Consider the following 72089-nt stretch of genomic DNA (forward strand, 5'->3'; position numbering starts at 1 on the left):
CACAAATACTAGGGCTTAGGGGGCACGCAATGAAGTTACTAACTCAAATCAAATCAATTCTTGTATACCGCTAATATCCTCTTTCCAGGGTTCAGTGCAGTTTACATTCTAGGTGAGACAAAAGCCAATAATGTTAGTGTGAGGTATGAGAGCCATTAGAGACCATTGGTGTAATACATGAGGCCAAAAATATTACAGGAAAAGATAAAGGTTGGTACCAGGAGGTAGAAGTCAATGGATTGTTATGGAACAGTCTTTGAGAAGAGAAAGCTTCGGGAAGAGGCTAAAAACCTAAGGTAGCTGTTTTCTGTTCTGATGGCAATAGGTAGAGAGTTCCATATTTTAATTCCAAGTACAGGGAATAAGCTTAAAATCTTCTGATTTTGAATTGTCTTTTGAAACAGTGACGCTAGCATCAATTGTTCTTTCAGTCTGTTAGACTGGACCAAATGTAGCAAAGCGGTCTATGGGGTCCTTTTACTAAGGTGCGCCAAAAAATGGCCTGCAGTGTTGTAGGCGCAGGTATTGAATGCGCGCAGGTCCATTTTTCAGCGTTCCTGCAAAAAAAGACCTTTTTGGGCCAAAGATGGATGTGCAGCAAAATAAAAATTGACTTACTTCTATTTTGGGTCTGAGACCTTACCACCACCCATTGACATAGTGGTAAGGACTCACGCGTTAACCAGGCGGTAATCATCAGCGCGCATACACTGCTGATTACCGCCTGGTTAGCGCCATGCGGTAGAAAATAAAAAATATTTTCGGTTGCGCATATCAGACACGCAGAAAAAATGGAATTACCACCCGGTGCTCACGGTAGCTGGCGGTAGTCCCAAATTGATGTGCATTGGACACTCGTAGGTGCCTACGTGCCTTAGTAAAAGGACCCCTTAGTCAGTAGTTCAGAGGTGAAACCCTGTAAGATCTGAAAAAACTAAACAAGCAGTTTTGAACCTTAGTCTTTCTGCTATAGGAAGCTAGTGCAGTTTAAGATGAGTTGAAACACTAGTATATCTATTCAATATATATATTAGTCTAGCAGCTGTATTCTGTAAGATTTGCACTTTTTCTGATATTGACACTTAATACCAAGAAATAGAACATTACAGTAATCCAAGTGAGGTAGGACTAACATTTTGGACTAATAGTAGGATGGCGTTTTGGGTGAAGAATGATCTGACTAGACGTAGCTGTCTCTTTTTGAATAGAGTTTTCTTCCATAGCTGATTGATACGGGAAGAGAAGGTGAGTGAAGAATCAGCAAGAGCCCTAGTACTCTGATTTTGACTTAACTGTAAAGCTTTGATCATTGGACAAAGATATTGGTAATGGGACCTCAACTCCCTGATTTCGGAACCACAGGATCTTGTTTCTTGCGCATTCAATTTCATTTTATTGGTCAGAGCCCAGGTGCTAACAGCAGTCATGCCATTCGCTACAGATTGAGTTGTATTTTTGTTTGATGCTGTTACTGGTAAGAGAAGTAGGATGTCTTCCGCGTGGGATAACAGTAGATAAACTAGTAAATTTAAAACAAATGGAGAAAATATTTCTTTACTCAACATGTAATTAAACTCTGGAATTTGTTGCCAGAGAATGTGCTAAAAGCAGTTAGCTTAACGGGGTTTTAAAAAGGTTTGGATAATTTCCTAAAAGAAAAGTGCATAAGCCATTATTAAGATGGACTTGGTAAAATCCACTGCTTATTTCTAGGATAAGCAGCAAAAACAAAATCTGTTTTACGGGTTTGGGATCTTGCCGAGTACTTGTGACCACAGTTGGAAACAGGGTACTGAGCTTGATGGACCATTATTTGGTCCAAGTATGGAAATGCTTGTGTTCTTATATTCAGTTGTCACAGAATAAAAAACCCTTTTTTCACTAGTAAGTGTTGAAAAGGATAGTTCATAATCTATGGTCACACCCAGATATTTAGAAGAGTCAATGACTGGAATCAATTTACCAAATAGAAAAAGAGTTGTTGACAGACACTCAGAGTGACTGGAGATCCAACATACAGTGGTTTTCTCCAGACTAAGGACAGGACTGCAAATCTCTCTCATGAATATTCATTGTGGATATCATGAAAGCCTGACTAGCTGGGATGCTTCCAGGACCAGGTTTGGGAACCACTGCCTTATACTGTGAGTTTATCTTGTTGGGCAGGCTGGATGGGCAGTACAGGTCTTTATCTGCTGTCATCTTCTATGTTACATTGGTGTTCATTTTCAAAACAGATGGATGCCTCAAAATTCCTTTAAAAATCATCCATCTACTAAAAAACATCCAAATCTTGATTTTGGAGAGAGAGAATTTGGACATTTTACACAGTTCATCCAAATAGCAAAGGTGTGTTTTGGATGGGCCTAGGGATGTCCAAAAATAGGGCATCTAACAGCAATTTTTTAGTAGGAAGAAACATCAGTGTCTAAAAAGAAGGATGTTTTTATCTAGACCTGTTTCAGTCACGTCCAAGTTACAAAAAGGTGCTCTAATTGAGTAGCTGACTACTGGAGAGATTAAGGCATGAACCCCTCCTTAATCCCCCAGTGGTTGCTGTCCCCCTCCCTGTCTCCTGAAAGTGAAACTGGATAGGAAAACCAGGCTATGTCAGCTGCAAGTATTATGGCCATTCTGAAGAAACCTGCAAGAATATCAGAAGAGCAGCTTTAAACTAAGGGGCCCAGGTTCAAATCCTACTGTACTTCTATTAATGTTGTTTTTCTGGGTCTTCCTCTAGGAACAGAAAAATACTTACAGTACCTAAAAATATAAGGCACTTGAAAGCTAATGGAGTGGTGTACATTCAAGTACAGTAGGCATTTTTCTCTTCCTGGAGGGATCACATTTACAATAAATAAATAAATAAAAGCTACACTGAGAATTGAACTTGTGTCCCTTGGTCAACAGTCCACTGCACTAATCACAAGGCTTTTCTGCAAGGATATTTATGTGGCCATTTTTGTAAGAATATTGCCAGACAGATGTCCTTGTTTTCCCACTTTTAAATTTTAAATGTTTCTGTTTGTAAAATGTTTGTTCAGGATGAAAGTGTCTAGCATAAGGACATCCTTCTCACATGTTTTCAAACAGGAAACCACCATGTTTTTCCTGTTCAAAAATGGCTGTGAGCTGGATGTTTTTTTGGACATTTTGTGTGGGATGTTTTTTTTTGGGGGGGGGGGGGGGAGGGGGCACTTACACGTCCTTTTGAAAATTCCCCTAAATGTTACTATGTAAAACTGAAGTACAATCCATGAAAGTTGTTAGGTGTGCGAATACTGTCTTCTGAACAAGCTTAGATAAAAATGTTGTATTAGATACGAGACAACCACACAAAGTGGAAGAACACACAGTCCCTACATATACCAGCAAGAGAAAGTCCGAGGAGTAAGGTAGATAGGCTCTTCCAAAAAAACAAGGGAGACGAAGGTTCAGCAAGGTGATCTTTATTAAAATTAGATACAAGTCAGTAATTAGATGGAATGGACGGATCTGCTGTGGCCTTCTTGAAGAGAGGTTTTAAAATTGTGTGTTTCCACAATATTGGTACCGGCCCTGATCTAAGGTTATAATTGATACTACACAAAAGAAATTGGTTCAGACCCAGAGAGGGAATTTTAGCCAACTGGAAGGAATAGGGTCAAGAACACAAGTAGTGCCAGAATTTCAGACAATGAAGACTACATGAAAATTTGAAAATCTTACTATGATTGACTAAATCCTATCTTTGGGGTTTTTGGTAAATAAGGTAGATCTGAATTAGATACTTGAGATGATGGGGTGGATATCTCAGATATATGAATATCAGGAAAATTGGTTTGTAGAGTAGAAATATTGTGCTAGGTCATTGGCTGATGGAACCACTATGATATTGTGATTAGTGGGTTCAGATAGTAAGGAAAAAAGTTGTTTAGGCCGGTTCAGAGAATCATTTAAAAGTCTATTATAATATCATTTCTTAGCTTTCTCAGGGTTCCTTTTACAAAGGCGTGCTGAAAAATGGTTTGCAGTAGTGTAGGCGTGGGTTTTGGGAGCGTGCCGATCCATTTTTTAGCGCACCTGTAAAAATGCCTCTTTTTTTTTTCTTGGCGAAAATGGCAAAATCAAAATTGCCGCATGTCCATTTTGGGTCTGAGACCTTACCGCCAGCCATTGACCTAGCAGTAAACAATCTGGGCGGTAATGACCTACGCGTGTCAAATGCCACTTGGTGGATATCCATTATGCGTGCCAGAAAATAAAAATATTTTTCAGATGCGTGCAGCGGATGTGCGCCAAAATTGAAATTACCGCAAGGGCCACACAGTAACCGGGCGGTAACTCCAATTTGGCTTGCGTTTGGTGTGCGTAGTCACCTACGCAGCTTAGTAAAAGGGCCCCTCAATCTGTGAAAACAAAAATGTTGGGTCATTTTATGAGTGCGAGTTTTCTGATGTTTTCTGTGTACATTTATTTCTATTAGATTCTTGACATATTGCCTTTCTGTGGAACAACCAAAGTGGTTTGTATATTTTATACAGGTATGATGCTGTACTGAATACAAAAGTAAGATAAAACTGGGAGGTGAGAGGTAGAAAACAAAAAAGCCACAATCCTTGCTGAAATGTACAGCTGCTACGGGGCTGGTTTAACTATACACAGTGAAGGTATACACGTAGATATATATTTTATAACCTGTGTGTGTACTTCACAACTGTGCCTGTCCTCCATTCAGCTCCTCTCCCAAACACTCCTATAGCTGGGTCACATACAAGTATGTACTTTTTTTCTTATAGTGTGTACTTATAAGTGTGGAGTAATTTTATGAGGCCTTTTGTGAGCATGCAATAGTGTGAAAATGTCTTTATAGAATTACCCCTAGAGGGCCTAGGAAATTTATTAATTATGAAGTTTCCAAAGAACCTATACCTATTTATTATCAATTTCTACAAAATTATATTGCTCTCCTAAAGCTAGATATCTAATTACAAAGTAGGTCTCTGTAAAGAGAAAGAAATAGAAAACTAGAAGGTAATGTTTCAGTTCTAGCTTGAGAAATGTCAAGATACCTAATGAACTTATGAATAAAAGATATGTTGGGAATTTAATTATGTAAACTAGCAGTAGTCAAGTTATTTGTTTTTTAATCTTTTTCTTCAAAAATCAGATTACCAAAAAATGAATTGAGTTCTAAAAAGTTATAAAGAGCAAACTAGAAAATACTGAACAAGTTCTCAATCCATGTCCTATATTCTGAAGTTTAGGTAGAGCATACCTCTGTGCCTGGGAATGAAATGACAATGATTTAAACAAACACAGAAATAGTAACTAAAAGTTCTGCAAAAACTTAATTGAGGCTAGTTTCCTATCTGGTTCTGGAAAATATGCCCATTTTAAATGCTTCTTGGCCCCTAAGGTGTCCTCAAACTCTGATACAAAAAAAAAAGAGAAAACCAATACTTCTACAAACAGGAATCAGCACAACAAAAGAGCAGAAGAGTTCTAAAACCAGGATGAACTAAAAGTGGTAATAAAAAAAGTCTTTATTGGTAACATAGAATACAACGTACTAAAGGGATCTAAGAACAAGTGCACAGTCCTGAATGGACCTATGTTCCACAAATGTAGGTCCAAATACAAAGTTCCAAGAGCCAAACATGTTCACAGTTTCAAATGCTAGACTCAACACAGGCTGTGTTTCGGCTTCCCAGCCTTCCTCAGAAGTCCTGCAATGCAGACTATGGATATGAAGCAAAGCAGAAACCAAATTCATAAAAAACGTTTTAACCAACAGAGCTTCTAGCTGGCAATGCAGCCAGCAAGTGATTAAAAAAAAAAAAAAAAAGAAAGAATAACAGTCTCAGCAACACCTCCACCCTTTCTGCTCAGCTCTATAATTCTTTCCTGTTCCTAAGAGATTCTCTGTGCTTGTCCTATACTTCCTTGAATTCTGATACTGTCCTTATTTCTACCCCCAACGTTTCACTGTTTTACTGTTGCATGTATCCACTGTCATTTTTTGAGCACTACCAGGCTAATCTCAGGATGGTCCACTTGATTCCAAAACTGGTTCACCCTGCCTTGAAAAAGCCTTTTTTTTTATACAGCCATTTTGCAATAATGTAGACTGATTCTAGGGGTGTACAGGGCAAAATTTGTCATTACGTTTAGTTCCCCATGTCATTTGTTGGGGATTTTGGTTTTGTTTTGTTTTTATTTGGGAGGCGGTTAATAGTGTCCAGTGTGCACCCTTTGCAGAGTGCATACTATTCATAAAGAGCGTACACTATTTGGAAAAGTGCTCACTATGTACAAAGAGTATGCACTATTCATTAACCCCCGGATTCTATATGGCACTCCTAGCGTTCCGCACCAAAATTCAATTGTATTCTGTATCAACGCATGTAACTTAATTGAAATAACAAGCCAAATAGCGTTGTTAATAGCACTTAACAAGTAATAATGAACACTAATTGGCAATAATTAGAATTTATGCATTTAACTTGCTAAGCATATTCTGTAAGGCACTGTGCCTAAATTCTAATGTGTGCAGGCAAAAAGGAGCATGGTTAAGGGCGGGAAAATTGGCATCTCATGGGTGTTCCAAAATGTACACGTGTATTTATAGAATATGGCTCAAAATGCCTAAAACTACGCTTTGGGATTTATGCCATGTTTTTGTTGGTGTAAATGGAAGCACATAGTTTTAGGCACTAGGATATCAATTAAGCATATTCTATATACCACACCTAAATATAGGCGATCCTTATAAAATACACTTAGGTGGAAATGTTTTCTGCACGGATTTTCTAGGCGTCATATATAGAATATTACCCTAAGAGTGCACATTCTCTGTGAATAGTACACACTATCCACAAATCTGGGCATTATTCGCAGAGTGCACACTCGTTGCAACACAAGGAAACCACCTCAATTTTAGTTTTTCCCCCTGTCATTTCAGGCTAGAATACACATGAAACACATGGGAAATGTTGACGTTGCCCATATAGTTTCAAATAAATGTATATCCCTACTGATTTCCAAGCTAAAGTTCCTTGAAGATATCCATCTGCTCTGGGTTTCATTTTAAGTGGCTTGGGATAACACACCTGGACCCTGGGAGTGAAAATGGTGTGACTTGGCTGACTATGATATTATGAAGTGACATCTCAAGCCTCAGAAGCACTGACAAGATGTGAAGCCATAATAGAGAATAATTTGCCACAAATTGATCTTTTTCTCTGTGGTGCCATTCCCTGTGGAAACTGGTAAATGCTTGGATTCTCTTAAGTTTTAATTGCTGGGCTGGGCTATTTGCCTGGGTGGTTCACTGCCATATACAGATTCTATTCACAGAGTGGAATTAGGATTTCCTCCGGCAGACATTCAACTGATAGGGTGCCCAGCTTCAATCAGGACAGAGTTGAATTCTGTTTACCAGAGGATTTGCTCAGTGGAAACCCCAGATTTTCATGTAAGAACCAGATTTAGGAACCACCAATCTACTATCATTTTTTAAAATATTTTTTTGTATTTTAAAATATTCTTCCCAATATGGCAGTAAACGGTGCTAAACTTTACACCTTCAAATTGTGCAGGTTACTGGCTTTATAAATTATTGCCACATTATCAGCAAGATTAATGATAACCACTACTTAACCGAACCGCTGCTTGTCCGCTCAACAGGGCCACTCCGCTTCACTATTTTCAAGCTTCTTCAGGAGCTACCAGTTTGCCATTGACTGTGCAGAAAACTTATCAACTTGCAATACATATGAATATGTTTACGATCAGTGAGAATAATATTGACATTCTTTAGGCTATAATATATAGCTTAATTCACTACTTGCTGCAGAACCTGCGTCCTCCCTGTCAGCCTCACAATTTTCAAAACGGTGCCTTTCATTTAACTAAGATGCCCTTGTCATTCTACCAATCACAATTTTACTGTGATGGAAATCTGTGCTTCATTAGTGCAAATAAATTCAAAAGGAACATCATCCATTAGGAGCAAACAAAGGCTAAATAATAACCAGTCCTTTTACCACAGTACATCATAAAAGGTTTTCCACATTATTACTTTTTAATCTAAAAATCCATCATTGTTCCAATTGGATTAATTTTCCCCCTGCCCCCTTCTATTGTCCACTATAGTATCCAAGGCAAAAAAAATTGTGATTCCTGAAATGTATGTAAAAGGCTGAAACAATGTCCATTTGTTCATATTTTTAAAGGTCTCATGGTTTTCTCCACATCTAATTTAGGACATGGGCAACACACCACATATATCACATATCTACTGTTCCACTCAGTGTAATATTTTAGATTGTATATTTGACCATCCACCGGATTGATAAACTCAGTAATTTCTGCTATGACTTGACATGTACTATATCTTCTGCATTTATGATGTCCAATAGATCCCTCTATTGGCAGCAGAGTCTTAATAGATGTTTTGTCCCCTGGAGAATTCTAAATGTAATTCACAATTACTGAAAACAGGGTGCAACTACACTATTCACTAGTGTTTTTTTTAATAATTTAAGCTATTTTGGCTGAACCATGGGTATATTTTACTACTACTAATAATAATAATCATTTCTATAGTGCTACTAGACGTACACAGAACAATCAAAGGATTTGAAGAATAAATTACTTCAGTGTGGATATACAAAAGGGGTTTTGAAGAAATAATATTCTAGAGCTAAATTTAATTATTGAGAATACCTACTTCAAAACACACCTACAGTGAAGGACTAATCACATCAATACAGTCAAAGTAATTGGCAAAAGAAAACTCTCAAAAAAACACAACAACTGTAACTCTGTGAGGTACATTCGTATTGTTTTAAAGGGTAAGGGAAAAAGCCTCTGATTCAAGTCCAACCTCCAACCCAATAGTTATAAGTTAATAACAAGGGTGGAGTATTTATGTATATGAATGTTGGGTATATTTTTTATCATAGGCAAAAACCCCTTTGATATACATAAACGCTATCTCCACAGAGTATATGAGGGATCCAAATAAAACATGAAAGAATCAAATCCAAACTTAGCTTTCAAGTGCAAGTGCAGGGAAATGTGTGAGTCATTGGTTCAGCATGATGACTCTGGCCATAGTTTCGCTAGAGAAGTGCTGTATCACAAGGCGTGAGTAACCTTCAAAAAAGATAAAAAGTTAAATCAAAATGTGATATCTAAAAAATGTGATACCTGAAAATGAAGGAAATCCAGAAAAAAGGAGTTCTTACAACCAACATTTCCAATCTAGTCTTAGGTTGAGACCCCGAGGTTCTTCCGTATTGAGGGTAAAGATCCAAAACTGTTCTCTTTGCAAAAGTCGTGTTAATCTGTCAGTGCAATCCACAGGTATCAGGTCTATGGCACAAACCAATAATGAGGGAAAATCATGCCCCATCCTGAGACAGTGGGATACAATAGGGGCCACTTCCCTCCGCTGTTTAAGACAGGATTTGTGTTCTGAAATCCATTTTTTGAGGGGACAAGTAGTCTCGCCTACATAAATTTTAGGACATGGGTATATAATTAAATATACCTCTGTTCTTTCCTGGTTTTCTTCTTATCTCTCCCATCGTACTTTTAGTTTATACTCTGGTGGATCCTCCTCCACTTCTATCCCACTGTCAGTTGGTGTACCTCAGGGATCTGTCCTGGGACCTCTTCTTTTCTCCATCTACACTTCTTCCCTTGGTACTCTGATCTCATCCCATGGTTTTCAGTATAATCTTTATGCTGATGACTCCCAGATCTACTTCTCTACACCAGAAATTTCACAGGAATCCAGGCCAAAGTATCAGCCTGCCTGTCTGACAACGCTGCCTGGATGTCTCACCGCCATCTGAAACTAAACATGACCAAGACTGAGCTTCTTATCTTTCCCCCTAAACCAGCCTCTCCTCTTCCCTCATTTTCTATTTCTGTGGATAACACTCTCATCCTCCCTGTCTCATTAGCTTGTAACCTTGAGGTCATCTTCAACTCCTTTCTCTCCTTTTCTGCACATATTCAGCAGATTGCTAAAACCTGTTGTTTTTTTTTCTCTATAATATCACCAAAATTTGCCCTTTCCTTTCTGAGCACACTTCCAGAACCCTCATCCACATTCTTATCACCTCTCGCTTAGACTATTGCAATTTGCTTCTCACAGGTCTCCCACTTAGCCATCTCTCTCCAATCTGTTCAAAATTCTGCTGCATGACTTATATTCCACCAGTGTCGCTATGCTCATATTAGCCCTCTCCTCAAGTCACTTCACTGGCTCCCTATCCATTTCCACATACAGTTCAAACTCCTCTTATTGACTTATAAGTGCATTCACTCTGCAGCTCCTCAGTACCTCTCCACTTTCATCTCTCCCTACACTCCTTCACAGGAACTCCATTCACTGGGTAAATCTCTCTTATCTGCACCCTTCTCCTCCACTGCTTACTCCAGACTCCATTCCTTTTATCTTGCTGCACCAAATGCCTGGAATAGACTTCCTGAGCGGTTACGTCAAGCTCCATCTCTGGCCGTCTTCAAATCTAGGCTAAAAGCCCACCTTTTGATGCTGCTTTTAACTCCTAACCCTTAGTCACTTGTTCAGAACCCTTATTTTATCATCCTCACCTTAATGTTCCCTTATCTCTTGTTTGTCCTGTTTCTCTGTCCTAATTAGATTGTAAGCTCTGTCGAGCAGGGACTATCTCTTCATGTTCAAGTGTACAGCGTTGCGTACGTCTAGTAGCGCTATAGAAAGATAAGTAGTAGTAGTAGTAGAGAAAGAGAAACGTGCATGCCCACAGTCACATACACAGTGCTAACATGTACCTACCTCAGTTGCAGGAGAGAGTACAAGAAATGAAAGGAGGGTGACAGGGAAGGGATAGGAAGAGTCATGAGTGCAGAAAAGAGTGGGGAGAGCAGGAGGGAGAGTGGCATAGGATAAATAGGGTGAAGACTTCATGAAGATTGGAAGAACAGAGTGAGTGTAGGACACATGATATAAGTCTACACCCCCCCCCCCTTGTACAGCCCCAGCATATCCATCTCTCTCCCCCACCCCAAACCTCCTCCCAGATACCTATCCCCTCGTGCACATGTTCACACACTCCCAACATACTTATCCCCACTCATGTACCTACTCATATGGTTATCCCCCCACATACCTGATTCTTTTGGGTAACCTATGCACTTAACATCTTTTTTGGCTGCTAGGGGATCTCCAGTATTACCTCTCCAGATTGGTGGGTCACAGTAATAGGGGAATGTGAGGGGGTTTATAGAACACTGCCCCTCACCCTTAAGAATAGTCCCTCAAATAGACAGAGTCACCTTAAGATCACTGGTCCCGTCCCAGGAGGAAGTGAGCCAGGAAGGGTGGAGTCAGAACCAGGAACTATAAAAGGCAGGACCAGAGTGAGGTTAAGGAGGCCTAGGGAAAGAAGAATGGGAGCCCCAGCACATGCTGCTACAGCTTATATCTAACAATTGTGACCTGGCTGAGGTAAGCCACTTTTGTTTCTTGATTTGAGACTAGCAAGCCTTGCTCTGAGGTCTGGCTGAAGCAAGACCTGGAACTCGGAGAAGAACTGAGAAGAATTTACAGGCTATGTTTGGGGCATGGCTGCCGCATCAGCCACAGACTGTGTTTTGTGCCTGTCGGCCAGAGGCCTGCTTGAGACTGTATTTACAGAACTACAAAGGCATTTCACCTTGTGTTCCTGGCTCTGTAACATATCAAGACTCAGTTAAATAAACCACTTATTTTTGTTTATATACCTTTGTCCTGTCTGTGTTATTTCACAGGCCTATCCTCAAACCTCTGCTTGTGGTGTTACAGGGGATTTGAATGCACTCTGCCCACATACCTGGTTCTTTTTCTTTTAGTTAATTAATATTTTTCCTTTTTTTCTCCTCTGTTATAAGAATTGGAACTCCTAACTGTAGTAGACTTGAACTGAATAATTACTGGTTATTTTCATTGCTTAATACTAGGTTTCCTATGATAGCATTGTGCTTATTTGAATCAGTTTTTCTGTACAAGTTTTGCTTAATTTGCCTTTATTTGAAATTTTATAAATTAAATATAAAAAAAAAAATCTTATCAGCAGGGGATAGGGCTAGATGGGAAGGGGGTAGGTGGGGTAGGAGGCTCTTACTTACTACTAGACGTACACAGCACTGTACACGTGAACATGAAGAGACAGTCCCTGCTTGTCAGAGCTTACAATCTACCTTCACTCCTTGTCCGTCTCTATTCCCTTTGTCAGTCTGCCTGCCATTCAGCCATGAACTCTCCTTCTCCTTCCCCTGACTTCCAGTCTTTCACTCTACTTTCCATGCTACTCCCTCTCACTCCCTTCCTCTCTCCCTACCTTCCCTGTCCCCAAGCACTTCCCATCTATTCTTCTCTCTCCCTGAACTTCCCCTTTCCCTTCCCTATGAATACATAAAAAATTTAAGTAATATATTTATTGGTAAACACTAAAATTAACATCAATTTAATTAAACAAACCAAACGTTACCATGTTTTAGCATTAGTCCCACAGTCTCCACTCTTCCCTCCACATCTCACTCACTCACTTTCCCTATACCAAGTCTAAATTCTTGATTTTCCTTCTCCACATAATTATTTCCATTTTTTAATCTCCTCCTCCTCTTCATGTTCCTGCTCTTCCACTCAGTCCCTGGGTGCCCCTTTAACCAGGCCTCTTTCTCCCACCAGTCCCATTCTTCCTGATTCCCTCACACACATAGAACACAGATAGACCCTCACCCAGTATAAAATAAACAACCGCAAACTAAAAATAGAAATATGTAGACAAAATTTAAACTGAACCCCCAAGAAGCCAGTTTCTGTATAGAGTGCAACACCAGAGAAAGAAAAACAGTGATGCATGTCCCCCTGTACTGTGTGAAATAAACAGGCAGCAGGCATAAATTTAAAAAACTGACATATTCACTAGATTACAAATTAACAAATATAAATAAAAATAAAAAATGGAAAATAAGATGACATCATCTTATTGGACTAAATACATTTTTCAATTAGTGTTCAGAGGCCAAAACCTCCATGCTCAGGTCAGGACAGCATTCTGCTATTATGATATACTGTCCTAAACTGAGGAAGGTTTTGGTCTCTGAGAGTTAGTCAAAAATATATTAAAATTTGTCCAAAAACAAGGTATCACCTTATTTCCTTTTTCAGTTTATATTATTAACATTTTTTAATATACTACTATATCCTAAACTAAAAATAAAATTCTTTTTTCTACCTTTGTTGTCTGGCCTTTTACATTTTCTAATTGTGTTGATCCCAGTTTCCAGTTTCTGCTTTCCTTGTCATCTCTAAACTCTCTTGCCAAGATTTCCTGTCCATTTGTCATTTTTCTCTTTCTTTTTTTTCCTTTCAGCTTTCTTCAAATTAGTTTTATATACATAAGTACATAAGTATTGCCATACTGGGACAGACCAAAGGTCCATCAAGCCCAGCATCCTGTTCCCAACAGTGGCCAACCTACAAGATAGGGGCTATAGTAGATCGATTTTGAAGAAAGCATATCGAAGGGCAAAATACAACGATAGAAGTTTACTTTTATCCAAACATATAGAACCTCAAGACTCTGGGAAGTTCACTATGGTAATGCAATTTAGCGAACATAGCGAGAATCTCGCCACAATGATTAAGAGGAGATGGGAAATTATGAAAACATCGCATACTTTTGAAAATATGGACCTCCGCATTGCCTTTTCGAGAACAAGAAACATCAAAGAGATCCTTAGTCCCGCTGACATTCAATTCTCGACAGATAAAAATGAAACCAGAATTTATGGACATTTCAAATGTGGCCACTGTTCAATTTGCAATATTACCACGCAAACCAAACAGATTATAAATTCAAAAACCAATAAAATTCATAAACTCTTGCAGTTTACCAATTGCCTTTCCATTCATGTGGTTTACTGTTTGACGTGTCCTTGCAACAAAAAATATATAGGCATGACTACAAGATCCCTTAAGGTCAGAATCCTCGAACATAGGTCTAACCTTAGAAGATCAGCGATCAAAGAACCTATTGTTGCACATTGCATTGAATACAAGCACAAGTTTGAAGACTTACGATGCCTTGCTATTGATTGGATCAAGCCATTCCATCGGGGAGGCAATCGCAAAATTGCACTCGCAAGAAGGGAAGCTAAGTGGATTTTTGAATGGGACACTTTAGAACCTAATGGACTCAATAATGCAATCGATTGGTTTAATTTTTACTAACGTTCGAATACGTCATGATGACGACAGCATATTAACCAGCTGCTCTAATGAGAACGCTAAGGCGCCATTTTCTGAAAAGAGATTGAACCTTCAATATCAGTATGCCTGCTCTTGGTGTGATTCTTTTGTGTTTTACATTTATACTGTTCTCTGACAGCAATTTACATTGATTTACAACCTTTAAATAACAGAGTTTTTTTGCCCAGTGATAGAAACACTGCATAAGTTATTGAAATCAATTATCTATAACTATGCACTAAACCACAGGTAATTTACCAGTGGTTTCTGAGGGCTTTTTTCTCTGTTATAACCATAAAACACCTTTAAAATTTGGACTGGAGCGTTCGTTTTGTACTGTGGTATATTTTTTACTCCAGCGAGCTGCAGTTTGTTCGAGTTACTTTTCGACCAGGTCACAAATAACCTGGCAAGATCCCCCAAAAAGTACAAAACATTTTATGCTGCTAATCCCAGAAATATTTTCCCCAAGTCCAATTTAATAATGGTCTATGGACTTTTCCTTTAGGCAGCTGTCCAAACCTTTTTTAAACTCTGCTAAGCTAACTGCCTTTACCATATTTTCTGGCAATGAATTCCAGAGTTGAATTACACATTGAGTGAAGAAACATTTTCTCTGATTCGTTTTAAATTTACTACTTTGTAGCTTCATTGCATGCTCCCTAGTCCTAGTATGTTTGGAAAGCGTAAACAGATGTTTCACGTCTATCTGTTCCACTCCACTCATTATTTTATAGACCTCTATCATATCTCCCTTCAGCCATCTTTTCTCTAAGCTGAAGAGCCCCAGCTGCTTTAGCCTTTCCTCATAGGGAAGTCGTTCCATCCCCTTTATCATTTTTGTCGCCTTTCTCTGCACCTTTTCTAATTCCACTATATCTTTTTTGAGATGTGTCGACCAGAATTGAACACAATATTCGAGGTGCGGTTGCACCATGGAGCGATACAAAGGAATTATAACATCCTCATTTTGTTTTCTATTCCTTTCCTAATAATATTCAACATTCTATTTGCTTTCTTAGTCTTCGCAGCACACTGAGCAGAAGGTTTCAACATATCAATGACAACACCTAGATCCCTTTCTTGGTCGATGACTCCTAACATAGAACCTTGCATGACGTAGCTATAAATCTGGTTCCTCTTTCCCACATGCATCACTTTGTACTTGCTCACATTAAACGTCATCTGCCATTTAGACGCCCAGTTTCCCAGTCTGTCTTTCTAGATTGAATTCTTTCTAAATTATCCAGTCTTCACGTTCCTTCTTTTTTATTGTGTTTAGCTATAGCCTTTTCAATATTTTCCCTCACACCGGCTCTCCTATTCTACTTCCTCTTATTCCTCAGTCTCTCACTAACTCTATCCTCTTTATTTCTCCCTTCCATCCAGCATCAGCCCTCTCTCTCTCTCTCTACCCCTCCAACTAGCATCTACCTTGTGTGTCTGCCCCATCAAGCACCTGCCCCCTCTCTCCCTCTTCCTTCAAGCACCTGCACCCTCTCTCTGCCTTCTTTCATCCAGCATCTGTCCCCTCTCTCTCCCCCTTTTCCTTCCATTGTCTGACCCTTTTATCTCCCTCTCTTCCTTCCAACATCTGCCCCCTCTCACTGCTCTCCTTCCATCTAGCATCTGTCTCTTCTCTATCCCCCTCTTTTATCTAGTACCTGCCTCTTTTCTCTTCCCCTTTCATCCAGCATCTGCCCTTCTCTCTTCCCCTTCCTCCATCCAGCATCTGCCTCATCTCTCTCTCTCCCTCTTCCATCCAGCATTTGCTCCTTCTCTCCCCTTTTTCAACCAGCGACTGCCCACTCTCTTTTTTCCTTTACTCCATTCAGTGTCTGCCCCCTCTCTCTTTCTCTTCTTCCAACCAGCATCAGCCCCTTCTCTCCCTCTCTTCTATCCAGCATCTGAATTTCTTCCTCTTCTTTCATCCAACATCTGTCCACCTCTTTCTTCCCTTCTATCTAGTGTCTGCCCCCTCTCTCTTCCTCTTCTTCCATCTAGCATCCACCCCTTCTCTTCCCCTCTTCCATCCAGCATCTCTTCTCTTCCCCTTTCATCCAGCATCTGTCCCCTTTTCCTTCTTCCATGCAGCATCTGCCCCTTCTCTCCCCCTCTTCCATCCAGTATCTGCCTCTATACGCCTTCTTTCATCCAGTGTGTGCCCCCTCTCTTTTCCCCTTTTTCCATCCAGTGTCTGCCCCTTTCTCTTCTTTCCCCCTCTTCCATCCAGCATCTGCTTTCTATCTTCCCCTTTCATCCAGCTTCTTCTCCCTGTCTACCCCTTTTATCTCCACCTCTTCCATCTAGTGTCTCTCACCCTGTTAACCAGCCCTGTTAAAAGTATTTACTCTATGTGGTCAATAGGTGTTGACTACACCGTAAGTGCTTTTCTCTAAAAACTGCCAGCATTTATTTAAAAAATTAATTTTGGCCATGTAAATAGCTGTACAGTCAAACTTAACCTGACAGTGACCAAAATTGGGTAGGATTTGGGGCAGGTTGGATCAAAAAGTTATATGGATAAGGGCAAAACTGCTTTTACCACTGAGTTCCAGAGCTTAACTATATATTGAATGAAATTTTTTTTTTCCCATTTATTTTAAATGTGATACTCTGAAACTTCATGGAGTGTTCCCTACTCTTCGTACGTTAAAAAAAAAATCAATTTGCATTTGCCCATTCTATTTCATTCAAGATTTTATAGACCTCTATCATATCTTCCCTCAGCCATCTCTTCTTCCAGCTGATGAGCACTAACTTCTTTTACATTTCCTTATATGAGAGTCATTCCATCTCCTTAATCATTGTAGTCACCCTTTGTATGGTTTCCCATTCTACTACAATTTTGAGAGGTGTGGTTTCAGCATGGAGCGATACAGGGACATAATAATAATGTTTGTTTTATTCTCAGTTATGTTCCTAAAAATTCTTAACATTCTGTTTGCTTTTTGGGGGGCTACTTCTGCACACTGAGCAGAAGATTTCAGCTTATTGTTTATGATGACAACTGAATCCTTTTCAGGTGACTCCTAATGTGAAACCCAGCTTCACGTAGCTATAATTTCTGTTATTCTTTCCAAAGCGTAACACTATGTAGTTGTCCACATTTAAATTTCTTCTGCCATTTGGATGCCCAGTCTTTCTGCCTCCCAAGATCCTCCTGCAACTTCTACATGTGATTTAACAACTTTGAATAGTTTGCCACCTGCAAATTTCATCACTTCACTCATTCTTCCCATTTCCATACCATGTATAAATATGTTAAAAAGTACTAGTTCCAGTACAGATCCTTATGGCACTCCATTCATATGGAAGGATGCTTCTCTAGTGGTAGTACTGCAAGACTACCACTAGAGGTCAAGGTGGCTATATTGATCCTGGAGCTAGACATAGGTGGGCTTGGGGGTGGACTGCTCTCATCCCATACAGGCCCGCGATTATTTCCGGCCGACCTTGGTCTCCTTCCCACCCCCACCACCATTACCACAACACGCAGCGCTGCTACTAATGCTTCAGCTGGGGAAGCAGCCCTAGAGCAATAGTTTGCACCCTCCCCTAATCCGGATTCCTAGGAATAGCCTTGTGGTTAGTACAGTGGATTTAGATCCTGAGTTCGCACCCTCCCCTAATCCGGTTCAGGTACTACACCACATCCCCTTGCAGTGTGGACTTGGGAAAAATCCACAATTCCAGGAATAACATGTATAGAATGTTTGTACGTTTGGGAAGCTCAGCAGGTGCCCTTAGCCTGGATTGGCCACTGTCGTGGACAGGATGCTGGGCTCGATGGACCCTTGGTCTTTTCCCAGTGTGGCATTACTTATGTACTTATACCACTATACTACTAATGTTGCACTCTGGGTAAGTCCAGAGAGGTAGGGAGCAAGGGTAGGGAGAGGATTATCATTTATTTATTTTTTTGGATTTTGCTCACACTTTTTTTAGTAGTAGCTCAAGGTGAGTTACATTTAGGTATTTCTCTGGATATTTCTCTGTCCCAGGAGAGCTCACAATCTAAGTTTGTACCTGAGGCAATGGAGGATTAAGTGACTTGCTCAAGATCACAAGGAGCAGCAGTGGGATTTGAACCAGCCACCTCTGGATTTCAAAACCGGTGCTCTAACCACTAGGCCACTCCTCCACTCCGTTGTCACATATGGGCAGGACTTGGGTTCAAGGAGGGGCTTACCCCATTATAGGATCCAGAGGTTGTGGCTTGTGATCAGGGATGGCAGAGAATTGTAGATTATGATCAGGGTGTTGGATAGGAATAAGATGTTGGGGGGGGGAGGCAAAGGGGCTGAAAACTTCCACCGTTTGGTCTGTGATCATGCTAAAAGACTGCCTGTAATACAGCTGCACTTAGCACCATCTCTTGAGGTGGAGGTAAGTGTAGCCCACTAATGGCAATTATGACAGCTAATGTATGGTATTGTAACTGTAGGCACAAGGGGTCATTCTGGACCAGATCCAAGGGTAGAGACAGACTGGTGGTCGTCTCTGAAGAAAGGTAAGAGGTTGTCTGGGCTTTAAAGTGATTGTTTTATGTTTTATGAACAATATTGGCTGTTTTGTGATCAGGATAAAAAAAATTTGTTTTAAAATTATTTTTAGTAGTGGGTCCATTTAAAGATGGGTTGTGGTGATATGGGGTCTGGTCAGGTGGATAGAAAATATGGTTAAAGGGCACTTGTAAAGGTGGTCTGTGAGTTGGATTGAGAAGATTTGTCTTGTTTTAATTTTGGGGATGATAGTGTAAAAAATATGATAATTTAGTTGACTGAAGTTAAAACTGTATAAAAACATTGTATGGATAGTACTGGTCTAAGGTGAGCTTTAAAATGATTCTTGGTATAATATTTAGTTATTTTTGTGAAAAAAAAACTGTAAAAAAAAAAGTATTTTACTTATTATGTGGGCTTATGGACAAGGACAGTTTAGAATGAGGATGTCAGGGGGTCACGTGATGCCTGCTGCCTGAGGGGACGTGGTGGAGAGGGGCTCCCCGAGAGATCTGCTATATTCAGCTAAAAACAGCCAGTTTTACTGGCTATACGCAAATTCTGAGGGTGTTGGCTGTTAGACGATAGAACAGAGCCCAGATTTCATCACGTTTCTGAGAAGGTTTCTGAGGAATGCCCACAAAAGCCCAGAGAGGAGCAAAAACCCCGAACAACAAGGCGCCGAAAAAGATGGCGGAAACAACAATGCAGCCCGCGCGGAGCGACACAGAACCGCAAGCAGGAGAATGGATAGCAGAAATAACGAGGTCGGTGTCGGCAGCACTGGAAAATAGACTTACCAAACTGCAAACAGCTGTGGATGAAATAAACGGAAAGTTTGATGCACAGGCCACGCGCATTGCTGAAGTGGAGAATCGAGTGGCGGCGAGAGAGGACGAGGCTCGGCAAATGGCGGCTCAAATTTCTGAACTTCAAAAAGAAACGGGAGAGCTGAGAGACCGCCTGGAAGAGCAGGAAAACCGAGCGCGACGAAACAACTTGAGAGTGGTTGGTCTCCCTGAGTCAGTGCTGGACAAAAATCTTTATAGGTTCTTTGACTCCTGGCTTCCAGACCAGCTGGGCATAGCAGAGGGCAGAAACAACATTTGCTGTGACAGGGCGCACCGAATTGGGGTGCGCAAGGAGGAGAATGCCAGACCCCGAACAGCAATAGCGCATTTCACCAACTGGCAGGCGAAAGAGGAGATCTTAAGGGCTTACCGCGCAAAGAAAGCTTTATCGTACGAGAGCAACAGGTTGTTTATTTTCAATGACTACTCTGCAAGAGTGGCACTGCTCCTGAAAGCTATGGCACCTACATGCACTGAACTGCATAAAAAAGGAATCAAGTTCGCCCTTCTCTACCCGGCGAAGCTACGGGTATGGCATGAAAATCGAGTGTCCTATATCAGCGATCCAGGAGAGGCGAAGGCAATGCTGGAGAAAATCACTGCGGCTGGCACCTGTGAGCTGGGAAAGAGCCCGTGACCAAGGAGAGTAATCCTGGAAGTGGGAGCTGAAGGTTTTATTTGCAAATAGCCAGGAGGCATCTATTAAGTGCTGGGACAATCTTTGAGTTTAGAGTTGATGGATATGCTAATTGATGGACAGGCTCCAAGCGAAAGCGGGAGCAGGGAGTGGGAGGAGGGGTTCGTAACAGGGATAACATGTCTGGTTCTTTAAGCTGTTTTAGTTTGAAATGAAGTGTTATAGAAGGGTTAGTTTTATGGCTGATGGGGGTATGGGCTCAGGATATATAGTCACAAGCTTCCTTTGTGGGTCGTCTGACATTCCATAACTCTTGGATGGGGGGGGGGGGACTCTCGGGGAGGCCCTGTCGGACCGGTGAGTCTCGGGTAGGAGTAGGATGGAAGACAAGGAATGGAAGGGACAGGGGAGGGGGGAGGGAGAGGAGAATGGTGGGGAGGGGGGTGGATGAATGCGTAGAGTTGAAAGGGGTGTGGTTGTGGTTGTCTGTGTGGAGAGAGAAGGAGGGGGGAGGGGGGAAGGAGGGCTTTTGGGTGGGAAAGGACAGAGATCTGAAAGCTAAAATCACTGTGAGAGTCTGTTTGCTTAATGAGTGTATTGAAGATACTTGCCAGTTGGGCTGGGAGACTGGCGAGATGTATAGTGTCTTTATCTATGGTATTAATAACATACAACCTGACAATGGTTAATTTAAGAGTAATTACGTTGAATGTGGATGGTGTGCACTCCCCAGTTAAAAGAACTAAGCTGCTCTCGTGGCTACGCAAAGAGGGAGCAGATATAGCATTCTTGCAAGAAACCCACCTCTCGGCCTCTGAACATCAAAATTACAACGGAGTTGGGTGGGAGAGGTGGGGTTCTCTTCTTATAATTCTAGACAAAGAGGAGTGGCCATATTAATACACAAGAAATTGCCATTTAACACTCATAAAGTGATCCAGGACAGAGAGGGGAGATATGTACTGATTATGGGTGAATTGTGGGGACAGCATATGCTTCTTTGCAATGTCTATGGGCCCAATGTATATTCCTCCAAATTTTTCTCTGAATTGGTGGCCAAAGTATTGACCCTTCCTGATTGCTTAATAGTGATGGGGGGAGATTTTAACATGGTGGCTGACCCCTCAGTGGATTGCAAGCCCCCGAAAACCAAGGGAAGAAATTGGGACAATAAAGGGGTGAATTTCGTGGCTTCTCAACTGGGGCTTGAGGACATGTGGAGGCTGTTACACCCCCACGATAGAGAATACACATTTCACTCCCACCCGCATAATGTATACTCTAGGCTGGATTACATGTTGGTCACCACTTCTTGGCTATCTAGAGTCACTAAAGTACATATACTTGATAATGTGTTGAGCGACCACTCAGCAGTTACTTTAGACATGTCATTTGCGGCAGAAACAAAGGAGAGGATTTGGAGATTTTCACCACTATTGTATAACAATAAGGAATTTCATGAGTTTCTGAGAAATAAGTGGCTTGAATACCAAAGGTACAATCAAACCCCGGGCGTAGATGCAGGTACATACTGGGAGGCCTCGAAGGTAGTGTTGAGAGGCGATATCATAGCATACACAGCAAGGCAGAGAAAAAAAAGGGAGGCAGATCTTTTACGGTTGACTAGAGAATTCCACCAGTTGCGGAGGACACATATGAGCTCCTTGAATGCAGACTGTAAAGCTCAGCTGTTACATGTTCGGAAACAAATAGATGATATCCTGACCCAGAGAGCTGTAAGTGATATTTACTTTCAGCGCTTTAAACTGTTCAAATGGGGCAATAGGGCAGGGAAGCTCTTAGCTAACCTGGTTAGGCCACCACGCAAAAGACAGGTCGTTACCACAATTAAAGATCCAAAAGGGAGGGAGTACACGGAGGAGACACAGATAATGCAGCAATTTGTAAATTTTTATAGCTCTTTGTATAAGGCTAGGGAGTTTGACCTAGAGGCGTGTGAGCGGTTCTTTCAAACGATGCAGCTGCCACAGCCTACAGAGGATCAGCTGCTTGTTTTGAATGCACCTATCTCAGGAGAGGAGATAAAAAAGGGTATTAAATCCCTCAAGTTAACCAAGGCCCCGGGGCCCGATGGTTTTGGCCCGGAATATTACCGTATTTTGGTGGATCTAATAGTGGAACCCCTGGGGGCGTGGTTTAATGGGATTGCAGAAGAGGGACTGGGAATCCAGCGCAACATGGCCCATGTGGTACTATTGCCAAAACCGGGTAAGGATGTAACACAGGTGGGATCGTACCGCCCCATTTCGCTTTTAAATCAGGACATAAAGTTGTTGGCGGCCATAATGGCCAAGCGGATGAATGCGTTATTGCCCTTTTTAGTGCATGAAGACCAGGTCGAATTTGTCCCGGGGCGATACGCTTCCATGAACATTATGAGGGCTATGCTAACAATTCAGGAATACGGAGGGAGTGGGGGAAAAGAAGCCATAATAGGATTGGACATGGAGAAAGCTTTTGACAGTATATCATGGCAATACCTATTTTGGACCCTAGAAAAGTTTGGCATAACTGGGACTTTTTTTATCCTGGATCAAGGCCCTTTACGCGATGCCACTGGCTAGGCTGTTAGTTAATGGAAAGCTCACAGAGAGTTTCTCGCTGCACAGAGGCACCCGCCAGGGTTGCCCTTTGTCGCCACCCCTATTTTTATTGGCCATAGAACCGCTAGCTATAAAGATTAGAAGCAGCGGATCGATCCGAGGTCTGCGGGTGGGGCATAGAGAATTTAAACTTAATCTATTTGCCGACGACATCCTAATGTATGTGGCACACGCCCCTACGGATCTGCCCAGGGCGTTGGATCTGGTGGCTGGATTTGGGGATCTGTCGGGGTTGCGAGTAAATTGCTCTAAATCGGAAGTGCTTCCTTTGTCGGGACGCAGTGGGGACCCGGGAACAGTAGAATTGCCGATCCCATATGCTAAGGGCGCAATGCGATATTTGGGTATTTTCCTTAGTACTAGTGGTGGGACGTTCTACAGGAAGAACGTGATGGAGTCAGTGGAGAAAATTGGGCAGTTGTGTGCGCGATGGAAAGACCTGCCACTTTCTTTGATGGGGAGAATAGCTCTTGTAAAAATGGTTCTACTGCCTAAGATTCTCTACCCTCTACAGGTGGCACCTATCTGGGTCTTACGGAGAGAGGAACGTTTGTTTCGTTCCATTATCCGCTCTTTTATTTGGCATGGGAAAGGGGCACGAATAGGGCATCAGAAACTATCCCATAATAAGGGGGCGGGAGGCTTGGGGTTACCCGATTTACGCATGTACAATGTTGCAGCGCTTATGCGCTTTATTTTTGAGGGGTTGGCAGATCACTATAAGTTTTTGCCAACTGGAGGGCTGGAGGACTGGAGTCGCCCATGGTCGTTTATAAATTTAATACACACGCGAGCTGGCACTGATTCTCTGATGGTGGGCAAGCTGGCATTCCTGAAACCCATGCGGAGGGCGTGGATTTGGTGGAGAGAGAAACAACAGAAGTCACCCGATGCGTCCCCCTTTTTGGGCATGGTGGGCAATGCGGAGTTTCCAGCAGGCATGGGGTACTCGGTGTTTACCCAGTGGCAGCAGGAGGGGTGCAGGATTTAGGCCATCTCCTAGTGGAGGGGGGGGATACGCTGGAATCTTTTGACCAAATCAAAGAGAGATGGGGTGTCCCTAATAAGAATCTACTGCAATACATTCAAGTGAGGCATTATTACTCTGCTTTACAGGGGAAATACGGGGATAAGTGGAGGTGGGGCCTGTTGGATAAGGTGTTGCTCCGGACCCCCTATAAAGTCAATAGTCTCTCTACATGGTATAAGATCTTGCAAATGCATAGCCCAGAAGGGGGCATGGAGAGGCTGGTGGGACATTGGAACACAGAGCTAGGTACGACCTATACACTCCAAATGTTTAACAAGCTTTTCTCCACATTATATGACATGGTTAAAGTAGCAGATCTGCAGGAAACACAATATAAGATAATGCACAGAGCATACATCACTAAGGCTAAAGGGGCAATTATGGGCTTATGGGGAGATGGACAGTGTCCCCGATGTCATCAGGGAGGAGGAACCTTTCTTCACTCTTTCCTGGAGTGTCCGAGCCTCTCAGTGTGGAATGAGGCCTACCAATTAATACAGGGAGTTACTCAAAAACAGCTAGAATGGGACTACGCAACACTGCTCCTTGGAGATCAAACCCTTTTGAAAGCACAGAGGGTATTGCAACCGTACAGGCGATTTATATATATGACCTTATTGTTAGTCAAAAAGACTATTTTACAATTTTGGACATCCTCTGAGAGTATACCAAGCGGAGCTTGGAAGGCACGAATGAGTGAAGTGGGTAAATATGAGAGCAGGATCTATGCCAAATCTCTAAAAGCAGGCAACAAGCAATACTCAACGGTGTGGACAGACTGCTTACAGAGGCTCAGTTAAGGGAGGGGGGGAGGGATGGGTAAGGGTAGAGGGAGGGATAGGAGTGCATGGGCAAATGGCTGGTGTGTAAAGGTGTGGAAATGAAAGGTATGCATGAGATGAATAGATGAGGGATACTTGAAAAGCCGATGCAAATATGGTAATGGAATGATTATGTTGTGGGATTTCGTGTTTACTTGATATTGTTATCAGGAATGTCATGTGCTTGTATTTAATATCATTTTGTTCTCTGTGACAAGTGTTTATACATTGTGTTGGCGACAATAAAAAATTTAAAAAATAAAAAAAAAAAGAATGAGGATGTCAACCTGCAAATATACAGTAGCATACAAAATGTAAACAATTTCTTAAGTACATGTTTACAATTGGATGAGAGGGGCTATGGCAGGAAAAGTTACACAATCCCCATCTCTGACACCTAGGTTACAGCTAGGTTGGCAGTTGGGCAGAAGGGTTGAAGACTTTGTGGTGAGAGATTGCACCACTTTCCATCTTTACAGATAAGTTTTTACGTCCATTTGTAAGTAAAATTCCTTCATATATTCGTGATTCAGCTGATAAGATAAATATATTAAATACCATGACATTCAGCAATGATATGCTTTTAGTAACTTTAGCTGTAGTAAGCCTCTACACTAACATACCTCAGTTAGAGTCAATTGAACTTATTAGGAAGACAATTTCCAATAGGGATTTCAATCAAAGAATCCCTACTGACTTTATAGTGGAACTAGCAACTATCACACTTACAAGGAATATCTTCTCATTTAATAGTAAATATGATCAACAAGCAAAGGGCACTGCTAGGGGTACCACTTTTGCACCCTCTATAGCTAATCTATATGTGGGTGATTTTGAGGAGAGATACCTTTCAGACAATATGGGGCCCTTTTATTAAGCTGCATAAGTGTCTACGTGCACCCAACGTACGCCAAAATGGAGTTACCGCCCGGCTACCACATGGCTGTTGTGGTAATCTCATTTTTGGTGCATGTCCGATCAATTATTTATATTTTTGGATGCGCGTATTGGGTGCATGCCAAGTGGCATTTGACGCACATGGGTCATTACCGCCCGGTTACAGTGTGAGACTTTACCTCTAGGTCAATGGCTGGTAGTAAGGTCTCCGACCCAAAATGGATGCACGGCAATTTTCATTTTGCCGCACATCTATTTTCGGAAAAAAATTTAAAAAGGCATTTTTGAACAGGTGCGCTGAAAAATTATTCTGCGCGCACCCAAAACATGTGTCTACACTACCGCAGCCATTTTTCAGCGCACCTTTGTAAAAGGGCCCTTAAATGACTGCCACAGAGCTTACGAATGCACAGCAGTAAGCTCCTCCTTTTAATCTACCAGGGATGTGGAGCAAGCATCTCTTTCATAAATGGCATTCTTTAAGCGTAGAGTGTGTGTATTATGTTTCTCCCAGAGGTCATGCAATTCCCTATTAGCTCTGCGAAGGGCTTGACTGACAGCATCAGATTCAGTAATTGACCGCAGTAAATCCCAGTCCAAAGCCTGGATGTCAGCCTCGGACTTTATTTTCAATTTCTCTGAAGGGATTCAAACCTGGCAGTCTCTTGTGCCTGTGCATCCAGCGCTGCCTGTAAGTCAGAGACCTGCATGGACACAGAACTGAGAGAGACTTCTTTCTGAGCCAGTGAAGTTTGCAATACCTGAATCTGAGCCTCCAACATAGATTTGTCAGTCAGCAAAGAATCACATCGGCCCTAAAGCTGTTGACATTTAGTGCAAGGCAGAGAGAGACCATCCACAGCAGGGCCATGGGCACTTTGTAACCCCCCTCCCCCCTTACTATAGTGTCTAATAATCACAAAATCATACAATAAAAATGTTTTTAAATTCATATAATATCTGTTATCACTAAAACCTCAGTGCTCATATAACACAAAATCAGTATCTCCCCTAAAAACCTCTCTGGAACATGCCAATGAGAACAAATGTTCTGGCACACCCTATACTAATGTAAACAGTACTGATCACTCAACTATCATAACAGCTACTTGTCCAAAGGTGCACAGTCACAATTTTTCAAAGGTACCCCAAGTTCTTTTAGAGCAAATCCAATAGTATCCTGAAATGGATGGTGCATCTCCCAATTAACACCCTTCAACAAAAACAGGCACGGAGTTATATCAATAAAAATGATGGCTCCGCAGCTCTTCGCTCCATCGTATCCATAACAATGGTTTCTTCCAAAATGGAATTCTCAGTCCTGTACCAGTTTATAAAACACAAGAAAGGGCCAAGATCCACCAATCACTGCTGTGAATTGAAAAGTATTCCGTGTGTGTTTGTTATGGAGCTCTTCACCGTTCCATATGCTCACACCATCCAGGGAGATAAAAGCTCTTTATCTACTATGGCCGTCCAAAAAACTTCTCCAGGTCTCAGCACTGGCCGTGTTTCATGTTCTCTTCATCAGAAGACCATACTGACAATAAAAATGTAAATTACAATCTACTCATTCCTTAAGATCTACCAAATATTTGAGTTTTGAGTTTTTCAGTAGCTAATGCCAGCCTAGACATAAGAATTTAAGAATAGCCATACTGGGTCAGACCAATGGTCCATCTATCCCAGTATCCTGTTTCCAACAGTGGTCAATCGAGGTCACAAATACCTGGTAAAAACCCAAATAGTAACTACATTTCATGCTACCAATCCGAGGGCAAGCAGTAGCTTCCCACATGTCCATCTCAATAGCACACTATGGACTTTTCCTCCAGTAATTTCCCCAAACCTTTCTTAAACCCAGATATGCTAACTGCTGTTACCACATCCTCCAGCACCGAGTTCTAGAGCTTAACTATTATTTGATTTAAAAAAATATTTCTTCCTATTTGTCTTAAAAGTATTTCCATGTAATTTCATTGAGTGTCCTCTGATATGCATTTGGAATCCTGATTCATTCTGTTCAAAAAGTACAAAACAGATTAACAGGGAAAGTCTACAATGACGCACAAATTTCTGCATGCAAAATTGCATGCTATTTTGAGATGCGCATGCAGCTAAATTGGCTAATGAGCCAATTAGCACTAATAATTGGGTGCTAACAATCAAAAATTGGCATTAGTCGGCAACAATCTTGATTTGCGTGCCCATCTTGCTAAGCACTATTTTATAAAGGGTGCCTACCCCAGAACACCTTTTAGAAAATACTGTCGACTGCCGATTTTTTTTTCAGCATTGAATTTTAATCACCATTTACTGAATCCAGCCCAAATATTCATTAGGTTTTACAGCAGAATCATAAATCATCAAATTAAAGTAGTTCAAAATGTTGATCTTCAGTGGAAAGATCTGCTATTCAGGTTTTCTGATGTCCACAAAATCTGTGCAAATGTTTCTAACACAATATTAGAGTTCCACATGTTATTTCCCAGTTTGCAAACGCTGTGTCTAATCCTTTGAAAGTGTAAGGAGCTGGACTCCTAAGGTGTTTCATAGTATGCCAAGAGTTTAATTTAATTGCAAGTGTTTGTTGCCATAAAGTGCAGAGCTGCTAATTTAAATATCACTTTGCTCGGAAGCAGTAGCAGCTGCTGAAATCCCATAGTTCAAAACATTGATAGAATTAGAAAAAAAAGAAAAGCATGATCCCTTCTCTAATTATAAAGTTGTTGTAGTAGTGCTACAAGTATCCTGATGAGGATTTGTGTTCCTCTATTTTTACTCCTGTTAAAGTACAAAACCAAATGTTAACAATGAACCAATATTAACAATGGAACTGAGTCTAAAGAGCTAGTCATCTGTACTGATGAATGCAACTCCAAAACTGCTTATTAGTATACAATGTTTTGAGGAAAAAAAAGGTTTTAATCTTTAATTCACTATGAATTGTCTTTGTGCAACTAAAATACTTCGACTATCATAAAAATGTATTTTTATAAGTACAAATATAAGTATCTTAGGACCCTGTAGGCATGTTAGCATTTTTAACGCACCTACAATCAGCGCGTGCGCTAATCGTGTAGGCTTCTATAGGGGTATTGTAGGCATGTACACGGTTAACACGCATGCATGGTTAATGTGCATTAAAGACCCTGAACACAACTATAATGAGGCTTAGTAAACAGGGCCCTTAAACGTCTTTGAAGAGAATATGTATTGCAGTCCCTGCATCATTTAAGTAGAATTTCTTTTAACAAAGGTGTGGCCTCCAGACTGAATATACTACTCAAGGATGGGTCTGACTGCTAACCTACAAGGGCAATTTTACCTCCTTTATACTGTTGGTATAGTTATTTATGCAACCAAGCGTGGTTTTAGCTTCTCCTGTTGCAAGGGCATTGCTAGGTTTGAGAGCATGGGGTCTGTGCTCTGAATGTATATTAAAGTGACTCATTCTTCCCCTGCCCTTCATCCTTTGTTAAACACCCACATCTTCTATCATGACTGTTCTTCTTACCCCAGAGCTAGCCCAACACCTTTCTATTTCTTGGAAGTATAAGAACATAAGAATAGCCATACTGTGTCAAACCAATGGTCCATCTAGTCCAGTATTCTGCATCCAGTAGTGGCTAATCCAGGTCACAAGAACCTTACAGAATCCCAAATAGTAGTAAGAGTCATGCTACTGATCCCAGGGACAAGCAACGGCTTTCTCCTTGTCTTTCTCAATAGCAGACTATGGACTCCCCCCCCCCCCCCCCCAGAAACTTGTTCAAACCTTTCTTTTAAACCCAGATACACTAACTGCTGATACCATATCCTCTGGCAATGAGTTCCAGAGCTTAACTATTTGTTGAGTGAAAAAATATTTCCTCCTGTTCGTTTTAAAAGTAGTATCATGTAACTTCCTTGAGTGTCCCCTAGTTTTTGTACTTTTTGAAAGAGTAAAAAATTAATTTATGTTTATCTGTTCTACACCACTAAGTATTTTGTAGACCTGTATCATATCCCCTCAGCCATCTCTTTTCCAAGCTGCAGAGTTCTAACCTCTTAAGCCTTTCCTCATATGAGAGAAGTTCCATTCTCTTAATCATTTTGGTTGCCCTTCTTTGAATCTTTTCTAATTCTGTTATATCATTTTTAAGATACATTTATACATGTAACTTACAGCAGTGGTTCCCAAACCTGGGCCTGGGGGCATCCCAGCCAGTTAGGTTTTCAGGATATCCACAATGAATATACATACTACTAAATGAGATCGACTAAATTTTAGAGGTTACCAAATATTTACTGAATGCCCCTTTAAGTAACCACTATTTCAACCTTATAATCAAAATTATTCTGATTATTCAGAATAATTTTGATTATAAGGTTGAAATAGTGGTTACTTAAAGGAGCATTCAATGAATATGCATGAGATATTTGCATACATTGGGGACAGTGTATGCAAAATCTCTTTCATGAATATTCATTGTGGATATCCTGAAACTCTGACTGGCTGGGGTGCCTCCAGGGCCAGTTTTGGGAACCACTGACTTATAGAATAAGTTACACACATAGGTGCCTAATTTAAGCCTGCCTTCTTACGCTCAGCAAGTAGTGTATTCCACAAGTTTGGGCTGAGGCGTATATTCTAAGTCTAACAAGATATAACTGCAACAATATCCTGTGCAACCCATAACCTGCTCCCCTCCCCCCAACACATGCACACCTTTTTGTGTTTAAATCTTATGTAAAACAAACATACATACACACTCACCTCACCTCCAGACAAAATTCAGAGCCGCACACAATCATCCATACACTCCCCCCCCCCCCCCCCCAAAAAAAAAAATCCCCTCCTTCCCATTTCCCCCAGAGAAATCTCAGTTACAGAACAAGTTGCAGGGATAGGTCTGGGAACTGCCAGCATAACATGATATTTTGACAAAGCTCCAACTTGGGATATTTATGGTATGTAACGTGTTCAAACCGGACCATTCCCCGCCTTTTGTGATGCCCAACATAACCCCAGTAGCTCCTCTGATGATGTCCAAAATTGTAGCATTTTCTTCTTGACCAGAAGCAGGGAGATATAAATTAATTTTCCCTAAAAGGTAATGAAATGTCCTGAGCCAACAAGCTAACCCGAGCTCCCAGTAACAAAGAGGAATAATCCCAGTCTATCTTACAATAGATCTATCAGATCTAACGCTTCCTGCCAAATTCTAAGGCCCGAACATTCAAGAAAAGAATGAGTAAGTGTCCCAAGCTGCACTTTACACCTTAAGCATGTCCCGTTATCCCACAAACCACATTGTGCCCCCTTGTTTCAGGACCGCTAAGCCCTGTGCAGGATTTTGATCTGGGTTTCTTGCAAATCAGTGGACTTGGTCACGGCATAGATAGTATTAAACAGCTCCAGGAAGCGACGGCGGTCAAGATCTGTCCCCAAATCTCCATTCCATTTACAGAGAAGGTGATATCAGTGGAATTCTATATATGGCGCCTAACATTAGGTGCTACATCTGCACCAATTTTTCGGCACATGGAATACAATTCTAATGGATGAAAGGCATCAAAATGGGGCAGAATTTATAGAACAGCACCTACGTTTTCTGTACAGATCTGTAAAGGGGGTGTAATGATGGGAGGAACATGGGTGAGTCAGGGGTGTTCCCTTAAGATGCACAGTATTATAGAATAGTGCAGATCCACACTCAGCTTGCATGCCAGGATTTACACCTGATTAAAGTTAGTGTAAATGTTCACACCCAAAGTTGAGTTCAGATCCCGGTGCTATGCACCATTCTCTGAAGCCTTTAGCAGGGCCACTGAAGGACAAAGCCAGGCCTGGGGCAGGGTCGCCGCATCTACTGCCTCCCCCCCACCACTCAGGACGCAGCTGCTGCTGCCACCACCGCCTCTTGCTCAGTCACTCGCTCAGGCCACCCCCTACCTTCCTGCATTAGTGCGTCTGCTCCTCCCCAACCTCCAAGGTGAGCCCTGTGCCAGGGTCTGTTTCTCTCCTGCTCCTGTGTGCCATAAGTACATAAGTAATGCCATACTGGGAAAAGACCAAGGGTCCATCGAGCCCAGCATCCTGTCCATGACAGCGGCCAATCCAGGCCAAGGGTACCTGGCAAGCTTCCCAAACGTACAAACATTCTATACATGTTATTCCTGGAATTTTGGATTTTTCCAAGTCCGTTTAGTAGCGGTTTATGGACTTGTCCTTTAGGAATCCGTCCAACCCCTTTTTAAACTCTGCTAAGCTAACCGCCTTCACCACTTTCTCCGGCAACAAATTCCAGAGTTTAATTACACGTTGGGTGAAGAAACATTTTCTCCGATTTGTTTTAAATTTACTACACTGTAGTTTCATCGCATGCCCCCTAGTCCTAGTATTTTTGGAAAGCGTGAACAGACGCTTCACATCCACCTGTTCCACTCCACTCATTATTTTATATACCTCTATCATGTCTCCCCTCAGCCGTCTCTTCTCCAAGCTGTATAGCCCTAGCCTCCTTAGACTTTCTTCATAGGGAAGTCGTCCCATCCCCGCTATCATTTTAGTCGCCCTTCGCTGCACCTGTTCCAGTTCTACTATATCTTTCTTGAGATGCGGCGACCAGAATTGAACACAATACTCAAGGTGCGGTCGCACCATGGAGCGATACAACGGCATTATAACATCCTCACACCTGTTTTCCATACCTTTCCTAATAATACCCAACATTCTATTCGCTTTCTTAGCCGCAGCAGCACACTGAGCAGAAGGTTTCAGTGTGTTATCGACGACGACACCCAGATCCCTTTCTTGGTCCGTAACTCCTAACGTGGAACCTTGCATGACATAGCTATAATTCGGGTTCTTTTTTCCCACATGCATCTCCTTGCACTTGCTCACATTAAACATCATCTGCCATTTAGCCGCCCAGTCTCCCAGTCTCGTAAGGTCCTCTTGTAATTTTTCACAATCCTGTCGCGATTTAACGACTTTGAATAACTTTGTGTCATCAGCAAATTTAATTACCTCGCTAGTTACTCCCATCTCTAAATCATTTATAAATATATTAAAAAGCAGCGGTCCTAGCACGGACCCCTGAGGAACCCCACTAACTACCCTTCTCCATTGTGAATACTGCCCATTTAACCCCACTCTCTGTTTCCTATCCTTTAACCAGTTTTTAATCCACAATAGGACATTTCCTCCTATCCCATGACCCTCCAATTTCCTCTGTAGCCTTTCATGAGGTACCTTGTCAAACGCCTTTTGAAAATCCAGATACACAATATCAACCGACTCCCCTTTGTCCACATGTTTGTTCACTCCTTCAAAGAATTGAAGTAAATTGGTCAGGCAAGATTTCCCCACACAAAAGCCATGTTGACTTGGTCTCAGTAATCCATGTCCTCGGATGTACTCTGTAATTTTGTTTTTAATAATAGCCTCTACCATTTTCCCCGGCACCGACGTCAGACTCACCAGTCTATAATTTCCCGGATCTCCCCTGGAGCCTTTTTTAAAAATGGGCGTTACATTGGCCACCTTCCAATCTTCCGGTACCACGCTCGATTTTAAGGATAAGTTGCATATCACTAGCAGTAGCTCCGCAAGCTCGTTTTTCAGTTCTATCAGTACTCTAGGATGAATACCATCTGGTCCAGACCGGGTTATGATGTTATTGCAATCACCTGGGTCCTGACAGGAGCAGGAGAGAGACAGATCCCCTCCCCCCACCCTTCTCGGCAGCCCTGGCCTTTAGTTAGGACATAGGTTGATCTACAGCTTTTTCAGTTTCTTGCTCATCTTCCTTTGTCTTCCCATTTGATCCCTTTCGTCTTTTCCTTATCCCTGGCCCTACTTCGTCAACACTGTTCTGTTGTTTTAAGTCACCTTATAAACCACTTAGTCGCCTATCCAGACTCAATTTTGTGGTATATGAAAAATACCAAATAAATAAATTAAATTAAAATTCTACAAAGAGCACCTAACCTGGAACACCCTTTATAGAATACCGTTCAGTGTCAATTAATTGTTGAGTGCCTTTTACTGAATCCAACCCAATGTGTGCATAAATATGACCATCTACAGTGGGGGAAATAAGTATTTGATCCCTTGCTGATTTTGTAAGTTTGCCCACTGACAAAGGCATGAGCAGCCCATAATTGAAGGGTAGGTTATTGGTAACAGTGAGAGATAGCACATCACAAATTAAATCCGGAAAATCACATTGTGGAAAGTATATGAATTTATTTGCATTCTGCAGAGGGAAATAAGTATTTGATCCCCCACCAACCAGTAAGAGATCTGGCCCCTACAGACCAGGTAGATGCTCCAAATCAACTCGTTACCTGCATGACAGACAGCTGTCGGCAATGGTCACCTGTATGAAAGACACCTGTCCACAGACTCAGTGAATCAGTCAGACTCTAACCTCTACAAAATGGCCAAGAGCAAGGAGCTGTCTAAGGATGTCAGGGACAAGATCATACACCTGCACAAGGCTGGAATGGGCTACAAAACCATCAGTAAGACGCTGGGCGAGAAGGAGACAACTGTTGGTGCCATAGTAAGAAAATGGAAGAAGTACAAAATGACTGTCAATCGACAAAGATCTGGGGCTCCACGCAAAATCTCACCTCGTGGGGTATCCTTGATCATGAGGAAGGTTAGAAATCAGCCTACAACTACAAGGGGGGAACTTGTCAATGATCTCAAGGCAGCTGGGACCACTGTCACCACGAAAACCATTGGTAACACATTACGACATAACGGATTGCAATCCTGCAGTGCCCGCAAGGTCCCCCTGCTCCGGAAGGCACATGTGACGGCCCGTCTGAAGTTTGCCAGTGAACACCTGGATGATGCCGAGAGTGATTGGGAGAAGGTGCTGTGGTCAGATGAGACAAAAATTGAGCTCTTTGGCATGAACTCAACTCGCCGTGTTTGGAGGAAGAGAAATGCTGCCTATGACCCAAAGAACACCGTCCCCACTGTCAAGCATGGAGGTGGAAATGTTATGTTTTGGGGGTGTTTCTCTGCTAAGGGCACAGGACTACTTCACCGCATCAATGGGAGAATGGATGGGGCCATGTACCGTACAATTCTGAGTGACAACCTCCTTCCCTCCGCCAGGGCCTTAAAAATGGGTCGTGGCTGGGTCTTCCAGCACGACAATGACCCAAAACATACAGCCAAGGCAACAAAGGAGTGGCTCAGGAAGAAGCACATTAGGGTCATGGAGTGGCCTAGCCAGTCACCAGACCTTAATCCCATTGAAAACTTATGGAGGGAGCTGAAGCTGCGAGTTGCCAAGCGACAGCCCAGAACTCTTAATGATTTAGAGATGATCTGCAAAGAGGAGTGGACCAAAATTCCTCCTGACATGTGTGCAAACCTCATCATCAACTACAGAAGACGTCTGACCGCTGTGCTTGCCAACAAGGGTTTTGCCACCAAGTATTAGGTCTTGTTTGCCAGAGGGATTAAATACTTATTTCCCTCTGCAGAATGCAAATAAATTCATATACTTTCCACAATGTGATTTTCCGGATTTAATTTGTGATGTGCTATCTCTCACTGTTACCAATAACCTACCCTTCAATTATGGGCTGCTCATGTCTTTGTCAGTGGGCAAACTTACAAAATCAGCAAGGGATCAAATACTTATTTCCACCACTGTAGGTTCTGGAACTGACATTCAAATGTATAGGTAGCAGGAACAAGCACGTTCTATGCTCATTCAGCGCCATCACCTATCTGTATAGCAGCGCTAATTATACACATTGTTTAAATGGCTCAGCCAGTGATTCAAAAACAAACACTCACTGACAGGTCTGAATATTAACCTGATTGTTTCTTTGCATTGGAGCATCCATTACCTGGGAGATTATACTAAAAAGATTGGAAAACAAAATAGCTCTCAGAAATGTTTAAATAAGCTGTGCTAACAGTCAGCAGTTTCATTGCAAGTCATGGCACATCAAAACTGCTAACAGACCAAATACTATAATTTGTCTCAGCAGTGCTATTTACTTTAATGGAGAACATGTATAGAATCTACTAGCAATAGGTAGCTGTGTGATTAAGTGCTATCTTTTAAAAATAAATGTGGCTCAAAGGTGCTGGAAATGGAAGTTATTAATTTCATTTACTTTCACGTTCTATGCAGATTCATTAATCATTTGAAATATAGAAGCCTAATTCTAGCCAAAAAACAAAATTGAAACTTTACTAACCCATTCTCTGGCATGGACAGCTATTATACGGCAGCATTTTCTATGTTAGCAGTCACTTGTCTCTCTCAGGTTAGACACAAGCTATATCTGTTAAAAGAGTAATATTCCTAATAACCCCAGGAATTTATGCAATTATGCACATGCAGAAGAACATAAGAACATGAGAGTTGCCCTACTGGGTCAGACCAAGAGTCCATCTAGCCATGTTAGTTGAATGTTCTAATGCATGCACATTAGGCACGAAGGCATGAGTGTTATGCTAACATTGTATTATATCTCTGGTATTTGAATTCTAGTGCAGTTAAATGTGTATATTGTTTCTACTGTTTCATGGTAGTTCTATTATTAGATTTCAATTTACTGTTTTCACGTTTACCTCATTTATTGTATTTATATTTATTCTTGGTTATTTTACTATTGTTATGCTGTTACCAAATTTGTAAGATTTATGTTAAACTGTACCTGCTGTACACCACCTTGGGTGAATCTCTTCATAAAGTTGGTTAATAAATCCCAATAAATAAAAAATAAATAATACTTATACCTCAGAGATAAGCAGTGATTTTCCCCAGCTCTACCTCACCCCCCCCCCCCCCCCACACACACACACTGTTTACTAAGTCGTGCTAGAGGCTGTTGTGTGCTAGTGCCGATACAGTCCATTCACCTTGAATGGGCTGTGTTGCCATTGCCTTGCAGCAGCCACTAGCACATCTTAGTAAACAGTGGGGGGGGGGGGGGGGGGGGAGGGATTAGTAATGGTTTATGGACTTTTAAACCCAGCTACATTATCTCCAGCAATGAGTTCCAGAGCTTAACTATAGATGGAGTAAAAAAAAAATATTTTCTCCAATTTGTTTTTAATATGCTACTTTGTAACTTCAGGGATTGTCCCCTAGTCTTTATACTTTTTTGAAAGAGTAAACAATTGATTTACTTTTACCTGTTTAACTCCATTCAGGATTTTATAGACCCCTATCATATTTCACTTCAGCTGTCTCTTCTTCAAGCTGTAGAGCCCTCACCTCTTTAGCCTTTCCTCATATGAGAGTTGTTTCATCCCCATAGCCATTTTGGTCACCCTTCTTTGTCTCTCTTCCAGTTCCACTACATCTTTTCTGAAATGCAGTGACCAGAATTGCCCACAATCTTCATTGTGTGGTCTCACAATGGAGCAATACAGAAGCATTATGATATTCTTTGTCTTATTCTCTATTCCTTTCCTAACATTCTGTTTGCTTTTTTTGAATGCCACTGCACATTGAGCAGATTTCAGCATATTGTCCACGATGACACCTAAATTCTTTTCCTCAGCGTTGACTCCTAACATGGAACCTAGCATCATGTAGCTATTGTGCTTGTCCACATTAAATTTCATCTGCTATTTGGATGCCCCTTCCAGCCTCCCAAGGTCTGCAGTCTGCTTGTGATTTAAAAACTTAGGGGCATGTTTACTAAGGTGTGCCTTAAAAAATAGCACAAGTTCGCATAGCATGGATTTCTCCATGTGCTGAGGCTGCAATTAACGTGTGGCAGCATTAGCGTGGGTTGGGGCGGAAATGTGCTACCGTGGTTGTGTCATGTTACAGGCGTGTTACTGACACTGGTGCATTAAACAGTGCTTGTGTCTCAGTAGCACGCAGTAATGATCTCAATTAAGGCACACTAATGTTTCAATGCATGCAGGAAAGTAGTCATGTAGAGGAACTGGTGTTGGTGGCACCCTGTCATCCAAGCTGGGGGAAAGAGGTGTCCTGCAATAGTCTAGGGGTATAGGATTGCCATGGTGGATTTTCCCTTTGGCAGTTAAAAGGGGATTGTAACAGTGCCATCAGCAATGGCTGTGCATAACTTACAAATGACTATGCAGCTAACACAAGGATTCATTATTCCCTTGCTCCTCCACAGGTTTTGATGGAAAACAGGAGGTAGCGCAGGATGTATATAAGTTACAGTAGGAGGGCTTCCATGTGTCGTCAGGTAGGCTGAGGGCTGCAAGTGCCATTGAGGTACAGTTGTGTAATTGGTCAACATTCAAGGGTACATGCAGCACTGATGGACTGATGGATTGGCTTTATATTATTGTTTCTTTCTGGACGTATTAAACACCTTTCTGAAAAGATTCACCAAAGGTGTTGTCCAGTAGCTATAAACATTAAAAAAAAAAAAACAGAATGACATTCAAATTTCAGGTATAATATATTTATAATAGTGAAGGGATGTCAAAGCACAAAATGTGAATCCTCCATGAATGGGGTCAATGATGAATCCATGTTCAGGAAAAAGTAACATTGGGGATAGATTCAGGGTTCCATGCCATACAGGCCTAGCCTGACAATACAGTCTTTGTTATAGTGTTCCTAAAAAAAAAAAAAAAACATTGGATATCAGTCAAGTAAAATGTTGCCATCATCATATCTTATTATTACCGACAGATGGCACCAGCGCTAATATATACTTTGCATAAAGTGGGGTACAAACTGGCGTTTGCTTGGATCAGTGTGTACCCCCCCCCCCCAGCTAGGGTTACCATATTTGTGGAGTCAAGAGGACAGGAAAAAAATTAAAATGGTTGCTTCCTTTGCTACAGAAATATTTAATCATAGCCTTTAGTTAATGAACACACATCAAACAGTGACTTACTTACAGTACAGCAGTAGACAATCTACTTTTCAAGAACTTCAGGATTTGAGTTTGACTGAGTCTGAGCCCAAGTGTACTTCTCAAAAGAGCACATATCCCTCAACAACTTTGGCTGACTTCTGAGATACGTGCAAAAGTCTTTGCATGACATATGCTTAAAGTTGTGCTGCACAAACACAATTCCTTTGACAGTTTCAACCAGGAGGGGAACAGATAGGGATCAGCAATGCTTTTCTGTCTCTTTAGCACACCTATTGACTAATAGGCCAGAGATCGTTTCTCTCATTATGTGGATAGGTGTGTTGGTCATAGTCACATAAAAGAAAAAAAGGACATTTCTCTAAAGATTAAAAGTCTTTTGCCCTCATCCTTTCCATCTAACTCTGACATTGATCCATCTTTTCATCTGGTCTCTCCATTTTCAGATCTGTCATGTTTTATATTTAGATTTTATTTCCCTGTCTACTCTTTGCAGTCTTCATTTTCCCTCCATTTCATAGACTTCTTTTTCTATTCTTTCCATTTGGACCTGCATCTCTCCTTCCTTTCTTCACACAACAATTGGCAGGCATGTGCATCTGTTGTTGTCATCCATTCTTGAGAGACATCTACTTCTGCCTCTCTTTCTCTCACAAGTGTAGTTCCTTCTCTTTCACTCATCCCTTCTACACCCCTATTTCCTCTATTTTCACTTACACTCCTACCCTTCTTCCCATTCCCTCTTTTACTTCAAACTATCTACCCTCCCTTATCTACCACAAACACCTAACACGGTCCTCTTTTCTCTCAACCTCTCCGCATACCCCTCTCTTCCCTTTTTTCTCATTTACCCAGCATCTATTGCCTCACCCTCTCATACATCCCTAACATTCATTCTTTGCATCTTTCCCCATATCCCCTTACTTACCATGTACCTCATATTCCATATGTCCCCTTTCCCGCCCCCAGCAAACATTCCTCTGCTCCTCCATGTCCATTTTCCATTAAAGATGCCCCTGCTTCACCTGGACCCCAGTTAATGTCCTGTTCCTCTATCTGATACCTTCTCCCAGTCACATCTGCTGTCTCAGCTCCTAGTCCCCTTTTTTCAGGCTCAGCAGCAGAACCTTCTCCCCACATCCCTTTCTGTCTCTCAACTGTACCTCTAGCTGCAGCAACTGCTAAGTCTGCTTGTTCCCAATCTTCACCATCACCTACTTACCCCATTCTCCACATCCTCCTTGTCTTCCTGCTCTCTCAAGCCTCAGTCTTACTTTTCCCCATCTCTGTCCTCTTGTCTCCACCCACCTACCATGTCATCTCTGTCACAGCCAGGCAAACCTTCCATGCTCTATTAACTATCCCTAGCCTCTCTCCTTTCTCCCCAAACCTTTGATTCTCCAAGTGCAGCAACCTGCAATGGTGAATCACACTATAGTAGTACATGCAGCCCACCCAGCCTTGCAATCATTCACTTTGCTAAGCTCTGCTGGTCTTTCTCACATTGGCAGCAGGATGTGCACATCAGAAGGGGACCAGCAGAGGCTTGCAGTGCTCATAAGTGTGAGGCTCCATGTCATGCTGTGCTATGATACATTCTTATATTATGAGATGCTTAGAGAATGTCCATGTAGGTCTCCTCTATATACTTCTCTGTTTTCCTCAGCTCCTCCAAGTCTGCTACTCTAGCCGCCATGGATTAGACTTGTTCCCTGGCCACTAGGAGCTTTTTGCACCAAGCACATACACATAACCTCTCACCAAATGGGAGATAATCAAACATGTTACACTCAGTGCAAGACTGGACAACCCCCATCTTGCTCCTGGCCTGCTGCCTATATCTTAGTATTAGTAAGTTGTTAATTAAGATACTAATGGAGTAGGAATACATAAACTAAAGACCCTTAAGAATACTAGTTATATGCTATTCTTTACTGATAGGTTTCTCTCATAGACCTAAACCACTGTATTGATAAGAACTAATTACTGGCTGATGAAGATGCCCTAATTAAACCTTCTATCTTCCTAACTGGCCTAAAAGCCTTGTGGTAGAATGAATTAGTGACTGGCTGCAGAACATCGCAAAATACTGCACACATAGGTTGCAGGTAAAAGTCAAAGCACTTAAATTTACACAAGGGAAAATAATCAGCCCTGTTTTCTAGCATACTTTGTACTTCTAATGAAATCTCTCTTCAAGCACAGTCACCAGTTCAGCAGCCTATCCCTGGCATGGTTCCATGCTTAAATATGCAATCATTTCCTCAAGCATAATCATAGTTCCAATAGCCTGTACCAGATATGGTTCCATGGTTCAACATACAACTTTCTCAAGCATAATCACAGTTTCTATAGCCTGTCCCAGACATGGCTCCATAATTCCAAAAGCCAAAGATTAATTGACCTACCTTGGCAGTCTTCAATTACCTTTCACACAATCCCTGCAATCACTGGAAGCACAGACGTAAGGCTTCTTACAATACAGGGTTCAAGCATCAATGCTAGGCCTCGGAACTCTCCTCAAGTAAAGCAGCCAAGCCAGAATAACCTGGGAGGATCCTCACTCAGGACATTCCCATTCTGTTCTACCAGAGGGCTTTTCCTGCTTTTTGTTTGAGCCCCACCCTCTTGACCAGATAGGCTAACATACCTATTCTTTGGGTGCTTCCACTTCAGTGAGGGAGTGTTCCTAAGGAAACTCTGCCTTGTACCATCCATTCCCTTACAAGCCTATAAATCAAAGATCAGACCTGGGGTAGATGATAATGGAGAGGAGTGGTAACTAAACACTAAACAGATGCGCATGAACCAGATCTGTCTTACACAACGAGTATCTATGAAGATCAGTTCTCAAGTCCCTTCTGAGTTTTAGAAGCATCTTTGCCAGTAGAAAAATTGGAAGATACACGTACATGAGTCTCTCCCCTAATCTAGGGGTAGAACTGGTGTGAGGGCAGTAGGCACTCTTGGCAAACCTTCAGCCTTAACCCCCCCCCCCCCCCCCCCCCACCACCACCACCAAATTAACTTTCAGGCCCCTAGCCTTCAGCTCCTCCAAAATTTGAATAATTAGACAAAACAGTCATGATCATCAAACAAAAATCCTATAAAAATGTGGGTTAAAGTGCATGCTGATGACTCCTTTTTTTTTTCTTGTGGCTATTGATTTGCTTAAACTGAAGCTGCTTTTTGCTACTCCTAAGCTGCTACCAAAGATAGCCATCTAGTTTTGTCTAATATTTGGACTGGCCCTCCTAGGGTGCATGCATATAAAACTAGTTTACCATTGGGCTCATTTTCGAAAGAGAAGGAAGCCCATCGTTCGATATAAATCGAAAGATGGACGTCCTTCTCCCAGGGTCATCCAAATCGGTATAATCGAAAGCCGATTTTGGATGTCCCCAACTGCTTTCTGTCCCAGGGATGGCCAAAGTTTAAGGGGGCATGTCAGAGGTGTAGCGAAGGCGGGACTTGGGCATGCCTAGCACTTGGACATCCTTGACCCATAATCGAAAGAAACAATGATGTCCCTGACGAACACTTGGACGACTTTACCTGGTCGTGTTTTTCTTATAACCAAGGCACAAAAAGGTGCCCAAAATGACCAGATGACCACTGGAGAGAATCGGGGATGACCTCCCCTTACTCCCCCAGTGGTCACTAACCCCCTCACACCCTCAAAAAATATCTTTCAAAATATTGATTGCCAGCCTCTATGCTAGCCTCAGATGTCATACTCAGGTCCATGACAGCAATATGCAGGTCCCTGGAACAGTTTTAGTGGGTGCGGTGCACTTCAGGCAGGCGGACCCAGGCCCATACCCCCCTTACCTGTTACGTTTGTAGAGGAAACAGCAAGCCCTCCAAAACCCACTACAGCCACATCTAGGTGTCCCCCTTCACCCGTAAGGGCTATGGTAGTGGTGTATGGTTGTGGGGTTTTTTGGGGAGGGGGGTTGGGGGACTCAGCACACAAGGTAAGGGAGCTATGTACCTGGGAGCAATTTATGAAGTCCACTGCAGTGCCCCCTAGGGTGCCCGGTTGGTGTCCTGGCATGTCAGGGGGACCAGTGCACTACAAATGCTGGCTCCCGGACGTCCTTGGTTTCAAAAATCGCTGAAAATCAGAAATGTCCATGTCTAGGGATGACCATCTCTAAGGACGACCAAATTTCAGGATTTGGACGTCCCTGACCGTATTATCGAAACAAAAGATGGACGTCCATCTTGTTTCAAAAATTTGGGTTTCCCCGCCCCTGGATTGGGACGTTTTGCAAGTACATCCAAATCGAAACGTGGACTTCCCTTTCGAAAATGCCCCGCCACGTGTCCCTATCTTGGAACAGAAATGATGCAATGCAAATAGATCTGCCATAGATATTTCCTGATCAATATCCCTCTCTCCAGGGACTATTCACATGAGTGGAGGAGTGGCCTAGTGGTTAGGGTGGTGGACTTTGGTCCTGAAGAACTGAGTTTGATTCCCGGCACAGGCAGCTCTGTGTGACCCTGGGCAAGTCAATTAACCCTCCATTGCCTGCCGCATTGAGCCTGCCATGAGTGGGAAAGCGCAGGGTACAAATGTAATTTAAAAAAAAAATGTAGGACTGAACTCAAATTGTCTGCTAGAATGTTGTTCTTTCCTACCAGGAATACATTTGCATAAACAGTCATGGTAACAGGCACAGTAAAAGAGCAATTCTATAATCAGTATTTGAAAAGGCTTTAACAACTATTGTTTTAGACACACATCTTATTACACCTCATTGGATGATAAGTGCTTCTATTAGAAATAAAAGTAAATTGTTGAATTTCAGATGTTAGCTGAGTACTTAAAATAACACAACTTGAGGAGATACAGAGAACAGCTCTAAATGTAATCTGAAAGGCTCATACAGACAAAAACCCAACAATTATAAGCATTTTAGGAGAAATGATCAAAAGCCAGTGTGCCAGGGGATCCTAGGAAACCAAAAACCATTTGCCCTATAAAAAAAAGAAAAAGAAAGAAAGACGTATACATTTTATTTGGAGGATTAGTAAGACCTTGAACAACAGCCACCCCCCACCCACTTGTAGAGATTCCCCAAACAAACACACATACACCCCCCTCCAGCACAGACTTTCCCAAGCAACAACCTCAACCCCCTGCAAGCACAGAGACACCCTGAGCAACATCCACAACCCTCCAACTAGCACAGACACCCTGTGTAACAAACACAAGCCCCACAAGCACAAACTTCCCCCAATCGAAACCTGATCCCCCTCTCCCTCCTGCCAACATAAAACCCATTTGTGTAAACCTGACCCTTCCCCCTGCAAGCAAGAAACACCCCCTTCCCCTGGTGGGGAAGGCCCTCACATACAGGCACAAGCCCAACATGTGTTATCTTACCCTCCTCCCACCCATCTCCCAGGGTCCAAGACCCTCAAAACTGGCCTTTTGGCTTCAAGTCCTCCACCCTCCACTCTCTGAATCAGTCTCTGGGCTTACTGGGGTCCCTGGGGTCCAGTGGGGTGGGAGCAATGCCACTTTCTCCCGCCTTCTGGCTGCTGGGCATCAAAATGACTACCAAAACCTCTAGCAGTAATATTGAGGTATTACCACTAGAGGTAAGACTTCCATATATGTGGGTGGTTAGGTTTAAATGGAGGGGATTTGTGTGTGTGTGGGGGGGGGGGGGGTTGTGGCTGCTGCTCAGGGGATGGCAAGGGGAGTTGTATTTGATATAAGGAGTGTCTCTGTGCTGGTGAGGGGGGTTTAAGTTTGCTTCCAAGGATGTGCTGGGATTGGTGCTTTAGCAGAGGGAACAACAATTTTAGAAAGCTACTCTCACATCTATGGGGGGGGGGGGGGTGGAGTACTTATATGGAAGGATGACTCCTAGTGGTAGTACCATGAGACAGCCTCCATGGGTCATTGACACCATTTTGGATTGTGGCACCTATTTGGGTGGCGGCAAAGGGGTTTCTCTGCCATCTGGGAGACCACGGGATCGAAATGTAGACCCCCAGGGGATGGAGGAAAGTTTTTAATGGCAGGGGTTGGGTTTTATTAGCAGTGGGCAGAGTTTATTTGTCAGGGGGCTGGATTGTTGGAGGGGTCCTTCTAGTATGGATCGAAGGCACTGGGGAGGTTCATTGTTGAATTAGGTGTACCAGGGGAGCTTCAATGTTGAATCAAGGGTATCAAGGGAGGGATTGGGTGCTTTTGCAGTGTGATGGTGGGATCAGGGGGAGGGATGTGGAGATGGCGTGTAGGGGAGAGGGGAAAGAGCACTGCTACATAGGAACCAGTTATTTATTTATTTAGTCACTGTTGGCACTGCTCTGTGTTATATGCAACAGTAGGTAGCATGGTTGCTCCCACACTGTCTATACCTGCATGTACCTCAGAGTCATGCAGTGCAGTAAGCAGTTGCCCTGTGAGGTAATGCAGGGCAGATGCTGGCACCCCTTGCATTTGCCGCAAAGGTTTTTCAGTTACAGCATAGTACTTTTTTGCATTAACCATGCAGTAACTGCAAAACCTACAGCACTTTAGTAAAAGACCCCCTAAATTTGCAATTTATGAACACATCAGGTTAGAAGCACTATATATGATTAGCAGTCTATTTTATCAACTATTCAGAATATATCAGAATATATCTCTTTGTGTCAGGTGTTCAGCGCTGCGTGCGTCTGGTAGCGCTATACAAATGCTAATAATAATAATAATATCATGAATATCATTTTAATTCTTAAAAATGAATAATATCTCCACTGACCTTACTCACAGTTCCGATCTTTGAGTATCAGCATGTACTTAACTTCTGTTCACTTTGACAGTTTAGCACCTCAATAATGTTTTCATTCATCTCTTTAATAATATGTAGATGAAATTCAATACATCTACCTTCTACATAATGAACGTCTGTTTCCTTTCAGTACATTGCCTCAGGAAAGAACCTCAGTCAGTAGTTCTGAAAGTTAACATCTTGAAATATTCATTAGCCTAATAAAAGCAATATCCCTACTCTAGGACTTTTTTGGGAGGAGGGGGAGGTTGACATATTTTGAATGCTAATGTGTAGAACCGAGGTAATCTAATGTCATAACAATACAGAAGCAGGTAGAATCCTATGCCAAGAGAGGATGAGAAATTTCATGATATGAAGAAAGCTGAATGACTGTTTTTATTATATTATATTCAATTTTATACTCACATGGGAAAAAACATTTTATTTATAATTTCATCGTTTTATTCTTTTAGCTACCTGCCATTTAATTAACAAATTAAAATATCCAAAACACCAGGTTACTTCATAGATAATTACTTATATATGAGCAAAGTGCAATTTTGTTAACAAGAGAGTGAGCTTGATCTCAAACAAATTCTCTGAATGCGGGAAAGGCCATCATAATTAAAAACGTATTTAAAGCAATTAAGGATTTAGTTTTCTACCTAACAGACATGAACTCATGCTCCTTTAACCTAAATAATACTTTGGTTCGCCACACCACCAAAGGCAGTTAAAATAAATTAAAAGTTAGAAACCAATTTGTTGCAGCACTAAGAACTATTAAAGTACATGGTGAACATAACTTATCAAGGGAGATCTCAGAGGAAAAGGGAGCAGGCATCACAATGGCAGATGAATTTAATGTGGCCAACTGCAAAGTGATGCATGTAGGAAAAAAAAATCATTTCAACTGTGCGTGTAGTGGTGTTGGATTCCACATTAGGAGCTAGCGGTTAGGGCAGGGACTTTAGAAGCTTTATGAACAATACATTGAAATCTATAGCTCTAATTAAAATAAATATATGTAATTTATCATTAAATATATGTATGTGTGTGTATATATATATATATATATATATATATATATATATATAATATTAGAGCTATGGATTTCAATGTATTGTCCGCAAAGTCTATATACTCACACAAAATAAAAATATATAAGAGAAGGGAAAAATATATATATATGAGAGAAGGGAAAAATTATTTTAATAATAATATTGTAATATATATTTAATTAGAGCTATGGATTTCAATGTATTGTCCACAAATTCTCTATGCTCAGACAACATAAAAAATATAGAGAAGAAGGGCAAAAAAAATGTGACTGCTCCTATGAAGAAAGGCAAAACAGATAATGTAAGAGCTTTTCAGCTTTGAGAAGAGACAACTAAGAGATATTATAGGGCTTTATAAAATCGAGGTATTTTATTTATTTATTGCATTTGTATCCCACATTTAAATGGAAATGGTTATTTAACCTTTCAGGGACACTCCAATAAATGTTTCAGTCAATGCACAATTAAGATGTCAATAGTAAAATTGGATTTTAAAAATGTTTGGATACTCAATAGAGTAGCTCTCTCCCCCCCCCCCCCCCCCCCCTGTTGTTACCCTATTCCTGAAGGTGCACAGCCTTACTTTATCTGATACAATATAATATGAATCTCTTCATCAAAGCGGTTATTAAATCCCAATAAATAAATAAATAAATAAACTAATCTCGTCCTTTCAGCTCAAAGCTGCGAGGAAAAAAATAGTTTAAGGTTTTTCCTTTATATAAGCCACAAATAGTAAATAATATTGCTTTTATTTATAGCTGTAGATGAGATGTAAAATATTTACTTTAGAAATCTATCAATTTTCCTTAAAATGTAAACACTCAAAAGTTAAATATATGTAAGTTGTGAAACTATTTCAGCTGAACTTTACAAATATGTTCTTGATTTTTTTTTTAATCATTGACAGAACAATTATGAATTCTAAAGGTTCTGAACCCATGAACGCTGCAATTTATCAGATAAGTGTAGATTTTTGCTACTTTCAGCTCTTTAATTTTAACTTAATTTTAAACCCCCTTTCAGATATAAAAATTGATTCTTTGTGTGATGTATTTTCTTTCAGATAAAAGCATCCCATAGCAGGTAAGTATGTCTCTATTTTGTCCCTTTTCCTGTTTTAAAACCTGTTTTTGATGTTTGTGATAGTGCAAAGTTCACTTAGCTGTAATTTTCTTGGCTAAAGACTTTGGTCTTTCTTGAAAGTTAGGGCCCTTAAACAGCAATGACATCCTTACACAGCACTGACAATAAGTGCCAGATTGCAGGTCTCACCTGACGCTTAACAACATAAATGGGAAAAGGAAAACCCTATCCTTCCTGTTTGAGCTGGATACCTTTTATGGGCTTGCAATTTAAACCACTGTGGCCTCACTAGCTAAGGGCAAACAAAAAAAAATAATTTCAATTAAATGCTAACTTTTCAGGACCTATACCAAAGCTGCTTTCCCTTTCACTAATTTATTTATTTAATTACTACATTTATATTCTGCCTTTATCCAAAGCAGGTAACAATATTCGCATACATAGAGGGGCATAATCAAACAGGGCGCCCATCTTTAAGGACGCCCATCTTTACGGGTGCCCCGGCAAAGGGGCGGGGCATCCCGTATTATCGAAACAAGATGGGCATCCATCCTTTGTTTCAATAATACGGTCGAGGTCAGACAAATCTCAACATTTAGGTTGACCGAAATGTTGAGATCGCCGACCTTAGAGATGGCCGGCCTCGGTTGTCGCCTATAATGGAAACCGAGGACGGCCATCTCAAAAATGCCCAAATACAAGCCCTTTGGTCGTGGGAGGAGCCAGCATTCGTAGTGCACTGGTCCCTCTCACATGCCAGGACACCAACTGGGCACCCTAGGGGGCACTGCAATGGACTTCACAAATTGATCCTAGGTGCATAGCTCCCTTACCTTGGGTACTGAGCCCCCCCAAAACCCACTCCTCACAACTGTACAACATTACCATAGCCCTTAAAGGGTGAAGGGGGGCACCTAGATGTGTGTACAGTGGGTTTGTGGTGGGTTTTGGAGGGCTCCCATTTACCACCACAAGTGTAACAGGTAGGGAGGGGATGGGCCTGGGTCCACCTGTCTGAAATGCACTGCAGTACCCACTAAAAACTGCTCCAGGGACCTGCATACTGCTGTGATGGAGCTGGATATGACATTTGAGGCTGGCAAAGAGGCTGGAAAAAATGTTTTTTAATTAGTTTTTTAGGGTAGGAGGGGGTTGGTGACCACTGGGGGAGTAAGGTGAGGTGATCCCTGATTCTCTCCAGTGGTCATCTGGTCAGTCTGGGCACATTTTCGAGGCTTGGTCGTGAACAAAAAGGGACCAAGTAAAGTCGGCCAAATGCTCGTCAGGGACGCCCTTCTTTTTTCCATTATCAGCCGAGGACGGCCATCTGTTAACCACGCCCCCTGTCCCGCCTTCGGTACACTGCCAACACACCCCCTTGAACTTTGGCCGTCCCTGCGACGGAAAGCAGTTGAGGCCAGCCAAAATCAGCTTTTGATTATGCCGATTTGGCCACCCCTGAGAGAAGGACGCCCATCTCCCGATTTGTGTCGGAAGATGGGCGCCCTTCTCTTTCGAAAATGAGCTGGATAGTCTTAAACAATAGTCACATACATGATTCTAGACACATAGCAATTTCTAAGCAAATGATGATGAAACGGGATTAATAAAATGACTATAATCATGGATAAAACAAAAAAACAACAAAAAAAGACAGATAAGTCCTCATGTAGCCAAAAAGGCTTTTACAAACAGATGCATTTTTAGCAACCGCTTGAATTGTGAGGATCCTTTGATATTCTTCTCCCAGACTTCTTCTGGAATCCACAGGCCACCAGACCTCTTACCTTGTTCCCCATAGGCTTCTCACCTAGCAACCACCTTTCTTGCAGGTTCCAATGGTCCCCCAAGCAGCCCCAAACACCAGTGATGGAGATCTGCAAAACTCATGGAACTCCAGTTAGGCAGGCTCAAAAATCAAGCCCCCAGCTTCAGTTTAGGCCTAGTCACGTCCCCAGAGTGGTACTGCATATACATAAAAAAAATTGCACATGCTCCGGAGATTCGCCTAGTCCAAAGCAAGCCATTTTCTTAGATGCTCCAGCCCCGGGAAATCTCATTCCAGGGCTGGACAGGCCAAAAGCAGTCATGCTTTTCACAACCTCGCTCTGGAGGCCCCCCCCCCCCCCAAAATGCAACCTGAGACCAGCTCAATGACAGCACTGGCCACAAATGAAACCCACTGGCCACCAGGACAGCCCAGAGGACTAATAATGGCCCAGAAAAGCCCCCCAAACCTCACAGAATGCAAAGGGATGGATACCCTCCCAGGTATTTAAATTTTATCCCCTTAGAGAGTTACACTATAATCATAGAGCTTAGCCGAGATTGGGTGGCAGAGCCGGTGGCGGGAGGCGGGGATAGTGCTGGGCAGACTTATACGGTCTGTGCCAGAGCCGGTGGTGGGAGGCGGGGCTGGTGGTTGGAAGGCGGGGATAGTGCTGGGCAGACTTATACGGACTGTGCCCTGAAGAGGACAGGTACAAATCAAAGTAGGGTATACACAAAAAGTAGCACATATGAGTTTATCTTGTTGGGCAGACAGGATGGACCATGCAGGTCTTTTTCTGCCGTCATTTACTATGTTACTATGTTACTTTACCCTTGTTTATTCTGAAAGTGGGAATTTATTGTAAGGTCGCAGAACTATCACATCTTTCAACTACTAGTATTACATGCAATCATATTTATATGTCACAACTGTCAGGAATGGTGAGCCTTTGAACCAAAGCCAGAGCTTTGGCAGACAAATCACCTGGGCTGGCACAGGCAGGAATCAGAACAGACTGGACTAAGATAAACTAACAACTCAACAAGGCAGGACAGAGGTAACTAAACACAATAGACAAAACAAGGACCGGATCCAGACGAGGCAAGGAAAAAAAGGCAAAGGGGCCAGAACAGGATAAGGCAAGACTCAGAACTGGATTAAAACTGGGACTGGGACCCAGAAATGCAAGACAAGGCAACACACGGAAGTAGATTAAAACTGGGTCCAGAAAAGGGCAAGACAAGAACTGGATCCGGACAGGATTAGACTGAAAGAGACAAAACAAGGTACAACTAGACAGGCACGACAGGGCAGAAGCTAGGCAACAGAATAACAGAAGCAAGACAATACACAAGGCAGGAACAGGATTCAGGATACTCGAACATGATTCTCAAACAGGCTTGGCTGGAACAGGATTCAGGGTTCTCAAACAGGATTCAGGATTCTCAAACAGGCTTGGCTGGAACAGAATTCTGGAACGGGCTTGGCTTGGCTGGAACCGGATGCTGGAACGGACTTGGCTTGACTGGAACTGGATTCTGGAATGGTGGAACCGGATACTGGAACAGGCTTGGCTGGAACCGGATTCTGGAATGGGTTTGGCTTGACTGGAACCAGTTTCTGGAACGGGCTTAGCTTGGCATTACTGGAACCGGATTCTGGAATGGACTTGGCTTGGCTGGAACCGGATTCTGGAACAGGCTTGGCTTGGCTTGACTGGAACAGGATACTGAAAGGGACTTGGCTTAGCAGGGAATTGGGACAAAACTAGCTCAAACAAAGAGCAGGAGCAGAACCTGGCTCAGACACACAACAGGAACAGAACTTAGCAGAAACAGAGCTCAAGAGCCAGGAACAGACATAGCAGGCAAAGGATTAAGCAGACTAAGGGAGGACAAGCAAACAAAGAAGCAATGTGCTTACCAGCATCCACAGCTGGAAGGGAAAGGCCAGGCAGATTGAGAGGCAGTAGACACACCTGCATAGCAGTGAGATAATTGGGAATAATGCTGGCTTCTACAGACTCTCAGAATTAACAGACAAGAACTACACACACAGGAAACAGAACAGGGAAAACAGAAAACAGGAACAGAGCTTGGCTAAACACAGAGATTGGCTTAAACATGGAGCTTAACTATAGCAAGAGTCAAAAGCTAGACTAAAAGCAGAAGCCAAGGGAAGTCAAACAGATACAGACACCAAGGGCAGGGTATGGCTCTAGAGCCAGGCCTTCAGGATCAAGGTTCAAAAGCAAACTCACAGAAACAGAACAAAGCATTGAAACACAAGACTCAGGGAAACACAGAACAGACCTTCAGGAGCAAGCCTCAGGAACAAAGCCAAGCATGGATAAGATCTAAACAGGTAACACAAAATTAAGAGACCTCTTGCAAACGCAATGTAGGAAAGCTCCCTGGGTCCTTATAAAGGAATAGACTGTAGATGTCACAAGTAGGAAATGAAGCAGAAGCAGGGAGACCAAAGTGAGGCTTGGCTTCAGAGACACCAAAAGGAGGCTTGGCTAATAGGAAGAACAACAACAGGAAATGAAGCATACTGGAGAGGTCACAGAGCTTGATACAGAGAAACAGTAGGTCTGAACATAAGGGCATGGCCACAACCGTGACATTATAAACAATACACAACATTTCAGCATACCTAATCTAATATACATAACTTCCTTACAACGGGGTTACCCACAAGCCACCTCGCTTGATGGTTTTTTTGGGGGGGGAAGGCATTCTGTCATTGATGTACAGTGCACTCCATTTAAGTGCACGTCGGATAAGCGCATGCTCTGTTGTCACGTTTTCCAAAAGCAGGAACTAGGATCGTGAGCCCTTGGTCCACTGCCGAGTGGCGGCGGCGGCAGGCAAAACCACCCCACACAGGGATAAGACAGAACTCTGACAGGGACAGCTAGACTTCACCTGCACTTGACCACTGTTCCTCAGGAGTTGAGCCCCTGGGTGCAGGTAGCCGGCAGGGCTTACCAGACAGGGCAGGAACTGGATACCAGCAAGATGCACACAGGGAGGCTAGGCAGAATACTAGACTAGGACTCTCAGACAGACAAGGGACAGAACTGAAAGCTGCAAGCAGCCACTGAAACAGGGAAGAAACACTGATAAACAAGAGACAGAACTGGAAGCTGCCAGGCAGCCACTGAACAAGAAACATAGGCAACCTAAGAACTACACACCGAACTACCAACAAGAAACAAGACTGGGAAACAAGCAATACAGTAAACAAGCAGTACAGAACACAAAGCTACACAAAGACTAAACTAGAATCAGGCAAGAATACAGACTATAAACTGGACAAGGCAGAAGTGCACCAGCACCCCAACATACCAGGGCCTTAGGCGATGCAAAGGCAAAGCAGAGAGTTTCCCAATGGCTAATAAGCCCAGCAGCAGCTGAGATTCACTGCAGCAATCACCAGGCAGCTACGGTTGCTGTGCAGGCTCAAACAAGACAAGCAAGTCTGGCAGGCCGGAAGATCCGGACTGAACTGGGCTGAAGTCTGGAACGGGAAACAGCACACAGACAATCCAATGCAGCCACCAGGTCTGGCCACCAGAGGGCAAAAGAAGCACAAACCAAAACACAGGCAGAAAGCATACTGAAGCACAGAGAGGCTTAACACACACAGATGCAGTACAGTGGAGAAATCAGAGCCATGCTGGAAGCAAGCCAGCACACAGAGACAGAACTAACTCAGGAAGAACAGACAGAAGCCAGCTCAGAAGCTGACCGCCGGAAATAAGGTGAGTGTGAGAGGGGTTACGACCACAGACGTGACATCTGTTTAACTGCATGCCGTACTTCAGTCCTGTTTTTGGCACCATCAATTTCTATGGGGACAAACTTCGGTTTAGCGCACCACTGATAAGTGCAGATTCGCTTATATGCATGGTTCAAGACCGCTCCTCTGCAGGAAAGACTCCGCATAAGCGCGCATATGGAATATGGAAGCCGATTGGCGAGTGACAACCAACGAGATTTCAAATGTACTGCCTCTTTAACTGCCACAGTCAGAATAAGTGAAAGAATGCTCTTAGAGCGTGCACCGGGGTAGTCGTCTTCATCGCGGTGGAACTGTAAGACTTTAACACTGGCTGAACGAATAGAAGTTCTTAAAAAATTAGAAAACAAACAAAGTCAAGCATCTATTGCTAAAGAATATGGTGTCAATCCCAGTCAAATTTCACATGTCTTGAAGCAGAAAGACCAGCTTCTGGAAGACTGGCAAAACAATACAAATCCACAATGGAAACGAAAACGGGCGGGAAAAGCTGAGGAGGTAGAAGATGCTCTTCTTCGGTGGTTTTTTCGAGTCAGAAGCAGACAGTTTCCTGTCAGTGGTCCACTGCTTATGGAGAAAGCTAACCAGCTAGCTGAAAGTCTTGGACTAACTGAATTCAAAGCCACTGTTGGATGGTTGGAAAGATGGAAGGAGAGGAACAGCATAAAATTCAAGAAATAGCATGGTTAGAAACAAGACGCTGATGACTTTGGTGCTGAAAAGTGGGTTGTTTCAGTTCTTCCTACCATCTTGAATGAGTTTGCACCTCATGACATTTTCAATGCTGACAAAAACGGTCTCTACTGGCGAGTGATTCCCGATGGAACACTTGCATTCAAACATGTCAAAACTACTAGAGGTAAAACATTGAAGGATCGACTGATGATCCTCCTTTGCTGCAATATGGATAGGAGTGAGAAGTTGGAACCCCTCGTCATTGGAAAGAGCAAACAGCCCTGTTGCTTCAAGAAAGTTAAGTGACTTCCTGTGTCATATGAGGCTAACGCAAATTCATGGATTACTGGGGAAATTTGGAAGCAGTGGCTGAAGAAGTTACACTAGAATGCAGGCACAAAAGCGTCAGTACCCTTCTCCACCACCTCCAACTCCAGGCTCTGCCCTTTCTGCCTCGCCTCACCCTATGCTTGGAATAAACTGCCTGAGCCCATACGCCAAGCCCCCTCCCTGCCCATCTTAAAATCCTTGCTCAAAGCCCACCTCTTCAATGTTGCTTTCGGCACCTAACCATTATTCATCTATTCAGGAAATCTAGACTGCCCCAATTTGATTGACTGCACTTTTTGTCCTTTAGATTATAAGCTCCTTCGAGCAGGGACTGTCCTCTGTGTTAAATTGTACAGCGCTGCGTAACCCTGGTAGCGCTTTATAAATGTTAAGTAGTAGTGGTAGTAGTATTTTGCTGCTTTGTGATAATTATGCTGCACACAGAGATGATGTCAGGCTGTCTAACATCAAGGTGGTCTTCCTGCCACCAAACACTATCTCTCTGATCCAGCCTATGAATCAGGGCATAATAGCCAATTTCAAACAACATTATCGGGCTCTTGTGCTACGCCGTCTGATGAGCGTTATGGATGACCAGATTGGCAAGGATTAACGTGCTGTTGAACTGGCTCGTAATCTGTCACTGTTGGATTCCCTACATATACAGAAAGAAGTCTGGAATCATGTTACACAGGCAACCATTGTGAACTGCTACAAGCGGGCAATCTTTGTTAAGGATGTGGAGGGGGATGCAGCTGTTGCAAACGTGTCAGATGAAGAGGTTGTTGACATACAAGCTGGTGTTACTAAAGAGGAGTTACATCGCTACGTAGCTGTTGATTACAATCTACAAACAGCTGAAGACAGCACTGATGTTGAAATATGCACCTACACGCAGGCAACAATGGCTTATGATTGAACAGTGGGCAGCCACCGTCTCCAACCTGAGTAAGCATCCCCCAATCTAGAGGGCATCTTGTAACATGCTTTGACTATGCCGAATGGCCCCCTACCACTGCTGGCTCCTTGGGTTTTATACTTCTATAGCTCGTGACAGTGAAACCTCACTTGTTGCGAGCACCCTACCCTCCTTAGTGGACTTCCAGAGCAGGACAAATCTTCATTGGTAAGTTATTTGCTGGGAAATTGCTTTTAAACTTGGGAAAGGTAGATTTTAGAGTTAAATAGGTTATCCCTGTGTCTTTATTTTTAAGTTACTCTACTTATTTGGCAAAGGTAATTTAAGGAATTTAGAGTTTTCTTTGTTTAACATTTAAATTCTCTATTACAGTTTCATAGGCTAGCAGTTAAGGGACTATTCTAGAGTTTACCATAGCATCAGCACAGAGCAGAACTGATAGTCACAAGAAACCCCAGTTTAGAGATTTAACTTAAACTGCCAGGGGAGGCAAACTGGGTGTTTTTCACAATCGATATGTGGACAAATCCAACAAAAACCTGTTCATTGCTCAGCTTCACGGGACGCTTCCTTCATGGACTAGCCAGGCCTAAGGTGATCTTAAGCTCAGTGGTACTTGAGGAGGATCATGATGGTGTGTACCTTGCTTCAATACTGCAAGGATCTATAACACAATGGGGGCTGCAAGGAAAGGTGCACATTGGAGTTCATGATAACGTCGCAAATTTGGTCTGTGTACTGCGCGGAGAGCAGGCATGCAAAAATTTGCTGACTCAAAAGATTTGTTCACACTTACACAACCAGACATGAGGCCTTTTCTTTTGTTTTAGTTTCAGGCACATTTTCAGTATCGGCCAAAAATGAATGAATAGTTTTGGTGGCAGTATCGGTTACAGCCAAAAATGAAAAAAAAAATCTTTGTTGGCCTCTAGTCTGTGTGACCATTTTCTAAGAATGCTGCCATATGGACATCCATGTCCCTTGTTTTATCCCTTTATAATTTGGATATTCCAGTTTGTAAAATGGCTGTTTATGCTGGACGTCTCCAGCATATTCGCGCCCATCTCATGTATTTTCAAACAGAAAATCTCAACTTATTTCCTGTTTGAAAATACACATGAAATGGATGTCAGTTTGGGCTGTTCTGATGTGGACATCCCTATTCTGTCTTGGATGTCCTTTCGAAAATGCCCCTCCACACTGGTGAGAATGAGAAAAAAGCTCTGTATGAGTGTGTGAGACAACTATCTTTGACTTCTTTGGTTTGTAGAAGTGAAGTTAATCTGTGGTCAGATAAGCTTTTTCATTTTAGTATTTTAAAGACTCATACAATGAGAATTAGTCATCCACTACAATAACCTTAATTTATTTTCTGATGAATTTGCTTTTGTCTTTTATCAGTTGTTTGTCAGCATTTTCCTAAACTGGAGTACTTGATTGTTCATGCCAAAATATGTGAATTATGCTTACAGGGCTCTTGTTTCAATATACTCATATCAGTTTAAGGAAATGGGTACATTATTTATAGTTATTCCTTCCCTTTCACAAAGACATACTGCAAATCACAGTGGCAGAATGTTAAAGAGGTGCCAATGTATTGTTTTTATGTGTTTATTGTATTGAAACAAATTTAAAAATTTGAAAATATTAATTCCATATTTGCTGACCTTTGCCGTGAAATTCCAGTATCTTGTGACAACATATCTAATAGTGTCCTTAAAGTCTAAAATGATGCTCCTCCATCATTTATAGCACAGTTGCCAATTGTCCATTCCAGGAGGGAAATTGTATGCCAGGCCTGTATTTCTGACTACCTCATCTTGATGTGTTATTGAAACCACAGCACTGATTTCAATGGATAGAATTATGGACTACAGATTCCACATTGCTTTGGGACACAAGTTTCAAACCAGGACTGATCAAGAGTCTCCCTACTGGAACTGGGTAGCTTGGCACCAATGTTTCCGTTACAACTTGTGATGGTGATGGTGATGTGCACAATCAGTAAAGGAGAAAAGGAGTCATTGGCTATACTATTAACCTTCATAAGATACGAAATGCTGAAATTCAGAACTGTGAATCAGAGATTAAAAAATTAGAGTCAGATCTGATTCAGAATTGGAATGATAATGCATTTTATAATTTTTTTACACATTATATATAAATATAACACCCTCCTTAGTGAAAAGCTCGTCAAGAAATCTTTGCTCAACAAACTCAATATTATGTCTCATCTAATACAGCTAGTAAAGTTCTTGCGGCATATCTAAAAGGCAGATGTAACAGGAATAAAATCACATCCATTAAGTCATTCTATAGCAAATTGTACTCTTTAAGTTCCAAGTTTCTTGTAGTTTTACTATCCCGAACTATTGGGGTACCTTCAGGGCGTCTTACAATCTAAAAATAGTAGAAAATAAACAACATGTCAAAAAACACAGACATGACTATAAAGGTAGGGGGAGAACTACAGTAATTGATAGGACAATAATTGATAGGGAGGAGGGAAAAAACAAAAGGGAATGCTACAAGTATCTTTCAAGGTACTCCCTCTATGCCTATTAGGAAGAATGGAAACTTATTTATATGCATCCTTAAAAAGGTATGTTTTAAGGATAGTTTTCAAGTGATGTCTGGAGATGAAGAGATACAGAAAGTGAATTCCCACAGATATGACCCCTGTACTGTAAAAATAACATGCCTAGTGTGCTCATGGATTACTTCACGATGACTCGGTATGACTAATTGGATTTGTTGTGCAGATCTAAGTGCTTAATGAATCTTAGAGACCTAAAATTTCTGAAAAAAAATATACAAAAGGATATCACTAGCTCAGAAAATGATCAAAAAGAAGCACAAAGGGCTCTCAAGAATGGGACAAGTATACTTTATTGATGGCCCGACATGGACCGTGTTTCGGCGTAAACCAAGGCCTACCGCAGTGGTCAATAAAGTGACACATTCACTACCTCGGTAGCTACTTTCTCCCCTCTTTCCAGTCCAGTTGAATTGTCTTTACTTACTGCTACCCACACAGCAGCACATGGGCTGTATGCTCAGCTGGAAGGTCCATCCCCGTAACTGGACTGGAAAGTAGACAGAGTACTCATGAGGTCTATTAGTACACAGTTTGCCCAAGAATGAGGTTCATTTACATAGCTTGAACACCAGTCCAGTTTGCCATACCTGAGTGCAGAGTTTGCCATCACTGTTGTGGGCATCATCCACATGTGGAAAGTGATCTATATGACAGAAAGAGCTTCTTCTGTCCTGCTTTTCAGTTCTGAATGTGCAAAGACATTATATTCCAGAACATCCATCAAAAATGGCACAGTTATCAATAATATGCTGTCCCAGTCCTGTCCAAAATTAAACAGGATATATACAGGAAAAAGACCAAACATACTCCCCCAAAAAATATAAATCAGACAAAGACAAAAGAGGAGAAGAGCTTACATGGCAGCAACAAAACAGCAAACATATAAAAAGTTCTTCTATGCAGACAAACTAGGAGGCATCAGATGAACTTATAATATGAGTTATTGGATCTCTTATAGCACAAAGTTATTCCAAATCCAAGCTCCCTTCATATTCATCAATCATTTACCTCCACAGCTATAAACAGATTTTTACTAAATTCAGACATGAAAAACTTGCAAAAGGCAAATAAGAAAATGTAAAATCACCAGCAAAACATATAAATATATATGCAGATATGAAACCAGTGACCACTTAACATAAACCACTTCAGTGGTACAGCGCTGTAAGGGATCATTTTACAAAGCTGTGGCAAAAGGGGGCCTACGCTGGTGTCAGCTGAGGCCTCCTTTCACCACAGCGGGTAAAAGGCAGGTCTTTGTTTTTTTCAAGAAATGGCTGTGCGGTGAATGAAGCACTTGCCAAGCGGCCATTTTGGGGGGGGGGAGCACTTACCGTCATCCCTTGAGGTGGCAGTAAGAGCTCCCATGCTAACCCAGTGGTAACCGGGCAGAGTGCAGCACTGCCGGATTACTGCCGAGTACACACTGGTGCTACAATATTTTTTTGCAGCACCGGAAATGGCGTGCACTACCACCGGGCTGCTGCAGTAGCCTGGCAGCAACTCCCTTTTAGCAAGCAGTAAGCCCAAATTGGGCTTACCGCCACTTCATAAAAAGACCCCTAAATGCCTAATGAACTCCCTTTCATTAGGTATTTATATCACTAAGCTAACTGCTTTTACTACATTCTCTGGCAACAAATTCCACAGTTTAATTACATGCTGTGTGAAGAAATATTTTCTCTGATTTGTTTTAAATTTACTACTTTGTAGCTTATGCCCCCTAGTCCTAGTATTTTTGGAAAGAGTAAACAAGCGATTCATGGCTACCCGTTCCACACCACACATTATTTTATAGACCTCTATCGTATCTTCCCTCAGCCATCTTTTCTCTAAGCTGAAAAGCCCTAGCTGCTTTAGCCTTTCCTCACAGGGAAGTCGTCATGTCCCCTTTATCATTTTCATCACCCTTATTTGTACCTTTTCTAATTTCACTATATCTTTTTTGAGGTACAGTGACCAGAATTGCACACAATATTTGAGGTGCGGAACAAAGGCATTATAACATCCTCATTTTGTTTTCCATTCCTTTTCTAATAATACCTAACATTCTATTTGCTTTCTTAGCTACCATGGCACACTGAGCAGAGGGTTTCATGACTCCTAGATCCATTTCCTGGTCAGTGACTGCTAATGTGGAACCTTGCATCACGTATGAATAATTTGGGTTCCTCTTTCACACATGCATCACTTTGCATTTGCTCACATTAAACATCATCTGCCATTTGGATGCCCAGTTTCCCAGTCTCATAAGGTCTTGTACTTTTTCACAATCCTCTTGTGATTTATCAACATTGAATAACTTTGTGTCATCAGCAAATTTAATTACCTCACTAGTTACTCCCATCTCTAGATCATTTATAAATATGTTAAAAAGCAGTGATCCCAGCACAGACCCCTGCCTGTTTTGGTGTGTGCATGCCTATACATATGGCTATGATTTCTGAACATGTGGCATCATTAAAGGACAGACTTTTAAATGCTCAGTTGGGTATATATGCTAATCTCAACTTTGTTATATGTTTCAGACATATCAATCTATTTGTTCCCATGATATAGTTGAATTCTATTATTCTGCCTCACTGTATTTTCAAATGTAAGCCACATTGAACTCAAGTTTCCTTGGGATAATGTGGGATATAAATGTTTTTTAAAAAATCTTTTACCCTCCTCCTTTTAAGACACTGCCTAGCCAGCTGGATGGTGATGGCACAAGGAAAGCAAGTTTGGTCCAATGAAGACTAACTCAAAATAACCTGTTCCTTAGCTGGGCTTTAGTACCATATTGAAAATGCGTGGATCTATAAGAGTCTAACTTGCCTGACTTTTCCAATAGGAAGCATACTGTGTTTTTGTATATTCATTGCTGCCTTTTTTCCCCAATATGCAAGCTTTCCCTCCTCTGTTTTTAAAGGGTCATGGATTTGGGCCTTACAATGAAGAACACTGCCCTAAGATTTAAGATCTAAATACCTACGGTGCTTCAATCTGAAGGTAGGGTTTTGCAAAAAGAACATCTCCTGATTTTTGTTCCTGACCCACCCTGGAACATTCCAGCCAACCATTACCTGGAAGCTAGATAAGCACACTGCCTCTGGCGGCTCAGGAAGTTTTCCCTCTGCTGCAGTGTCCTGCCTGTGTGGGACAGGAAGTTGTAGCAGAGGGAAAGCTTCCGGACCATCAAAAGCAGTGTGTTTAACTCACTTACACTGCCGGCAGCCCAGAAAGTTGAAGGAGGGCAGTGGTGCAGGGAGTGGGAGGACAGCCACTGGTACTGACCCCACGGGGAGGGAGGTTGGGATACTGGACAGGCAGCTTGTTTGACCCCCCCAAACTATGCCCATGAATCTGTGGTAAGCGCTAGCATGAGCTTATCACAGCTTAAGTGGGCTTACCATGGGATGTGCCCAGGTATTCTGCAGTACGTTTGAGATCTCTACATGCAAATCAAACAGTAAACTTTTTTTTTTTTTTTACATTTTCTGCAAAGGGAGCATGTCATGAGGAGAGAGTGATTACTGCAGGATTAGCTTGTGAGCCCTTACCTCCTATAAAATAGGTGTTGGTAAGTGTTCACACACTAGTGGCAACATTAGAGCATGGCCATTTATAGAAAAAATGGAAAATTACCTATTTTATAGCTGCAGTAAAAATGGACTTAGCATGCAAGAATAAACAGTGTAAGGACACACTAAGGTTTCTACCACAGCTTAGTAAAAAGAGCCCAAAATATTATCTCCTCAGCTAGTATTTTTTTTTCTTGCTTTGCATTGCACTCTGAGTTTGAACTTTGTTTCTGTGTCTGTCTGGCTTTCCATTCTTCTACACTCTCACCTACTCAATTGTGCCTTAAATATTGTTTGTCTTGTTTTTCGTTCATTGCCCTTTTTAATTTATTTTGATTGATGCTTCTTATTGCATTGTAAATCATTTTGATGTGTGCAGTGAAAGCCAGCACAGTAAATAACTTAGCTAAACTAAACTTACTACTACTACTACTTATCATTTCTAAAGCGCTACTAGACGTACGCAGCGCTGTACACTTGAACATGAAGAGACAGTCCCTGCTCAACAGAGCTTACAATCTAATTAGAACAGACAAACAGGGCAAACAAGAGAAAAAGGAATATTAAAGTGACGATGATAAAATAAGGATTCTGAACAAGGGAATAAGGGTTAGGACTTAAAAGCAGCATTAAAAAGGTGGGCTTTTAGCTTAGATTTGAAGACGGCCAGAGATGGAGCTTGACGTACCGGCTCAGGAAGTCTATTCCAGGCATATGGTGCAGCAAGATAAAAGGAACGGAGTCTGGAGTTAGCAGTGGAGGAGAAGGGTGCAGATAAGAGAGATTTATCCAGTGAACGGAGTTCCCTGGGAGGAATGTAAGGAGAGATGAGAGTGGAGAGGTACTGAGGAGCTTGAAAACGTAACTGTTTTAAAGTTACGTTTTCAAGATCATGCATGCTAAGAGGATCCTTCATTAATGCTACCCAAAATATGATGACACATAGGTGATTTAAATAAATCAAATGCTCTTATGAGGTAGAGTTAAACAGTTTCAGAAACTAGTTGAATGGGAGGCACCAAAGGTTAGTGGTAAAGCGAGTTCACTTTGAGGATAAGGGCATTACCTATAGTGTGCCACAGGGATCATCTCTTGATCCAGTTCCTTTTAATATTTTCATAATTGATATTGCAGAAGGGCTGTCAGATAAAGTTTGCCTTTTTTGTGTATGAAACCAAAACCTGCAAAACCACTTTGGAAGGTGTGGCTAACGTGAGAAGGGATCTTGTAAAACTCAAAGAATGGCAGCTAAGATTTAATGCTAAAAAATACAAGGCTATGCATCTGAACTGCAAAACCCGAGGGGGAGAAATACTTTTCTGTGCACAAAAGAAGAGTCCAATGATCTTAAGATAATCAAACAGATAGAAAAGGCCAAATCTAGAAGGATGCTTGGGTGCATAGAAAAAGGAATGGCTAGCAGAATAAAGGAGGTGACTAATGCCTCTGTATAAGTCTCTGTTGAGACCTCATTGAGGTGCCCTTTTACTAAGCTGCATAAGCATCTATGCATGCCCAACACAAGCCATAATGGAGTTACTGTCTGGCTACCACGTGGATCTTGCAGTAATTTCATTTTTGGTAGACGTCCGATACGCGTGTCTGAAAAATATTTTTTATTTTTGGACACTCGTATTGGGCATGCACCAAGTGGCATTTGACGCATGTAGGTCATTACCGCCTGGTTACTGCGTGACACTTTACCACTAGGTCAGCTCCAAAATAGATGCGCGGCAATTTTCATTTTGCCACACGTGCATTTTCGGCAAAAATTTTAAAAAGGCATTTTTTGCAGGTGTGCTGAAGAATGATTCTGTGTGCGACCAAAACACACGTCTATACTACCGCAGGCCATTTTTCAGCGCACCTTAGTAAAAGGACCCCTTAGGGCTCTGTTTACTAAGTCGCATTGTAAGCGCATTAACATTTTAAATTCATGTTAAACATCTACGTGTATTAACCATGTATGCACCTACAATATTCCTATGGTCGCCTACATGGTTAGCATGCATGCTAATTATAGGGGCATTAAAAACGCTAACGCACCTTAGTAAACAGGGCCCCTAGATTACTGTGTACAATTCTGCAGACCTCACCTTCAAAAATATATAAACAGGATGGAATTGGACACAAGGCAACTATTAAATAGTCAGTGGTTTTCATCATAAAACATATGGGGACAGATTGAAGATCTTAATAGGCATATTCAGAAAGGAATTCAAGAGAGAGGAGATTTAATTGAGATAGTTAAATATCTTCATGGTATATAAATGCCCGGGATACAGGCCTCATTCAACTGAAAGGAAGCTCTAGCATGAGGAGGCATAGGATGAATTGAAAGATGTCAGACTCAGAAGTAATCTAAGTAAAGATTTCTTTCTGGAAAGGGTTGCGGATGAATGGAACAGCCTCCCAGTGAAGGTGGTGGAGATGAGAACTGTGTATGAATTCAAGAAAGAATGACAAGCACACAGGATCTCTAAGGAAAAGGAATGGATTAGTTTTGGTATAGATGGACACACAATAAACCATATGAGGCCCGATATTCAGACTACGGGAGGCAGTGCGGCTAACTCTCACAGTCGGCGGTGAGCCCAGATAGTCAATGTCATGCCATTTTCGGCGACTGGCATTGAATATTTTGTTTATTTTTTGGCCCATTTAAACTTAATCAGACAAGCCAATATTCAGCACTGGCCAGCAACCAAAGATAGGCCTGCTATTTGAGTGGCCCAACATAGTCAGCGATGTGCTGAATATTTGCAGCTAGGCAGTCACATCATGTGATATAACCAGGGTAAATTCATATATGGCACCTAAAATATTGTTGCTGAAAAACCCCCCACTTAAACATTATTCTATAAGCCATGCCTAAAGTTAGGCACAGTTTATAGAATAACGCTTGAGCGTTATTGTTCTACGTAAATTTAGAGACCACAATTTGACCCAATGAAAACATGGTGCAAATGCCCACCCTCAATTTCTGTGTAGAGGGCCTTTATTCTGTAATTATGCAAATAACTGAAAACTCTGCCCCGGTCCTGCCCTAAAATGCCTATAACTGTCCCCTTTCCGTGCCCCCTTTCTTGGGCCGCAAGTAAATTTTAGGTGCCTATTATGCACCTAAACATAGGTGCTTTTCATCCAATTAAATCTAATTAGTAGCAATAACTGCTTGTTAAAAAACAATTATTGGCACTGATTGGCTCGTTATTCAATTAAATTGCATGCGCAAATTAGGATCACACCTACATTTTCACATGCAATTTTTGCAACCTTTATAGAGGGGTTATGCACTGATCGCAAACATTCAGTGGGAGATAGCCAGCTATCCACCACTGAATATTCACAGATAACAGATTAAAAAAGCAAATAGAATATTAGGTATTATTAGGAAAGGAATGGAAAACAAAAATGAGGACGTTATAATGCCTTTGTATCGCTCCATGGTGTGACCACACCTCAAATATTGTGTGCAGTTCTGATCATTGCATCTCAAAAAAAGGTATAGTGGAATATAAAAAGGTACAGAGAAGGGCAACAAAAATGATACAGGGGATGGGACGACTTCCTTATGAGGAAAGGCTAAAGCAGCTAGGGTTCTTCAGCTTGGAATCCGAGAAAATATTTCTTCACTCAACGTATAATTAAACTCTGGTTTAAAAAAGGGTTTAAAAAAGGTTTGGATAGCTTTCTAAAAGAAAAGGCCATAAGCATTTATTAAAATTGACTTGGGAAAAACCCACTGCTTAATTCTAGGATAAGCAGCATAAAATGCATTGTACTGTCTTGGGATCTTGCCAGGTACTTGTAACATAGATTGGCCACTGTTGGGAACAGGATAGAGCCCACCACCACCACCACCACCACCACCACCACCACTGTGCTGAAGTCAGCAGAGTGTTTCCATCTGCTGATGCCAGCACTTACCGTGCATGCTCAGTTCAGCAAAGGTATGATTTTTAATATGTGGGGGAAGAGCAGAGAAAATGCATGCGCTCCTTGGGACCCCTAAAAATGGACTGCTGGCTACGCATCTGGGTTTCAGAATATATAAATATCTGCCATTTACAATGGTTGGTTGTAGGCAGAGGCCTCAAGACCAAACTATCATCTTTCATCTGTGTTTTGGTTTTATAATATACTAGTAAAAAAGGCCCGTTTCTGACACAAATGAAATGGGTGCTAGCAAGGTTTTCCTCAGAGTGTGTATGTTTGAGAGAGTGTGTGTGAGAGTGACTGTGTGAGAGAGAAAGAGAGAGAGAGACAGTGAATGTGCGAGTGTGTGTGTGTGACAGAGAGAGAGTGAGACTGGGTGTAAGTGTGTCTGTGAGAGTGAGACTGTGTCACGTCTGTGGTCGTGACCCCTCTCAGACTTACCTTATTTCTGGGGGTTAGCTTCTGAGCTGGCTTCTGTCTGTTGTGACAAGGCTACAGCCCAGAGGTACAAAAAGAAACAACAAAACCCTGAACTACGTCTCCCAGAATGCATTGCCCGTCCCAGCAAGGGGAGCCCCAGGGATAGGCAAGCTGGCTATATACCAACTCTGACCACAAGAGGGAGGGAGAATGAAGAAGCCCAATTCCCCTGGCTCTGTAATCAGTACATCAAGCCTCCCACCTGTAAGAGGGAAGGGTGGGTGAGAAGCAGGAGGAGGATTGGATGGATTGGGTGGAGGAGGGGGTTAATGAGGCTGAGCAAGAGGCAGAAAGCTGGATGGAATGGGAGCTGGAGAGCCCTGAGGAAGGTAGCACCTGAAGGTGGAAATCAGGGCCGTGCCGATGCGGTAAGCGGGGTAAGCGCCGCAGGGGGGCGCTATCCTCTGGGGGGCGCCGCCGCTGCGTGCTTACCCTGCCCTCCCGCTCCCATATAGGAACTGCCCGCCCTCTTCTCCCCCCCAAGATCCCGTTCCTTTTTTTTTTCTTTTAAATTTACCTTCCTCCGGCAGCGCAGCGTCAGTGAAGGAGGCGGCGCTCCCAGTCCCGACGTCTCTAGCCTTCCCTTGTTAGCTGCTCACTGCCCCGCCTTCTTCTGACGTCTTGCTGTCCCTACCCATTCCAGGCTTCAGCCCAGTCCGGTCCGGATCTTCCAGGCTGCCAGACTTGTCTTTTTTGTTTGTGCCTGAACAGCACCCGTAGTTGCCTTGAGATTGCTGCAGCTGAGCCTCAGGTGCTGATGGGCTTTATTAATCACCTTGAAACTTCTGTGTTTGCCTTTGCATCACCTAAGGTCCCTGGTATGCTGGTGAGCTCTGTGTACTTCTGCCTAGCCCAGTTTATTGTCTGATATTCTTTCCTGATTCTAGTCTAGTCTTTGTGTAGCTTATCTTGTATTGTATTGCTTGTTTCCCAGTCTTGTTTCTTGTTTGTATGTCTCTGTCTAGTTCTTGGTTGTCTGTGTTTTTTGTTTAGTGGCTGCCTGGCAGCTTTCAGTTCTGTGCCTTTCCTGTCTGTGTTTTCTTTCTTAGTGGCTGCTTTGCAGCTTTTAGTCCTGACCCTTAAGCCGTCCATTTCCTGCCTAGTGTAGTATTGTCTGTCTGTGAGTCCTAGCCCAGTTTCCTGCCTTGCTGCCCATGTTTATTATTCCTTTCCCCTCTGACCCTTAGTCCTAATCCTGTTCAGCCTAGTTGGTATCTAGTTCCTGCCCTGTCCGGTAAGTCCTGCCAGCTACCTGCACCCAGGGGCTCAGCTCCTGGAGAAGGGTGGTCAAGTGCAGGTGAAGTTTAGCTGTCCCTGCCAGAGTTTTGCCTTGTCTCTGGTGTGGGGTGGTTTTGCCTGCCGTTGCTGCTCCTCGGCAGTGGCCCAAGGGCTCACGAACCCAGGTTCTGCTTTGAAAGCCTGACAGACTGGGTGTGAGTGCGTCTGTGAGAGAGAGAGTGTGTGTGTGGGAGAATGAGAGTGTGTGCCAGAGGCCCCCCTCCCTCCCCACTTCCTTACCCTCCCCCTCCACCTCCTCCCCTCCCTTCCTTCCCTCTCCTCCCCCTCCCTTCCCTCCCCTCCCTTCCTTCCCCGCCCCCTCCCTTCCTTCCCTCCCCCCTCCCTTCCTTCCAGGTCCAGGTTCAGGTTCATTCCCTCCCTCCCTCCCTGCCTCCGACTTTCAGGGACATTCCCTTCCTTCCTCCCTCCCTCCCTCCCTCCCTCCGACTTTCAGGGTTGTCCCCTCACTCCCTCTAACTTTCAGGGTCGTCCCCTTCCTCCCTCTCTCCCTCCCTGCCTCTGACTTTCAGGGTCCCCCCTCCCTCCAACTTTCAGGGTCCCTCCCTCCCTCAGGGTCCTCCCTCCCTCCGAGTTTCAGGGTCCCTCCCACCAAGATTCAGGGTCCCTCCCCTTGACTTTCAGGGTCCCCCCTCCCTCCCTTCCTCCAACTTTCAAGGTCCCTCCCTCCCTCCGACTTTCAGGGTCCCTTCCTCCGACTTTCAGGCTCCCTCCCTCCACCCCTCCAAGTTTCAAGTTCCCTCCCTCCCGAGGAGTCTTTGTAGCTGCCCACACACCCTCCCATGGGGCCCGGAGGGGCAGCCGTGGCCGTCGCCTGCTTTCCCCCTCTTTCGTGCCACTCTGACTCCTGAGGTGCGCCGTTCCGACTCCTGAGGTCCCCCCTCTCCCACACCCAGCGCAGGAACGCACGAGCGCACCTGCACGCACTCGCACGCTGGCTTGGCATAGCAGCACTCTCTCCGTGGCTCTGCCCCCTCTGCTGATGCCCAAGGACAACTCCAACCTTTCTTTCCGTGCCATTGGTCGGGACGCTGTCAGCTACTCCTCCCCTCAACGCTTCGGTTTCTTTCAAGCTCCGCCTCCGCCCCTGTGCCCTGCCCCTTTCGCCCCTTTTCTTTCGGCTCTGGCTTTCTACGTGACGTCAGCCTGATCTACGGAGCCTAGCAGACCAACTGCGAAGAAAGCCATGGACACAGGCAGCAAGATAGAACGTTGGAGGTGAGAATTATTATATAGGATACGCATAGTTTTGGTCATTTAGGGGGAAAGTTATCAATGTTAAGATGGATTATTTTACTGTTAACCCAGGTTATAACTAGGTTTCATTGCATAAAATGGAACCTGGCTAAAATAGGATGGGTTGTGGTACAATAACCTGTCTTAATGATAGCCTACATTGATATCTTCACCCCTTAATTGAAATTATATTACTTAATTTTTGCTAGTAAACTAACTAGTGCTTTTGCAACATGGCTATCCCCTCGTTGATATCACACATGTGTATCCATAGAAATACCTTTTTATCTTGCTTGGCTTTAATTGTTTCCTGTATATGTAATCAACTAGCATCACATTGTACAGCTCCCTTGAGTTCTCTAGACCTACTTTTCCTTTCTAAGCAGATGGCTTTTAATATATTCTCTTTCTCCCTTCCAGCAATATATTTCAAATGTTATATCTTTTCCCTTATGCTTGAAGGCTCTCCTTCCAAATGTGCTCCATTCCCTGGCAAGAGATTTAGAGCTTCCTGACATTAGGAAACAACTGGTATAGACAGTGGTCATAAATTTTTCTACAGTATTGCTTCATTCCCATCTTCTTGTCGTAAAGATAAAGGGAGCTATTGCTTAAACTGTGATATCAGTTTTGAAAATCAAAACATTTGTTAGCATAACCATGGCACTGGAGAAATATTTCAGTACAGTACCACATGACATAATTTCTTTGACATGAAAAGACGGTGAATACATTTATTCTGTATACAGCAGAATGTTTAAAAGAATTCACCTCACCTATCTCATAGCTGTAGTAAATAGTTAAATTCTAGCTAGAATAGAGATTTTTTTTTTTTTAGAAACGTTGCAAGCAATATGAATTATAGTTAAAACATTATTTAGTCAGCATTGGATAATAGAAATGTTAGAAGAAATCTATGCCTTTATGTAATATTTCAGAAATCTCTATGCAAAAGTTCTGGCATTGATTTTCAATATATGGAACCGAATGAGGCAAATTCTGAAAGCTAGTCCAGAACCATGATGTATATAAATCTGAAACATCCGAATTCAAATCATTAACATGCAAAGCAAAATCAACACAGTTATGTAATTAAAAAGTTTTTCTATTTTCAAGATTTTGTTAAGCACTTATTCAGTTACTGTAAGTAAAGCCGTTTTTGTAATATAGTAAAGTCATTAGTAGCACATATTGTATCACATTTCAGATTTAGAAAATTGTGATGACATTTCCATTTCAGTGCTATGATTTTAATTTATGATACATTAACCCACAGATATCTTGGGAATGTGATAAGCACCAAACGCTCAGTGAAATGAGTCTTAAAAGACTTAGCCTTGAAGAAAAGAGAGAAAGGGATGTGATACCTCAAGGGTACAGTATATATAAAGCACAAGGAGCAAACATTTTTGCAATAAAAATGAGACATGATAAGAGGCTTAAAGGAGGTACAGATTCTGAAGTAGCTTCAGAAAATATTTCTTGACAGAATAATATCCCAGTGCAGCTGTGAAAGCAAAAAAAAAAAAAAACAGGAATGAAATTTAAGAAAACATAGGGTAGTAATTGTCATTATTTCTCAGGGCTGGACAGCCCAAAATGTTTATGTCATTTTATTTCCTGTATTGTTTGCTTTATTTTTGTTCGTCTTCATTTTTATTTCAGGGGCAATGTAATTCACAGTGATACGTCTTTACGGTGTGGTTTATAGAATAGCGCTTATGCCCAGGAATCAGGCCTAACTTTAGGTGTGGTCATTGCACCAACTGAAATGTGGTGCAAATGTATGCTCCTAAATTAGGTTCATATCCCCGTTTTTCTATAACAATGCACTTTCATTTTTGGAATGTCCTCATTACACCCATGACCCTCCCATTTCTGCTCCCCCTTTTTCAGATCACATGTAAATTTTAGGCATGGATCCCACATGTAAATGTCATATCTAATTAGTGCCAATGATTGCTTGTTAAAAAGCCAATTATTGGTGTCAATTTGCTCATTATTCAATGAAATTGTGTGCACAAATTGGGCAAGCACACAAATTTGTGTATGCAACGTTTTATAGAATTAGGGGGATAGTGTGCACTATTATCATACCTTATCAATGAGTCAGTGTTTTTCCAGCCCTGTGCCTTACAGTACTGGAGTTCTGTGCATAAGCCCCTTAGTTCCTATGACACAGTTTATGAAGTGTTTATTAAGGATAGTAGTGACCTCCAGGAAGATTATAATATAATATGGTGAAGTTACTGGTTACATGATTGATCTCGTCATACTACCTCCCAGGAATACATTTAGACTCTCCCGTTCATATCTAAACCTTCATTATCCAAACTGCAATGGAATAAAGTACATATCTACGTATGCTACATTCTTCTCCTTCATCAGCACTCAACTTTGGAATTCTTTGCCGAAATCCATAAAAACCATCAACAACCACCTAACTTTCAGGAAATCACTTAAGACCATGTTATTTGGAAACGCTTATCCCAAGGACTCAGCATGTGTCTCCACTGTTGGATGCGCTTCAATCTAGAGACAATTTTGGACACATTCCCTTTCCCTCCTCTCTCCTGGTTCCCCTACTCCTCCTGTCCCTTCCTCATCCTCCCCATTATTTTTTGTGTAGGTTTTCTGCTGTATTAGCTTCTTTTTACTGCATTGGCGTCTGCCTCTGTGGTGCACTGTAAACCACATTGAGCCTGATGCTGTTGGGAAACTGTGGGGTACAAATGAGATAATAAAATAAAAAATAAATAAAATTATAGTATGACTAGCTGTGTGTATCTGGGTTATTACTACTACTACTACTTATCATTTCTATAGCGCTACCGGATTACGCAGCACTTCACACTTGAACATGGAGAGACAGTCCCTGCTCAATAGAGCTTACAATCTAATTATGACAGACAGATAGGACAAGTAAGGGATAAGGGTTAGGACAGACAGGGTTATCTTATATTATGATATACTTTAAGATGCTCAGTCTACTATGTTGTAGTTGTTATACATTTATAAGTTTGTCATACCTATGTATTAATGAAAACAATAAAAATATTTGAACTAAACACAATAAATAAAACAAGTGGAAAGCATACTTATGGCTAATGGAATTCTTTCCAACTGCTTTGCATGTAAATACAGGTGTTTGGGGGGGGGGGGACTACATGTCTGTGTGTGTGTGTGTGTGTGTTTGTATGTATGTTGGTATTTGTGTGTGTGCTTTCTGTGTGTCTCTGATCAGTAGAGGAAATGAGAGGTGAAGGCAGTCTGAAAGGTGGAATTCCTTAATCACAATGCCACAATGAATCATATATGTATACTGCAGCTGTTGGGCATGTGTTCAAGTTTCAAGTTTCCAGGTTTGTTATATATTTGATATAACACTCATCAGTGAGAACCATCTAAGCAGTTTACATGCATATAAAACAAAGAAAGTAGGGAATGAATCAGTAATATTAACAGTAAAGAGTGTTCACCACTGTGAGGTCACAATGGCCTCCATTGCCACAGCCAGGATCAAGCAGAAAAAAGACAGGACTGTTACTTGACATAATATTCAGAGAAGAAATGTGTTTTTAAGCCTGCTTTAAATTTAGAAAAGGATAATTCAGTATGTAGGTGGAAAAGAAGATTATTCTACAAGTATGGCCCAACAACAGAGAAGATAGATGAATGTATATTATCAAAGAAGATTTGGAAGAAGGATGGAACTGTTCCATCCTTCTTCCAAATCTACTTTGATAATATACATTCATCTATCTTCTCTGTTAGTAAAGCTTGTTAGAAAAGCTTGTTGGGAAGAACAGAATAAGTGCAAAGGAATGAAAAGTAATTGAAACAGGACAGAGGTGCACCTAAAAAGTGTGTTTTGTGTGATAATGTCAAGATTTTGTAGGACATTAATGCAGATATTGGCAACTGGTGTTCTTATTAGCAACCAGTGTTCTTGTCATTACAACAGTGTAACATGGTCCGGATGTTTACCTTCTGTAATTAACTTGACAGTAATATTTTGTAATTGTTTTATATCTTTCAAAAATCTATGTGCATTACAAT

Source organism: Microcaecilia unicolor, chromosome 1, assembly GCF_901765095.1.
Source record: "Microcaecilia unicolor chromosome 1, aMicUni1.1, whole genome shotgun sequence".
Lineage (NCBI taxonomy): Eukaryota > Metazoa > Chordata > Amphibia > Gymnophiona > Siphonopidae > Microcaecilia > Microcaecilia unicolor.